Below are 72,089 nucleotides of genomic sequence, written 5' to 3'. Positions count from 1 at the left end.
TAAAAATTGTTAATAATAACATTACGGGGAAGCTCATGAATGGGACATTTGAGCATTAGTGACTTCAATCTCCCCATGCTTGAGGAATACTCTCTCCATCACGAGGATAAAAGTTATAAATGTAATTCCTATCAATATGTACTTCATGAGGAGGATAAAATTTAGAATAAAAGAGAGATACAATTTCCTCCCAACCAAGAGAATGACTATTCTTCAGCAATTTATACCAATGCGCCGCTTTACCAGACAGCGAAATAGAGAATAGTTTCTTCCTCACTTCATCCATAGAGATACCTGCACACTTGAATAACCCGCATAATTCATGCAAAAACAGTAAATGATCTCCAGGATGGACAGTTCCATCCCCTTCATAACGGTTATCCATAACACGTTCAATAATTTTCATGGGTATCTTGAAAGCAGTACTTGTAGTAGGTGGATTTAAAATATCACAAGCATCATTAGAGTTATCGCATATGGGAGATAAAGTATTATCAGAGCAAATTTTCTCCCCTAAAGATGGGAAGCTAAAAAGATCACAAAAACTAGCTTCCCCAAGCTTAGACTTCTCCATAGCATTAGCAGTGATTGCGTTCATACTAATAATATTGCTACTAGCATGTAAATGAGGTTCCATAGGTTTTTTAATTTTCGCATCACACAATTGATATCTTAGCTTAGGAAATAAATTAAAAAGCTCATAGTTGTTTTCCATTATGCCTTACTAGTGTAAAACAAGAAACAAAAAGATGCAATTGCAGGATCTAAAGGAAATAGCTTCGAGTACTTACAACGGCTCCGGAAAATAGCTTAGTAGCCGAGATCCGGAGTGTGAGTACCTTTTACCTTTCCTCCCCGGCAACGGCGCCAGAAAAGTGCTTGATGTCTACGGGTGCTTCTATTCTTGTAGACAGTGTTGGGCCTCCAAGAGCAGAGGTTTGTAGAACAGCATCAAGTTTCCCTTAAGTGGATCACCCAAGGTTTATCGAACTCAGGGAGGAAGAGGTCAAAGATATCCCTCTCAAGCAACCCTGCAACCACAAAGCAAGAAGTCTCTTGTGTCCCCAACACACCTAATACACTTGTCAGATGTATAGGTGCACTAGTTCGGCGAAGAGATAGTGAAATACAGGTGGTATGAATATATATGAGCAGTAGCAACGGCACCAGAAAATAGCTTGATGCTACAACTGGCATGTGGTTGATGGTGGTAATATTGCAGGCAGTACAGATGCAGCAAAACAGTAAACAAGCAGTAATTGCAGTATTTGGAAACAAGGCCTAGGGATTATACTTTCACTAGTGGACACTCTCAACATTGATCACATAACAGAATAAATAGATAAATGCTCTACTCTACACTCTCTTGTTGGATGATGAACACCACTAATTGCGTAGGATTACACGAACCCTCAATGCCGGAGTTAACAAGCTCCACAATATTCGATATTCATGTTTAAATAACCTTAGAGTGCACGATAGATCAACACAACTAAGCCAAGTACTAACATAGCATGCACACTGTCACCATCACACTATGAAGGAGGAATAGATCACATCAATACTATCATAGCAATAGTTAACTTCATAATCTACAAGAGATTACAATCATAACCTACGCCAAGTACTACACGATGCACACACTATCACCATTACACCGTGCAGGAGGAATAGAGTACTTTAATAACATCACTAGAGTAGCACATAGATGAATTGTGATACTAAACTCATATGAATCTCAATCATGTAAGGCAGCTCATGGGATCATTGTATTGAAGTACATAGGAGAGAGATTAACCACATAGCTACCGGTACAGCCCTTAGCCTCGATGGAGAACTACTCCCTCCTCATGGGAGACAGCAGCGGTGATGAAAATGGTGGTGGAGATGGCAGCGGTGTCGATGGAGAAGCATTCCGGGGGCACTTCCCCGTCACGGCGGCGTGCCGGAACAGAGAGACTCCTGTCCCCCAGATCTTGGCTTCGCGATGGCGGTGGCTCTGGAAGGTTTCTCGTACCTTGGCTTTTTCGTATCGAAGATTTAGGTCAGGGACCTTTATATAGGCGAAGAGGCGGAGTCGGAAGGTCGACGAGGCGGTGACACAGTAGGGGGGCGCGGCCCACCCCCTGGCCACACCGGCCTATCATCTGGGGCCCACAGGGCCCTCCTCTGGTGGCTCTCGGGTGTTCTGGAAGCTTCGTGGGATTTTAAGATCTTGGGCGTTGATTTCGTCCAATTCCGAGAATATTTCCTTACTAGGATTTCTGAAACCAAAAACAGCAGAAAACAGGAACTGGCACTTCGGCATCTCGTCAATAGGTTAGTTCCGGAAAACGCATAAAATCATCATAAAGTGTGAACAAAACATGTAGGTAATGTCATAAAACAAGCATGGAACATAAGAAATTATCGATACGTCGGAGACGTATCAAGAACACTAGCAATATTTCTAGCTATCATCTTGCTTTCTTAATTGCTGCACTCACTGGAGAGACAACTTATCATCTTGGTTCTCTTATCGCTCGCCGCTTGTCTAGCAAGGGGCCTATGTTTGGAGGAATTATTGCATCACGCATTTTATCACATCTAGAACTTCCTCTTGATCCTACTGATGTGCCATTAACTCCTATAAGGCTTGATATTGCTGCTATGAAGAGCCATCATTTTGTTACAGCTGACTCTATTTCAGATAATATGGTCTATAGAATGTTGTTTGCTGACGGGGATTAGAGGGAAATCCCTTTGCCACAGCCAGATTTGTTCAGTATTGACAGAAAACCATGGTCGCGCTCTAAGGAGGAGGTGGATGAGAAATTGAAGATACAAGGCTTCCACCAGCAGCATGACTCCGAGGACGCCGAGCCCTCCTACGACTACACCGTCACGTATCCGGGTGCTTCTTCCAGCACATACCCGGAATATGATCCGTCTTCATACTACGGAGGTGCTACTTCATGGGCACCATGGGATTGAACTCCACTTAGGCCAAAAGCCTAAGCTTGGGGGGAGGTATACCGGCATCACTCATTCTTTGCATATTATGGTTTCTGGATACTTGTATATACTTGCTTAGTTTCTTTAAGTGGTTTTCTAATGAGAGGGAGATGATATTTGGGGAAGTGCTGCCTGAAAACAGATTCTGGACTGTTACCAAAAAAAATCTCAAAAATAGCCAGAACATTATTTTGCAAAGCCAATTTTTGTGCATGTTTCCCAGGTTGTTATCTAACTTTCATTAGTTGAACACTTTTCGATTTGAGCAGCCGAAGAATTTCTTAAAAATCGATTACTGTACTGCTGTCAAGTTTGACGAATTCCTGCTGCTTTGTGTTTATGTGACTCTTCTAGCTTCCATTTTCTTGTTTTTGCTTTGTTTCTTTCCTAAAACACAAAAAGACCAAAAATATTTCTGTTGTTTCTCTTCATCATTTGTTTATTTTGGTTTCTTGCATTTATTTTGCTTATTTGCTATCGTTGGTTTGCTAAAAGAAAATCCAAAAAGATTTTGCTTTGTTTGCTTGTTTCCTTTTGTTCTTGTTTCCAATTCGAAAACACCAAAAATATTTGCTGTTCTTCTTTGGTTTTGTAAAGTTCATTTTGAGTTCAATGGTCTTCGGTGGCTGGAGCGTGGTTTTCATTTCATATTATTCAAGCTACACAAGTGAAAGACAATAATGATGATCTACGACAATTGGATTGTGGTGAGAGGTTGGTATGAACTCTATTTGTGTTCATTTTTGTACATATACTCATCCATGTGAGCATGCTTAGTTGGTTCATATGAGGTACATGTCATTTAAGAAAGTCTAGTAGTTCATGATCTCTCATGTTTAGCTCCAATTTATTAATATGAGTAGTATGTCATGGATGTTTGCTTGCATTGTTTTATTCATAAATAGGCATGACATTGTGGTATCCTCATCTGAATAATTCATTTGAATCGACTTGGCACATGCTAACGCGTGCATATGACTGAACAAAAGTCAATTAAGCCTCGATGATTTACATTGCTTCAGAGTTCTTGTATCACTTTTATGCTTCCGTTAATTTATTTTGTCGCAAGCATGATTATGACAGTGACTGCTCTCTTGATTTGTCGTTCCCTAGTCTATTGCTAGCCTTCACTTGTACTGAGCGGGAACGCTGCTCGTGCTTCCAAACCCCTGAAAACCAAGTTGTTCCAAAGTGTCCACCATAAATACCTATGCATGGCATTTCAAACCATTCCAAGTAAATTCTCATGCGCTACCTTTAAACCTTCAAAATGCTTCTCAATTTGTGTTAATGTTTTATAGCTCATGAGGAAGTATGTGGTGTTTATCTTTCAACCTTGTCATTTACTTTTGACGGACTTTCATAATAAGAGCTGGCAACGGGGTGCCCAGCCCCAACTAATAACTTCATTAATAATTCTCTTCACATGTTTTGCTCTGATTCATCAGTAAGCAACTTAATTTTGCAAGTAGACACTCCTCCATGGTATGAGATTGATGGAAGGCACCCGAGGATTCGGTTAGCCATGACTTGTGTAAGCAAAGGTTGGGGGGAGTGTCACTCATAATAAAAACTAAAGTACATGTGTAAACAAAAGAGAAGAGGGATGATCTACCTTGCTGGTAGAAATAACGTCCTTCATGGGAGCCGCTCTTGAAAGTCTGGTTGACGAGGTAGTTGGTGTGCCCATTACCATTCGTTGACAACAACAAACACCTCTCAAAATAATTTTACTCCTGTTTTAAAAATGAAAAGCTCTGGCGCATGTTAATCCCTGCTTCCCTCTGCGAAGGGTCAATCTTTTACTTTTATGTTGTGTCTCCATCCTTTCTTTGAGCACTTTCTTGAGAGCACAACTGTCATTCTTAGTATAATATGCTTGTCCCAAAATATGATTGACTGTGGTATAACTTTGATGCTTTTATCTTTGACAATCTCTATTTCTAGTCTTTCTATGAACCTCAGAGGTGCCTGGGCATTTATGTTTTGCTGTTCAAATTCGAGCAAGCGAGATACCACTTTATCATACCCTTTTATGAACATTGCAATCCTGCTTATAGACATGATTCATGATGCTTATTATTAATTGTTGGTACCTTTCCATGATTGACATAGCTATTAGGTGATCTTATTTGCATGTATCTTATTATGAACTGCCTAAGTGTTAGCCATATCATGAGAATATTTACATCATATGAGCAAATGTGTTCGTGAAAGTTCTTTTATCGCACTCAGTTGTTAACTGAATTGCTTGAGGACAAGCAATAAGCTAAGCTTGGGGGGAGTTGATACGTCCAAAACGTATCTACTTTTCCGAACACTTTTGCTATTGTTTTGCCTCTAATTTGTGTATTTTGGATACAACTAACACGGACTAACGCTGTTTTCAGCAGAATTGCTCTGGTGTCTTGTTTTTGTGCAGAAATTCAACTTTCGGGAAAATCCTCGGAATTTATACCAAAGGGCCTATTTTACCAGAAGACTCACGGAGCCAGAAGGGCAAGCCAGGTGGAGGCCCGAGGGCCCCACACACTAGGCCAGCGCGGCCCAGGAGGGGGGCACGCCGCCCTAGTGTGTGGCCCCGTCGGCTGGCCTCCGACGCCCTCCTCTGGACTACTTCAAGGTTTCGATCTAAAAACGCGAGTCACGAAGTCGAAGTCGCCAGAAACCCTCCAGAACGCCGCCACATCGTGAAACTCCGTCTCAGGGACCAGAAACTCCGTACTGGCACTCCGCCGGGACGGGGAATTGGAGGATATCATCGCCATCATCACCACCGACGCCTCTCCATCGACCAGCAATGTTTCCCCCATCCATGTGTGAGTAATTCCCCCGCTGTAGGCTGAAGGGGATGGTAGGGATTGGATGAGATTGGTCATGTAATAGCATAAGATTGTTAGGGCATAGTGCCTAGTATCCGTAATTGATACTTTGATGATATTGTTGCAACTTGTTATGCTTAATGCTTGTCACTAGGGCCCGAGTGCCATGATCTCAGATCTGAACATGTTATTATTTCATCATGATATGCATTGTTTAATGATCTTACCTGCAAGTTGTATACACATGTCGCTGTCTGGAACCCGAGGCCCCGAAGTGACAGAAATCGGGACAACCGGGGGGAAGGCGGTGATGTGAGGATCACATGTGTTCACGGAGTGTTAATGCTTTGCTCCGGTACTTTATTAAAAGGAGTACCTTAATATCCAGTAGATTCCCTAGAGGCCCGACTGCCACCGGCTGGTAGGACAAAAGATGTTGTGCAAGTTTCTCATTGCGAGCACGTACGACTATATACGGAACACATGCCTATGGATTGCTTTGTACTTGGACACTGCTTTATTATTATCTGCAAATGCCCTGCTTTGATTGTTACATGAGTTTCTCTCATCCATGCAACGCCCGTTATCCATCCCCGTGCCTACAGTATTTTAATCCTGCTGTTTACTATAATCGCTACTGCTGTCTCTGTCACTCTGCTGCTGTTATTTCACTACTGCTACTGCTATAAAACTGTTACTACTGATAAACTCTTGCGAGCAAGTCTGTTTTCAGGTGCAGCTGAATTGACAACTCCGCTGTTAAGGCTTTCAAGTATTCTTTGTCTCCCCTCGTGTCGAATCAATAAATTGGGTTTTACTTCCCGCGAAGACTGTTGCGATCCCCTATACTTGTGGGTTATCATACCTCTCATCATACGCCATATCTACTGTGCCATGGTAACGAATCTTCAAGGGGTGAAGAACCGTTCTCTTCTCCGTCATATGAAAAGCTCGGTGATCCTTGTCATACTCATTATCTATGAGATACACCATCCTACATGTTTACATAAAACACCATATTATGAGCCATTCCTAACAAATATGAGTTATTCTAACGCAAATACTAGGCATATGTAACACATTTAAATGTATTTGCTAAGCAAATATTAGACATTTCAACACATACATACATAGGGTTTCAACACATACATGTAAAATTTCATATCTAGGTTTCAACAAATCTATGGTTCAAACACATGCATACATGAGGCTATGAATTTCATCACATACACTACAATACAGAGTCCACCAACAAAAATTTCCATGTATAGGGTTCATGTCCAAATCTAGCAAGATCTATGAAATTAGTGGATGAATGGAAAGGATTCGAAGGGAATTACCTTGAGAAATGGATGGGGAAGAGATTGGTCGGGCAGATCTGATGATTTGGTGGTGGATTTGGTGGGGGAGAGGGGGGAGGAGGAGGAACCGCCGGCCGCCTCCTTTCTTCACGCGAAACACACAGAGAGAGAGGAAGCCCTAGGTCAGGCTGGGGGCGGCTCGGGCGCCACACATAAGTGGATGTGTGGCGCCCTTCCGAGCGGCGCCACAGTTTCACTGTGTGGCGCCGATGGGAGCGGTGCCACACATCCTGCCACGTCAGAGCGGAGCACACATCAGCGTCGACCACGTCACGTCGGATGGGCAAGTGACACCGCCGGCACGGGCGCCACACAGTGAGGTGTGGCGCCGATGGGAGGGGCGCCACACAAAGGGTTAGATGGGTGAAATAGTTTCTTTGGAGGATCAGTCTGTGCTTTTCTTCCACAAAATGGTTATTTTTGTGTAAATCGCCTCATCTTATAGCATCTTCAACGTCTGATCCACTTCACAGACATTAAAAGTGTTTATTTTAGTCTATTTAGGTTAGATCACTGATATAAAATCGGCCATATCTTCCTCTTTGTACATTTTGGTCGGGTGCTAACGACCCAGTAGCCTGATGCATTTTGATCCGCATTGGCCGTTTTTTTTTGTTTTTTCCCCATTTCACCAAATATGGCAATATATGAATGGAAATGCCACAAAATAAATATAGTGCTAACAAATTTTCACTACTTAGGGAATCATCGTATTTAACATGTAATAGTACCGGATAAAAGTGCAAAGGGGCACAAGTTTCATAGAGACTATACAAATCAAGGATGGATATGTGCGATCATGCAGCGTTGGCGGATGATAGGTTGCTTCTTCTCGAACCAAGCCCTTTTGTTTCGGCTCCATGATGCTAAAGTCGGCGAACAGTATCTAGTCATTCTCCGAGAGCCTCGGCTTCAATTGCTAGTGATTGTGCCTCACTCTCACCTTCTAGAGCTCTCGAGATCCATGAAGTTAGCACATGTATCTTCTTTCTCATTGCGTCACGTTGCATTCTTGTTGACTATTGTCTACTCCTTCTCACCCATCAATTACATAGATTTCACTAAATGGAAATGTGAAACATCACACTTGAGATCTCCATTGGTGGCCTTGTGGCCCCTTGGCCGAGATGGAAGGGCACCATTGTTTGGGTGCTCCTCTTCGATATCAATGACCAACGATGCATTATCCCCACCATTCTAGAGTATGTTATTGTATGTTGCATGCATAGCCTAGTTTTCACTTGGGACGCTAGTTGAGCTCCATCCAACAATGGACCAACTCGTGTAGGATTTGTTTTCATGGAAAATCTTGAAGTACTCCAAAGAAAGGGGCATCTACACGTACGCAAACCATTAGAGGCACTCACGTCTTCTAGTGTATGTAAAAAATGGACAATGTCGTATTGTGTCCGCTATGTCGAGTCCTCTCGCGGGGTGCTAAAGGACATGCTTGATTGCACCACAAAACTTGTTGGTCTCAAGTTGGATGAACCCCCATCTCTTTTGAATTGAAACTTGGCTGCGATATATGAATTTTGAAGGGAGCTAGTTGCCAACCCTCACGGAAATCTTGGATAACCTTCCTCCAAATATGATTTTTCTTTTTGCTCGGCACCGCAAATTTGACCATAGCTAATATCCATCCAAGACCGAAAATTGCTTCCGTCCTCCTTGGTTGTGTACCCTTTGGTCGTTTGGCTTTTTTTTCAGTGTCGATGTTGGCATCGGCTTCGGCCTCATCCATGGCCGCATTTCCCTCATCGCCAGAATCATCATCCGCGGTGGTGGCTTTCCCTTTTTGGAAGCTTTGCCAATATAGAAGTAGGAGATGGCAGGTTGGTGCTTTTTTGGAAGGATCGATTGATCAGGGGATTCACAGCGACAGAAATCGCGCCAGAAGTTAGGATCATGGTACCACTTAGAGTCCAAAAAAGAAGATCAATCACGGGGCCCTGATGAATAGCGCCTAGATCGATGATATCCAAGGAAATCTTTGAGAGGAGGGTTGTCTACAGAGCATCAAGTTTTGGCTTGCGACCAGGAGTGTTGTTTGAAACGCGTGAGTTGGTGCCGGACATGTTTCGTTGGGCTGGGTTGGAATCAGTGCAGTACTCGCTTGAAGGTGACCTACATCTTACTCTATCAGGGGAATATGAGATTCAGTATGGCTACGCCGATCTGGCGCTCCTTCGTTCCCTTGAAGTGTAAGATATTGGATGGCTTGCAATTCAGTACCGGCTTTGGACGTCGGACCGGAGGGCATGGAACGAATTTCAGACCACGTCGTATTCTTGTGCCACATGCCTGCAGGAGGAGGACGACGTGAATCATGTGTTGGTTAGATGTGTCTACGTGAGGTTGGTTTGGTTCTCGTGTCTCGGGAGGGAGGGGTTGGACCTGAGCGAGCCACAGTTCGGGAGTACGTTGGAGGCATGGTGGACCGATTAGAGGCAGAGGGTCTCCAACGCGGATCGGAGAAAATTTGATACCCTGGTGATTGCCACCACCTGGCTGCTTTGGAAACAGAGGAATGTGCAGGTCTTTCAAAACATTAGGGATTAGTGTGATGTAACTGACTTGATAGATAGGATTCATGATGAATTTATGATATGGATGAGTGTGAGAGCAGGAGGGAGGCAAAACCTAGTGAGAGAGGTAGATTAGGAGTTGTAGGAGTTGTGGAGTGTAGTTGGGGTGGGTTGAACTGATTGCTCACAATCAATGACAACTTCTTGTTACAATTTCTTTTTTGTGTGCTTTATTTAGTGTTCAGACCCAAAATGAATGCATCCCGCACTAAGTATAAAATTCTATAAAAAAATGGAGAAAGTTTCAAAAACAAAGAAAAAAGTGAATGAATTTTACTTGATACAGTATTCTATCAGATTCGAACCGAGGACTTACGCTTAGCACGACATTACTCTACCACAAATTTTAAAAGCCTTTTGTCGGATTTGAACCGATGACTTATGCCTTAGCATGGCATTACTCTACCACTGAGTTAAAATGGCTTTTTATTAAAAAAAATAGCCACTTTGATTTCCCGTTGTTTCTCTCCTTCTATAAAAATATGACACACGTTTTGCGTCCTCTCGAAAAAAAAGCTTCAAGACAGTTAAGATATCAGGCAAATGCGCATTGCGACTCGTCTTCTTTTCGTTTTCTTTTCAGAATTAGGCGCATAGCAAAAGGCAAAACTGGGAATTGGTCTCTGTCTATGCACTAGTAGAAAAAGGGGCTTCCGTCCAACCCTTTAGTACCGGTTTCCTTACGAACCGGTACTAAAGGGTGCATTAGTACCGGTTGCATTGCCCAGGTCTTTAGTACCGGGTCGTAAGGACCTTTAGTACCGGTTCGTGACACGAACCGGTACTAAAGGGTAGATTTCCTGCTTTGTAAAATACAAATGAAAATGATAGAAAATTCAAAAAATAAAATGTTTTCAGATTCTTGTATGTTATGCAACCTACTATTCGGTGAAATTAAGAAATTCGAATTTTGACTTTTTTTGCAAAAAAAGTTTAAAAAATGGTAAAATCGCATTAATTTTTGCATACGACGTCGGAAAATGCGTATAATAGAAAAAGTTACATCCGAATTCATCAGGGTTTACCCGGTTAGCCAATTTTTAGATTCTCAAAATTCCAAATGAAAATATGAAAGCAGGAAGATTTTAGTTTTTTTCCAGAAATTTAGAAATTTATATATTTTTTATTTTTTTAAAATTAAAATTAATAATTATAAAAAATTTGGGTCCTAAAATATTACTATTACTTTTAGCAAATTCTAAGATTTTTCAAATTTCCAGGTTTTAGGTTTGGCAAAAAAATATTAAAAAATAATTTAAAATAATACAAATTAAAAAATAATTTTATTTATTTATTCAACATTATCATTACATCATTACTTTTTTATTAAAAGAATTATTTGGATTTTAAACAATAAAGAAGTGTGACATCGACCAACATGTTAATGGGATTGATATGATACTACTATCACATACATGCGCGCGAAGCACTTGGAAGTGAAACGGGATGGAACTCGGAAGTTAAGCGTGCTAGTGCGGGAGTAGTGTGAGGATGGGTGACCGACCGGGAAGTTTGACCACAGGTAAGTAATTTGACTAGAGATAAAGTGTAGTTAGAGACTAACGAAAATAGTAGAAATTCTGGAAAAAAATAAAAAAGGGAGTGAAAAAAATAAAATAAAAGAGGGAGTGAAGTATAATTAGAAAAAAATGGATACAACATTAAACGAAAATAACCTTTAGTACTAGTTCGTAAGAAACCGGTACTAAAGGTGGGAGGCCTTTAGTACCGAATCTTTAGTACCGATTCCAAAACCGGTACTAAAGACCCTTTGGAACCGGTACTAAAGAGAGGTTTCTCTACCTACCATTTTGTTTTTTGGAGGGAACTTTCTATGGTCTATCAAAGCGGCTTTTTTTTTTTTTTTTTTGAGAATAACCTATCAAAGCGGCTTAGTTCGCCCATCAGCCTATCGTCGGCCACTAGGCCCAGCAGCTTGCCAACTTGACAAATCCAGCCCAGGTCCAGGTTTTCTCCTTTCTGCAATCCTGCTAAAAACAAGGCAAAACTTTACAGGCCCAGGTAAAGTGGCCGTAGTGTCTTAAATCTTATGAGCTTTTTTCTTCTTATTATAATATCAGCTTTTAAGCCACTTGGTTTGCTCTGCATTACAAACCTCTAGCTAGTCAATGAGTTGGGAAAAATCGTTCAGCTACATTTTTTTTTTATCTAACGAAAGGTAAACGGTCTGGGATTTGGTAGGTACACCATTCTATCATCGGCTAGATCTGACTGGTGAAACACTAGCTATTCATCTAACCAATTCACTGATTGAGGTCTATTTTCAATGATGTGGCATTTAAAATTTCTATAGAGGGAGGTCATGAGATACTCAGTTAGCTTAAGAAGACAGGAGGTCACTTACAAGCGAAAAGACCTTGAATGTTTATTCTCTAGAATATATAGAGGGAGGGCCCATTTGATTTTGTCGTAATGATCGATGTTTATTTTAATTTTCTCAACCTATTGGAGGCTATGTTCTTTATCCATTAGCAGTTGTGGGACCATCAGCTGCGTGCATGTGTGTCGGTGTGTGTAAGAGGGATGGATATTTTTTTTTTGAGAATTCCTCTGCATTCATATCACGGAAAGATACAAAGTTGTTGACCCTTACAAGCACAGAGAAACACAAATACAAAGGACCAAAAACACCTAGAACACCCTAAGACCACCATAGCCCATGAAGATCTCCGGAGCCCTGTGTCATCATCCCATAAACTTGAGAGAAGACCCCTGCAGAAAGAACTACAACCAAGCGCAAGCAGGTCATCATCTTCGACCACGGTGCAATTGCCACCACGCTGCTTCCTCCTTCCTTGACACCAGTGCCGAGAAGGCATGGACACCAATCCAACACGCCTGCAGCAGCCGTCGCCATCTTTGGCTTTGAGTACCGCGAAAAGTGTCCCTTCCGGAAGGAAGGGAACTCGAGTCAACCGACCGGTCCAGCACCGCGGCCGGGCCATCCGCCCGGGCAAACCAGGAACTCCCTCCAGCATCAGCGCCGAGGAGGAAGAAAAACAGCAGCAGCAAATCATACCGACAAGGAGGAAGAAGGGTCTTTCTCCCGACCATCTGGCCGATTTTGGCGTCGCCACGTCGGACCGCCTCCTCCCCTCGCCACCAAGGCCGGCCAGAAGAAGCTGCAAGACGTGACAGCCGCAAGCCACCAGAAGAACACAAACCCTAAAAAGGAAGACCGTGGTGCCATCTCCTTCCTCTCCCTCGCCACCACGGCCGGCCGAGGAGAAGGCAACAACATCAGCACTCCTCCGACACCAGAACAGACTCCGCAAACTCCACGGCATGGTCGAAATTCGATCGTGCCCGGGGAATCCACCCTCCCCCGATCCGCAGATCTGAGAGGAAACCAGGCCAGCAGCTCGCCGGCGCCGCCACAAGTGGCCTTGCCGAGATGGGGATCGAGCTCCAGCATCCTTATTCCGATGCGACGTCGCCTCCACCATCTCGACGCCGTCCCAGAGCACCACGCGAAGACTAGGCTGGGCGCTTCCCGGCGCAGCAGAGGAGGAGCCCCCGCCGCCACGCCACCGGGGCTTTGCCCGGCGGCGCCACCGGCGGCGGCGGCGGGAGGAGGGGGTGCGGTGGGTGTGGCGGCTAGGGTTGGGGTCGTGGGTTGTCTGGAAATTGATTGAGACTTAACTAGTCGTTGTTAAGAGGGATGGATATTGGGAGAGGGAGAGAGGGGCAGTCTCATTGCACGCGCCGACTAAGTGGAGAAAGATGAAGCTTGGTGGCGAAGGGAGGGAAACAAATACTATGAGTGCAATGTTATTACTTCGCGCAGAGTGGAGAGGGCTACTTGGTTGGTCATAAAGAAGTTGGGTTTTATTTTCACGTATATAACCGATCTTGCCAAAATACATTAGAGGCGGATTTGGCCTTTTCCAAAAGACCATTTGATTGTAAAATATTGTAAGTCAGGATCTATATATTTATACCTAATAATAAAGGAAGAAGCGTTTCCGTGGTTTGGTCCGTCGTGATTTTCGTCATCCGTCACTGTTTTCGTTCGTCGCGCGCCGTGCATCCTTCGGTTTCCTAGGATTCCCGATTTCTACGTGCCTTAAGATAGAAGGATAACAACGGCTCTAGCGAAACAATCGGTTCCGTCTTCTCGTGCGTGCGATTTGGGACTTTGCACCGGAGCCCGCGAACGATACGACTAGGATCGCCCGTCCCTTTTCCTTGCCCGCCTATAAACAGACCCCCGACTTCCTTGCAGAAGCAGCCGTCCGGTCGGCTGATCGTATGGGGGCGCAGATCACGCAGCTTGGATTGGGTTTTCGGCGCTTTACCCGCGTCATCTAAAGTTGTATATGATGCCCCCCATAGGGGGCTTCACAACGATTTGCGCTTCTAGACCGTCAGATCTCCCCACCTGTGTATCTTGTCCGTCCATTTTTCACTGGTGAAGTAGTAGGCCCTCGCGCGAACCCACTTTTTATCCATGGGTCACGAAGCCCACGCGGCCCGGCGTTGGCGCGTCGTGCCCTATCCCAATCTTCCCCAATCCAGCAGCCGCCGCCTCTCCCGCTCCCGCAGCCGTCGCTCCCGCTCCCCGTCGTCGTCCTTCCCCTTCCGCCGTCGCCATGACCAGGAGCAGGCGAGCAGCGCCTCGTCCATCCTGCACAGTCGACGCGAGGCGCCGCGCGCGGCCAGAGACGGGCCGGCGCTAGGCCTCTCAATCGCCTCACACGCTCCTCCTCCCTAATCCCCTTGCCTTCTTCTCCTTCTGCGTCCGACGGCACCGCTGCGCCTCCCTGGTCGCCCCGCCCTTCTCCTTCTCCCTTGCCCCGTCTTCAACCCCACCCAGCAGCTCCCCTTTTTGGCCAGCCCGTGGGGAGGAGCACGGGAGGCCGCCGCCATCCACGGCTCCTGATGTGCGCGTCGTCGCGCGGGAAGGAGGCATCCTTGCCGCAGGTGGAGCTCCGGCGGCCGAGCTGGCTGCAGTGCCGCCGCCTCGCTCTCGCAGAGCACGAGCCGCCGGGGTGAGCCGCAGGCCGCCGCTTGCGCCCCCACCGTGCGAGGACCAGCAGCGCTCGCCAGGGCAGGGCGGTGGAGCACGTACATCTCAGGCATCTCTCTCCATGAGAAGCCCCATGGATCCTCTCTCGTTTGTCATCTCCTTTTACTCAGATTCTATTTTATGTATGCTGGGAAGGTGTTTGACATAATTCATGCAGGGCAAGATTGATCTATTTCATATCTTTACTCTATTGATTGCTCAATAATTTCGTTCTTCTCTCTGTAAAAAAATAGCTCTAGTGCGTTCCAAGATTTTGCATAATTTTTTTTGCATAAAAATAGCTCAGTGCGTTCCAAGACTTGGTATTCCATTGTAGTTCCTGGTCATCCTCCTCCTCTACAGAACTGATTGATGCCCTTAGGAATAATTTTTTTTTGTTTCAGCATATATACTTCAGTCCATATGTGCATTATTTATTCCTTGGTGTTTTGACATGACGCTGGATGGTGGCGAGCAGTTTCAAGGTGCACACGAGCTTCTTCTACTATTATTCTGTTATTGATGGCACATCATGAGATTTGTCCAACTCCACTTTGTTTGGTCCATATATACGATGAATTCATGGATTGGGATTAATATTTCCTTCTTTTTTGGTCACGGTTTGGTGTTTCTCATCTGAACATGGATTTAGTATGTGCCCTTCTGCATCCAAGCATACCACTCTGTTCTCACAGGTTATATTTTTGTATTGAAATATACTTCATCACCAAATACTATGGCAGTAGGCTGGTTTTGAGTTATAAAAGGTTCCAACTGTTTTATTTTCTTTTTCTCAGTAAGGTGTATGATTCATAAAATAAAATAAAATCCTTATTTGTTTTGTCCAGGAATGGCACTCTCGACAAGGTCGATGACATGCTAGCATTGGCAACGCAAGTTTAAGTATTTATTTCTTATACCTTCAGAACTTAAACTCAGCTTTGATGGTACAATACTGAAGTGTTTGATGGATCGTGGATTCGATTTAATTGATGCAAGATTGTATGGTCCTTGGGATTTTTAGTGATGGCCATTATATTGTGCCAGCATTGTGGCTATATCCGCACCTGTTTTGGTCAACATGGTATGAATTTCTTGGCATTTTTCTTCTGTCTTTTGAGTTATCTTGTTTGAAAAATTATCCAACTAAGATTATGTAGAAGGAGCAGCTCTGATTTATTAATGCATGTACTCCAAATATTTATATAAAGTATTTCATATTTGGAAATTTGGCGAAAGCATTTTCTCCACTATTTTGTAATTGGTCACAGGGTGCCATACAAATTCCATTGCATCTGCAGTCATTCTTTCTTGACATCACTCAATTAGCTCTACGAAAATGCGAAATTTTCATTTACCTAACCTACAGTTAAATTTCTTAATTTATTTTGTCACGCAATGGCAATTTGTTACCGCTTTTAATTTTTTAAAACAAGCTCATTTTGATTTGTAAGGTGGATAAAGGGTTCCTGTTATTTTACAACTAACAGTGGCAAAACTATTTAGGAAGGTGTACATGACCCTTGCAGCTCTATTCAGGTAGGGAAAGACATTGAAGCAAAACAACAATAAGAAAATGTATCTGAGATGTATCTTATACCTAGAGGGAGTGCGCATACCTGAAATTTAATACTTTAAATTGCAGGTCATATGACAAGGGTGCCAATGGTATATTGTCTGACATGTCGAGCCTTCTGTTCTACAGGAAATCCCATTGTTTTATTCATGTAAGCTTGCTTCTCTTCTTTACACCTCTTCTTAATACATGATTGACCATTGGTTCTTATTGGATTACAAGGTAGCTGCTTGTGTTATTCATATTGGATTCCAGTTTGTTATGGACTCATCCATTGCTAAATATCAACCCATATTTTTTCTTAAATAGAAACAGAATACCTATTGTTGCTTAACACGTAGACATTGAAGCATCAAGCACCATAATTTTAGCAAGCTTCGTGCAGGCTATGGTCAGTGCTGAATATCTTTTTTTCCTTGTGCCTAATATTTGATATAATCTCTTTAGCTTATTCAAGATGGAAAGTAGGTTAGTGAGGTGAGAGCTCCTGATTTTGGATAGAGAATTCCAGCTTATAGGATATTGTTGTCCTTATACAGGCTTAAGCAAGTCAATTCCAAATAGATATTACCCCTAGCTATATCCTTATATAGTTATCAGATAATTGCATTGACATTGGTTTTAAATTTTACACTTTCCTGGGATTTGGTCATAACTAAAGAACTTGGAATGCATCTTGAACTTTAAGCCTGATCATATGCTCGGTGCTTTGAACTTGGAAAGCATTTTGTTGGTTCTAAATTGCATTTTTTCCAGGCCTTGCGAAACTAGACTTCTCAATAGCACAACAAATACCAGCTTCCTAAAAAGTATAAATTGTGAAAGCTTGAATCTGCATCTCTATTTCTAATTAAAAAGGTGGTTTGTGTTGGCTCTTTGTAGGCTTGTAGGGACAGTGACGTTCAAGTTGCGTGAGTAATGTTGTTCTTTGTCATAAAAGTGACACTGCTAATTTTATTGTTGGCATGGACCTTTTAGAAACTGTCTAAATCGACTAAATCGATGCTTATAAGCTAATTCATCTTAGAGCTAACTTTCATAAATGCTCAAATATGTGTTATACGAAGTTGCATATGTTGTTCAGTGTTCACTCTCTTTGCATCAATATTTATGTGGTTGAATGGAAATGCATGTCAGTTACGGAATATAATGATGACACATCTTTGATGCAGCTAGAGATAATAAAGCAATTGGAGAGAGTAAGCAGGTTACACCTTATCTCTGTAAATTTTCATTTTAACAGATCCGATGTTCAACTGAGCAAAGTTCTTCTGAATGTGATTAGGAACACATACATGAATGACTAACAGAACTTTATGGTGGTGTCGTTGTTCTCAAGGTTACGGTGAATCCAGGATAATGTGTATCTTTTCAGCTGTACCAAATATTCATCCTCTCCTTTAGGTAAAAAGTATCCTCTTGTTTGTACATGTATTTCACACAATCTCATTTCATTCGTTCTGGTTAAAAATAGTCTGTATAAAAGTTTTGGCAGATTACTTTACCATTTTTGTAGTTGGATTAAGGAACCATTTACTGCAGTTTTTGATGTTCTGTATCCAACTCTTAAAATGGCGTGGTGTGTGCCTTCTCACTGAACTGTAACTTTTTTTTTACATGTTTCTAGGCTGTACATAGTGTATCAGCATTTCCGGTTGCAATTGTATTTTCAGAATTAGGCTTGCTAATTCATTTCCGCAATCCGCACACTCTTGGGTGTGTAATCAATCTGTATGAATTTTGGCTAACTGATTTTGTAGATCTTTGATTTCACAAGCCTGTGATTTTGCCGCTGTTCTTTGTGGCGAGGAAAACTTTGATATATTTAGTATATGCGATACGCTTTTGTGACCTATGCTGATTCAAATATTGTGTTAATCATTCATAGGCATAGGCAGCTGAAAGCTCTCGCGGACGGTATAATGCAAAAAGAAGAAGACTTGACTTAGAAACGGTTACGATATTTGAAATGATCTGCATATCTCTTCGCATGTGCTGTTCGGTATACTTATGCCTACAGATGGTTTGGGTTTCTTACGTGAGAAAGTTGTTAGATCTGTATGGCTTATCATCTGCTTGCCATAGGTTGCGATTTAGCGCTGATTACTTCTTGGTTTGCTTTTTAGTAGTGTTGCTGAGAGGAGAGGTGACACAAACCATTAGTAGTTGTTTGCTTCCTGTTATATACGTACCGGGATCTGAGGATAGTGTTCCTCCCTTTTCTGTGACCATCTACATATGATGCAACAGTTGTCTTTGCATCTCCACTGGGCCTTTCGTATGTGAATGCTTTTGGCTAATGCTACTACCTGTTGCTTAGTTATTTAGTGTGTTCTGTCATGTGGTGTGTTTTCTAAGAAAAAAAATGTATATTCCTGGTTTACCACTGCTTTGCTCTTCTTTTATTATTAGGACTATAAGAATAATATTGACATTTTTCCACCAATACATGAGTTGCACAGGATCGTGCGCCACTAAATAACTAAGCATCTGCCGCCAGCCTCCAGCGGGGTGTGGAAGAAGGTGGGCGCGAAGGGGCGGAGCAGGTGCGTGTACTGGAGGAAGGAGGCGGCGGCGCGACTGGGTCAAGGCCATCGTCCCCGACCTGTCCTTGACCATCACGGTCGTCCTCGACCTCCTCAACCAGCATGAGCAAGCGGAGTGGCCTAACCGTTGCCCAGAGGAGCTTCTGGTGCCCGTCTGGAGCTCTTCCTTTCGACTTCGTGGCCTGCTCTGCCTATTTGTTGTCACCTAGGACACCCGGCAGAGGCACAACATGCCTTCTTCAAAGAAGACCATCAGGTTCTCTCTCTCTCTCAAATGTACGGGGAAAATGTTTGTCAAGATCCGTTTTTGTCTGTGCTTACAAGGTGCTTGAAAAGAATTTTAGCATATCTCTTTTTGTGAAGAAAGCTCCCGGAATTATCCTTCTTATGCTTTATGATTTAATGTTCAGTTTGCATTACACATGTTTTGACAATATAAATCTCATTTCTTGTCCTTACACCTATTCCATTTTTTAGGTTTATCTTTAATGAAGATAAGAAAAATGATTATTTCTCCTGCTACCATTCTGAATAGATTTGTACTTTCCTTTTCACTCTTCTCTTTGTTTGTTGCCTCCCACAAGAGAGTTTTATATATAATAAGAACTAGAAACTAATACCGGTAGTTCCATCCTATAATGTACATATGTAGAAAGTTGGACACTTTCCAATGCAATTGAAGAAACTTGGTTGCCCATTTCTCCCCTTTTTGTACGAATCATTTATATAAACCAAAACAGTTTGTTCGTAGCCTCTTACTCTCCATGCATTCGAAAGTCATGCCTTATGTTGCAGTTTATTAACAGGTGGTTCTAACCCATGCAACTCAACTATAGGCGTTAGATTTAGTGCTCTTTAACTGCGATCCACGATAACGAAATAAATCTGCAGATCTAGGAAACTAAATTACATTGCATGGATGAATTGGATTTATTTCAATCTCAACATTTTGAATGCACTAACCCTTGTTGTATAAATTTCTTTCATTGCAGTGCATGCATGACTTCCCAGTGGATATGTAGAACATTTAAGGGAGAACTGAGCCAACAATTTCACAGCCAGGGATAATGTCACCATGCTCCAACATGCCCTTGTTTCTAGGAGGTACATATTCTTATCATTTATTTTAATGCTTGCCTGGTTCAGAAGTCAGTGATGGCGTGTAACTCACACGTTCGTTGGGAACCCCAAGAGGAAGGTATGATGCGCACAGCAGCAAGTTTTCCCTCAGAAAGAAACCAAGGTTTATCGAACCAGGAGGAGCCAAGAAGCACGTTGAAGGTTGATGGCGGCGGGATGTAGTGCGGCGCAACACCAGGGATTCCGGCGCCAACGTGGAACCTGCACAACACAACCAAAGTACTTTGCCCCAACGAAACAGTGAGGTTGTCAATCTCACCGGCTTGCTGTAACAAAGGATTAACCGTATTGTGTGGAAGATGATTGTTTGCAGAAAACAGTAGAACAAGTATTGCAATAGATTGTATTTCAGTAAAGAGAATTGGACCGGGGTCCACAGTTCACTAGAGGTGTCTCTCCCATAAGACAAACAGCATGTTGGGTGAACAAATTACAGTTGGGCAATTGACAAATAAAGAGAGCATGACCATGCACATACATATCATGATGAGTATAGTGAGATTTAATTGGGCATTACGACAAAGTACATAGACCGCCATCCAACTGCATCTATGCCTAAAAAGTCCACCTTCAGGTTATCATCCGAACCCCCTCCAGTATTAAGTTGCAAAGCAACAGACAATTGCATTAAGTATGGTGCGTAATGTAATCGACAACTACATCCTTAGACATAGCATCAATGTTTTATCCCTAGTGGCAACAGCACAACACAACCTTAGAACTTTCTCACATCGTCCTGTGTCAATGCAGGCATGAACCCACTATCGAGCATAAATACTCCCTCTTGGAGTTACAAGCATCTACTTGGCCAGAGCATCTACTAGTAACGGAAAGCATGCAAGATCATAAACAACACATAAGTATAACTTTGATAATCAACATAACAAGTATTCTCTATTCATCGGATCCCAACAAACGCAACATATAGAATTACAGATAGATGATCTTGATCATGTTAGGCAGCTCACAAGATCCGACAATGATAGCACAATGGGGAGAAGACAACCATCTAGCTACTGCTATGGACCCATAGTCCAGGGGTAGACTACTCACACATCACACCGGAGGCGACCATGGCGGTGTAGAGTCCTCCGGGAGATGATTCCCCTCTCCGGCAGGGTGCCGGAGGCGATCTCCTGGATCCCCCGAGATGGGATCGGCGTTGGCGACGTCTCTGGAAGGTTTTCCGTATCGTGGCTCTCGGTACTGGGGGTTTCGTCACGGAGGCTATTTGTAGGCGGAAGGGCAGGTCAAGAGGCGGCACGAGGGCCCCACACCACAGGCCGCGCGGCCAAGGGGGGGCCGCGCCGCCCTAGGGTGTGGCCCCCTCGTGGCCCCTCTTCGTCTCTCCTTCGGACTTCTGGAAGCTTCGTGGAAAAATAGGACCCTGGGCGTTGATTTCGTCCAATTCCGAGAATATTTCGTTACTAGGATTTCTGAAACCAAAAACAGCAGAAACAAAGAATCGGCACTTCGGCATCTTGTTAATAGGTTAGTTCCAGAAAATGCACGAATATAACATAAAGTGTGCATAAAACATGTAGATAACATCAATAATGTGGCATGGAACATAAGAAATTATCGATACGTCGGAGACGTATCAGCATCCCCAAGCTTAGTTCTGCTCGTCCCGAGCAGGTAAAACGATAACACGTATAATTTCGGAGTGACATGCCATCATAATCTTGATCATACTATTTGTAAAGCATATGTAGTGAATGCAGCGATCAAAACAATGTATATGACATGAGTAAACAAGTGAATCATAAAGCAAAGACTTTTCATGAATAGCACTTCAAGACAAGCATCAATAAGTCTTGCATAAGAGTTAACTCATAAAGCAATAATTCAAAGTAAAGGTATTGAAGCAACACAAAAGAAGATTAAGTTTCAGCGGTTGCTTTCAACTTGTAACATGTATATCTCATGGATATTGTCAACATAGAGTAATATAATAAGTGCAATAAGCAAGTATGTAGGAATCAATGCACAGTTCACACAAGTGTTTGCTTCTTGAGGTGGAGAGAAATAGGTGAACTGACTCAACATTGAAAGTAAAAGAATGGTCCTCACAGAGGAAAAGCATCGATTGCTATATTTGTGCTAGAGCTTTGATTTTGAAAACATGAAACAATTTTGTCAACGGTAGTAATAAAGCATATGCATCATGTAAATTATATCTTATAAGTTGCAAGCCTCATGCATAGTGTACTAATAGTGCCCGCACCTTGTCCTAATTAGCTTGGACTACCGGATCATCACAATGCACATGTTTTTACCAAGTGTCACAAAGGGGTACCTCTATGCCGCCTGTACAAAGGTCTAAGGAGAAAGCTCGCATTGGATTTCTCGCTATTGATTATTCTTCAACTTAGACATCCATACCGGGACAACATAGACAACAGATAATGGACTCCTCTTTTATGCATAAGCATGTAACAACAATTAATAATTTTCTCATTTGAGATTGAGGATATATGTCCAAAACTGAAACTTCCACCATGGATCATGGCTTTAGTTAGCGGCCCAATGTTCTTCTCTAACAATATGCATGCTTAACCATAAGGTGGTAGATCTCTCTTACTTCAGACAAGACGGACATGCATAGCAACTCACATGAAATTCAACAATGAATAGTTGAAGGCGTCCCCAGTAAACATGGTTATCGCACAACAAGCAACTTAATAAGAGATAAAGTGCATAATTACATATTCAATACCACAATAGTTTTTAAGCTATTTGTCCCATGAGCTATATATTGCAAAGGTGAATGATGGAATTTTAAAGGTAGCACTCAAGCAATTTACTTTGGAATGGCAGAAAATACCATGTAGTAGGTAGGTATGGTGGACACAAATGGCATAGTGGTTGGCTCAAGTATTTTGGATGCATGAGAAGTATTCCCTCTCGATACAAGGTTTAGGCTAGCAAGGCTTATATGAAACAAACACAAGGATGAACTGGTGCAGCAAAACTCACATAAAAGACATATTGTAAACATTATAAGACTCTACACCGTCTTCCTTGTTGTTCAAACTCAATACTAGAAATTATCTAGACCTTAGAGAAACCAAATATGCAAACCAATTTAGCATGCTCTATGTATTTCTTCATTAATGGGTGCAAAGCATATGATGCAAGAGCTTAAACATGAGCACAACAATTGCCAAGTATCACATTACCCAAGACATTAATAGCAATTACTACATGTATCATTTTCCAATTCCAACCATATAACAATTTAACGAAGGAGAAACTTCGCCATGAATACTATGAGTAGAAGCTAAGGACATACTTATCCATATGCTACAGCGGAGCGTGTCTCTCTCCCATAAAGTGAATGCTAGGATCCATTTTATTCAAACAAAACAAAAACAAAAACAAACCGACGCTCCAAGAAAAAGCACATAAGATGTGATGGAATAAAAATATAGTTTCAGGGGAGGAACCTGATAATGTTGTCGATGAAGAAGGGGATGCCTTGGGCATCCCCAAGCTTAGACGCTTGAGTCTTCTTAATATATGCAGGGGTGAACCACCGGGGCATCCCCAAGCTTAGAGCTTTCACTCTCCTTGATCATGTTGCATCATACTCCTCTCTTGATCCTTGAAAACTTCCTCCACACCAAACTCGAAACAACTCATTAGAGGGTTAGTGCACAATATAAATTAACATATTCAGAGGTGACACAATCATTCTTAACACTTCTGGACATTGCATAATGCTACTGGACATTAGTGGATCAAAGAAATTCATCCAACATAGCAAAAGAGGCAATGCGAAATAAAAGGCAGAATCTGTCAAAACAGAACAGTTCGTATTGACGAATTTTAAAATGGCACCAGACTTGCTCAAATGAAAATGCTCAAATTGAATGAAAGTTGCATACATATCTGAGGATCATGCACGTAAATTGGCTTAATTTTCTGAGTTACCTACAGGGAGGTGGACCCAGATTCGTGACAGCAAAGAAATCTGGAACTGTGCAGTAATCCAAATCTAGTACTTACTTTTCTATCAACGGCTTAACTTGGCACAATGATACGTCCAATTTGCATCACTATTTTATATCATAATTTGCTGTTATTCATTGATATATTTCATATTGGGACACAATACTTATGTTATTTCATCTATTTTGCATGTTTCATCATTATTGGGAGATCAAGCACCGGAGCCAGGATTCTACGGGAAAAAGCACCGTCAGAACGCAATATTTCGGAAGATCAACTGTGGAAGGAAATTATACCAAAAATCCTATTTTTCAAGATGACGAAGGAAGCCAGAAGGAGGAGCCAGGAGGACCCAGGGTGGGCCCACACCCTAGGGCGGCGCGGCCCATGCCCTGGCCGCGCCGCCATGTGGTTTGGGGGGCCCACGACCCCTTTCGCCTCCTTTTCTTCGCGAAATCCTTCGTCCCGAAAACCTAAGCCACAGAGGGTTCCTCACGAAGAGTTACAGCCGCCTCTGCGGGGCGGAGAACACCAGAGAGAAAAGAGCTCTCCGGCTGGCAGGAATCCGCCGGGGAAATTCCCTCCGGGAGGGGGAAATCGACGCCATCGTCACCGTCATCAAGCTGGACATCATCTCCATCACCATCATCATCATCTCCACCATCATCACCGCCGTCATCACCGCTGGACACCGTCACCGCCGTAGCAATTTGGGTTTGATCTTGATTGTTTGATAGGGGAAACTCTCCCGGTATCGATCTCTACTTGTTGTTGATGCTATTGAGTGAAACCATTGAACCAAGTTTATGTTCAGATTGTTATTCATCATCATATCACCTCTGATCATGTTCCATATGATGTCTCGTGAGTAGTTCGTTTAGTTCTTGAGGACATGGGTGAAGTCTAAATGTTAGTAGTGAACTATGGTTGAGTAATATTCAATGGTGTGATATTTAAGTTGTGGTGTTATTCTTCTAGTGGTGTCATGTGAACGTCGACTACATGACACTTCACCATTTATGGGCCTAGGGGAATGCATCTTGTATTCGTTTGCTAATTGCGGGGTTGCCGGAGTGACAGAAACCTAAACCCCCGTTGGTATATCGATGCAGGAGGGATCGCAGGATCTCAGAGTTTAAGGCTGTGGTTAGATTTATTCTTAATTACTTTCTTGTAGTTGCGGATGCTTGCAAGGGGTATAATCACAAGTATGTATTAGTCCTAGGAAGGGCGGTACATTAGCATAGGTTCACCCACACAACACTTATCATAACAATGAAGATTATTTAGCCGTATGTAGCGAAAGCACTAGACTAAAATCCCGTGTGTCCTCGAGAACGTTTGGTCATTATAAGTAAACAAACCGGCTTGTCCTTTGTGCTAAAAAGGATTGGGCCACTCGCTGCAATTGTTACTCTCGCACTTTACTTACTCGTACTTTATTCAACTGTTACATCAAACCCCCCTGAATACTTGTCTGTGAGCATTTACAGTGAATCCTTCATCGAAACCGCTTGTCAACACCTTCGCTCCTCGTTGGGATCGACATTCTTACTTATCGAAGATACTACGATACACCCCCTATACTTGTGGGTCATCAAGACTATTTTCTGGCGCCGTTGCCGGGGAGTGAAGCGCTATTGGTAAGTGGAATTGGTAAGGAAAACCTTTACTGTTTGTGCTGATTTTATTTCTCGCTCGTCGCTATAAGTCATTATGGAGAGATCTTCTCTTCAATTTCTATTTGGGAAATCTACTACTACTGCAACGGTAGTGGATGAGGCGCCAGGTGAGGAAGTGATACCATATAAAATACCTATGAAAATTATTGATCGTGTTATGGATAACCGCTATGAAGGGGATGGAACTGTCCATCCCGGTGATCATTTACTGTTTTTGCATGAATTATGCGGTTTATTCAAATGTGCAGGTATTGCTATGGATGAAGTGAGGAAGAAACTATTCTCTTTATCGCTGTCTGGTAAGGCGGCGCATTGGTATAAATTACTGGATAATGGGGATTCTCTTGAATGGAATGATATTGTGCCCCGGTTTTATTCTAAGTTCTATCCTCCAAGTGAAATTCATAAGGATCGGAATCGCATATATAATTTTTGGCCTCATGATGGAGAGAGTATTGCCCAAGCTTGGGAGATTGAAGTCTTTAATGCTCAAATGCCCCATTCATGAGCTTCCTGGTAATGTTATTATTGATAATTTCTATGCAAGACTTTCTTTTCAAGACAAAACCTTGCTGGATACTTCTTGTTCTGGATCATTTACACGCAACAAAGAAGAGTTTAAAAGGGACCTTCTTGATCGAATCCAAGAAAATCTTTTGAAGGTTGGGAGAATGACAAGGATAGAGAATCAGGTATAATTTATGATTATAAATGCATTGAAGCTTTTATGGAATCTTGATAAATTTCGTAATATGAGTGCTACATATGGTCTTGATTCTCAAGTTGCTGTAAATCTTTATAAAGCTTTTGCCTCTCATTATGAATTGCCAAAGAAGAATTTTGATAAGTATCATGAACCTTATAAAGATAAAATTGATTCATCTATTAATAAATGCGTTGTAGTTGAAACTGCTGATCATGTTATTCCTGAAGCTTATATTGAAAAAACTCCTTTCCCTGCTAAAATGAAGGAGTATTCTGTTATAAATAGTGCGGTTCATAAAAGTGAAAAGAAACCTGTAGAACCTGAAGAACAAATAAAAGTTGAACCTGCTGTTGCAATAGTTAAAGATCTTGTGACTGAAAATGTGGAGGATGGTCATATTATTTTTTGTGAAGATGCTTCTAATATTGTTTCACATCCTAATAAACCCAAACAAGCTAGTGTTCCTATGCTATCTGTTAAAATTGGTGATCATTGTTATTATGGATTATGTGATATTGGTGCAAGCGTTAGTGCTATTCCTTATGAGCTTTACACGGAGATTATGCACGAAATTGATTCTTGTGAACTTGAAGATATTGATGTGGTTATTCAGCTGGCTAATAGAGAAACTATTTCTCCAATTGGTATTGTTCGAGATGTGGAAGTTTTATGCGGTAAGATTAAATATCCTGCTGACTTTTTGGTACTTGGTTCTGCTGCTAGTGATTATTATCCTATTATTTTTGGTAGACCTTTTCTAAATACTTGTGGAGCTATTATAGATTGCAAGAAAGAGAAAATTTTGACTAAATTTGCTGGTGAATCTTATGAGTTTAACTTCTCTAAATTTACTAAAACTCCTTATAAAGCTGATTTGCCTAGTAATGATTTTAAAATGGAGCAGTGTGCATCTATTGTTCTTGTTCCTAACAATCCTTTGCAGCAACATTTGGAGGATAGCGAGAGTGAAGTTTTTAGGAAAGAAAGAGATGAGCTTGAGGAAATTTTTCTCCGCCAACCTATTCTCAAGCATGATTTACCGGTGGAAGATTTGGGTACAACACCGCCACCAAAGGAAGATCCTGTCTTTGATTTAAAACCATTGCCTGATAATCTTAAATATGCTCATGTTGATGATAAGAAAATATATCCTGTTATTATTAGTTCTAAGCTTTCAGAGATTGAAGAAGAAAGGTTATTGGAAATATTGAAGAAGCACCGAGGCGCTATTGGCTACACTCTTGATGATTTGAAAGGGATTTCTCCTTCTATTTGCCAACATGCTATTAATATGGAAGATGATGCAAAGCCTGTTGTTGAACATCAGCGTCGTCTAATTCCAAAGATGAAGGAAGTGGTAAGGAATGAGGTATTACGACTTCTTGAAGCTGGTATTATATATCCTATTGCTGATAGTAGATGGGTTAGTCCCGTGCTGCGTTCCCAAGAAAGGAGGTATGACTGTTGTGCCTAATGATAATGATGAGCTCATTCCTCAAAGAGTAGTTGTAGGGTATAGAATGTGCATTGATTTTCGAAAAGTTAATAAAGTTACTAAGAAAGATCATTACCCTTTACCATTTATTGATCAAATGCTAGAAAGATTGTCTAAAAATACTCATTTTTGCTTTCTTGATGGTTATTCTGGGTTTTCACAAATTGCGGTTAAAGCTAAAGATCAAGAGAAAACCACCTTTACCTGTCCCTATGGAACTTATGCTTATAGACGCATGCCTTTTGGTTTATGTAATGCTCCTGCTACTTTTCAAAGATGCATGTCTGCTATTTTTCATGGTTTTTGTGAAAGTATTGTAGAGGTATTCATGGATGATTTTTCCGTCTATGGGAATTCTTTTGATAGTTGCTTGCGAAACCTTGATAAAGTTTTGCAGAGATGTGAAGAAACTAACCTTGTTCTTAATTGGGAGAAATGTCACTTTATGGTTAATGAAGGAATTGTATTGGGACATAAAATTTCTGAGAGAGGTATTGAAGTTGATAGAGCTAAAGTTGAAGCAATTGAGAAGATGCCCTATCCTAGGGATGTTAAAGGTATTCGTAGTGTTCTTGGTCATGCTGGGTTTTATAGGAGATTTATTAAAGACTTCTCCAAGATTTCAAAGCCTCTTACTAATCTTCTTCAAAAAGATGTACCATTTGTTTTTGATGATGATTGTAAGGAAGCTTTTGAAACTCTTAAGAAAGCCTTAACAACTGCTCCTATAGTTGAACCTCCTGATTGGAATTTACCCTTTGAGATTATGTGTGATGCTAGTGATTTTGCTGTAGGCGCCTGTTCTTGGACAGCGAGTAGATAAAAAACTGAATGTTATTCATTATGCTAGTAAAACTCTTGATGCTGCTCAAAGAAATTATGCTACAACTGAAAAGGAATTATTAGCTGTAGTCTTTGCTTGTGATAAATTTAGATCTTATATTGTTGATTCAAAAGTTACTATTCATACTGATCATGCTGCAATTAGATACCTTATGACAAAGAAAGATGCTAAGCCGAGACTTATTAGATGGGTACTTCTTTTGCAAGAATTTGATTTACATATTGTAGATAGGAAAGGTGCTGATAATCCTGTTGCTGATAATTTGTCTAGATTGGAAAATATTGCTTATGATCCTGCTCTCAAGTAATGATAGTTTTCCAAAATGAACAATTGGCTGTAATAAAGGTGAGCTCGCGAGACAGTCCTTGGTATGCTGATTATGCTAACTTTATTGTTTCCAAGTACTTGCCTCCAACCTTTTCAGCTCAGCAAAGGAGGAAATTCTTTTATGACTTGAGGCATTATTTCTGGGATGACCCACACTTATATAAAGAAGGAGTGGATGGTATTATGCGAAGATGTGTTCCCGAATATGAACAACAGGAGATATTGAGTAAATGTCATGGTAGTGCTTATGGAGGACATCACGCCGGAGAAAGAACCGCGCAAAAGGTTCTACAATCAGGTTTTTATTGGCCAACTCTCTTCAAGGATGCGAGAAAGTTTATTTTATCTTGTGATGAATGCCAAAGGGTTGGTAATATCTCCAGACGCAATGAAATGCCAATGAATTATACTCTTGTTATTGAACCGTTTGATTGTTGGGGATTTGACTTCATGGGACCTTTTCCGTCTTCAGAAGGTAACACTCATATACTTGTTGCTGTTGATTATGTTACTAAATGGGTGGAAGCCATACCTACAAAAAGTGCTGATGGTGAGACCTCTTTAAGAATGCTTTTAGATATTATTTTTCCTAGATTTGGAGTTCCTAGATATATTATAACTGATGGATGTTCTCATTTTATTCATGGTGGTTTTAGAAAGACTCTTGCTAGATATGGTATTAATCATAGAATTGCTTCCGCTTATCATCCTCAAACTAGTGGGCAAGTAGAATTATCAAATAGAGAGATTAAATCTATCTTGCAAAAGACTGTTAATAAAACTAGAAAGAATTGGGCTAGTAAATTGAAGGATGCACTATGGGCTTATAGAACTGCTTATAAAAATCCCATGGGAATGTCACCTTATAAAATGGTTTATGGGAAAGCTTGTCATTTACCTTTAGAACTAGAGCACAAAGCTTATTGGGCTGTTAGAGAGTTAAATAAAGATCCTAAACTTGCCGGTGATAAGAGGTTGTTGTAATTAAGTTCTCTAGATGAATGGAGAAGTGAAGCTTATGAAAATGCTAAACTCTTTAAAGAGAAAGTTAAAAAATGGCATGATAGAAGGATTATCAAAAGAGAATTTAATATTGGGGATAAAGTCCTATTGTATCGGTCTCGACTCAGATTCTTTGCAGGGAAATTACTCTCGAAATGGGAAGGACCATATGTTGTCGAGGAGGTGTATCGTTCAGGAGCAATCAAAATTAGCTCTCTCCAAGGCAATGCTACGCAAGTGGTGAATGGACAAAGACTCAAGCATTATATCTCAGGTGATTCCTATAATGTTGATGTTGATATTATTCAAGTGGAAACACCGGAAGCTTTCATCAAAGGGCAAATTGACAGTCTGCCAGAACCCGACTTTGAATAGGTAACGGTACTGGTAATGAAAAGTACGCAATTTACTTTCCGAACAATATTTTTGCTGTTTTTAGAAAATATGAAAAATTACGAGTTCGAAACGGAGTGGAAAGGACGCACGAGGGGGTGCCACCATAGGGCGGCGCGGCCTGACCTGGGCCCGCGCCGGCCTATGGTCTGGCCGCCCCGTCGCCCCTTTCCGACTCTGGTTCGATCTGGTACTTTCCGTTTGTCGTGAAAATTTTTACTATATAATCCCCCGGACCCCTGGAGGTCCGTATATCGAGTTCTCGACGTGTTTTGTTTCGAGCTGTTTCTGCCAGGATCTGTTTTCGGTCTAGAAGCACCATGGTCTCCAAGAACAAGGGCAAGGAGTTTCCGGATGAAGATGATCGAGATCTTGGGTGGAAAGAAGAAGACAAGGACGTCAAGGAAGAGGATGAAGAAGAGGTGGAGGAAGATTCGCGCGCACACCCGCGTGCGACTATCGCAAGCATCAAGGTGGTGGACAACCCTTTTAGTGCAAACAGGAGCGCAAGAATTCGCACTGGAGGAGCGGTTCCACGTCATTACCTAGCTCCGAAGTCATCCTTATCAGGCACTCATCACCCCTTCCACAATCTAATTTTCAATAATCAAATTGAAGGGACTCCCAAGGCAGCATTGCCTAGCCAGTGGGATATAGATCGCTCTAACACTGCAGGGGAGAAGGAGCCTAGGGCTGAAGAGTGGGGAAATAATTCCAAGAGCTGGGACTCGCCGTCAGATAGACTCTTTAACCGCGTCGAGCACAATTCAGAGATGATTCGCAATCTCATATACAGGATTGACGAGCTTCAGGAGCTTATTGAGAAGCTTGTCAGGAATTCATCACCACCATCGCCAAAGGAGTAATTCATCATCGGTATTGGCATCCCCTTGGTTTGTTCCAAGCTTGGGGGAGTGCCGCGGTATCACATTATCACTACCTTTTACTTTTATTGTCAAGTAGAGTCATATCATGAGTAGGGAAGTTATCATATAAGATGGGTTGCAGTTGGAAGTATCTCTCCTTTAGTTGGTTATCTATGTATCCCTTGGTGTGAGTTATCGTTATGGAATATTAATGAGAAGTCTTATCATTTACATATTGCACATCTTATTTTAGTTTGCAATTTCTATTATATGATTTACCTTGTTGTTAGTATTGGTATCACTTTGGGAGCATTGAATAAATCTATTTGGTTTTGGCAAACTTAGCATTGGTCAATAGCAACAACACTTTGAGGTTTAAGTAGAAAAGAGAAATACATGTAGATGTTTCATTGTCTTTCTTGTTAGCTCATAGCTTATTATTCTGAAGTTAAGATTGTTTGTGCTTACAAGGAAGATGCATGATTGTTTCTATCATATGTATATTTGTTTGTTTCCCTCAACTCTTATGCTTGCTAATTAACCTTGCTAGCCAAAGACCTGTACTGAGAGGGAATACTTCTCGTGCATCCAAACCTTAACCCAAACCTATGTCATTTGTGTCCACCATACCTACCTACTACATGGTATTTTCTGCCATTCCAAGTAAATACTTCATGTGCTACCTTTAAACAATTCAAAACTTAGTATCTCTTATTTGTGTCAATGTTTCATAGCTCATGAGGAAGTATGTGGTGTTTTATCTTTCAATCTTGTTGGGCAACTTCCACCAATGGACTAGTGGCTTCATCCGCTTATCCAATAATTTTGCAAAAAGAGCTGGCAATGGGATTCCCAGTCCCAAATTAATCAAACTAAATAGACACTCCTCCATGGTATGTGATTGATGGACGGCACCCGATGGATTCGGTTAGCCATGGCTTGTGTAAGCAAAGGTTGGGGGGAGTGTCATCATCATAATAAAACCAAAATAAAAAGGCACTCCTTCATGGTATGAGATTGTTGGCAGGCACCCGAGGATTCGGTCAGCCATGGTTTGTGAAAGAAAGGTTGGAAGGAGTGCCACACAAAATGAAAATAATATGGGAGCCGCTCTTTGGAGGTTGTTTGGCAAGGGGGTTAGAGTACCCGCTACCAGTCGTTGACAACAACAAACACTTCTCAAAATGTTACTTTTATTATCTCTATATGATTTCAAAACTGAAAAAGCTCTAGCACATGATTTAATCCCTGCTTCCCTCTGCGAAGGGCCTGTCTTTTACTTTATGTTGAGTCAGTAAACCTATTTCCCTCCATCTCAAGCAAGCATTTGAGTAGTTGTGATCAAACCATTATATTGTGATTTACTTCATCATGTCTTTTATTCTTCCTTGTTTAGTACAAGTTTTATCTGAATGAATATAGCTTTGCAAGTTATCAATGATCATGAGAAGACCATTATGATTGAGTATGCAAGTTGTGCCTTATAAACTTTAACATGAGAGCGCTGCTCAATGAGATAAATATAATCTGTTAATTGTTCTCTGACCAAGAACGAAGTTTGCCATCACCGATTATGATTTCTTATGCACCTTTATTTGTGATCACCTTATACTTGTTTCAAGTTGAGTTATATGAGGAAGTTGTTTACTATAATATCTTGTGTGAATGAATATGATGCTTCTTGTCCGTATTTTATTTATCGACTCTTCACTCCATAAACATGTGGTCCTGTCTATTGAGCTCAGTTTCGCTTGGGGACAAGCGAAGTCTAAGCTTGGGGGGAGTTGATACGTCCAATTTGCATCACTATTTTATATCATAATTTGCTGTTATTCATTGATATATTTCATATTGGGACACAATACTTATGTTATTTCATCTATTTTGCATGTTTCATCATTATTGGGAGATCAAGCACCGGAGCCAGGATTCTGCGGGAAAAAGCACCGTCAGAACGCAATATTTCGGAAGATCAACTGTGGAAGGAAATTATACCAAAAATCCTATTTTTCAAGATGACGAAGGAAGCCAGAAGGAGGAGCCAGGAGGACCCAGGGTGGGCCCACACCCTAGGGCGGCGCGGCCCATGCCCTGGCCGCGCCGCCATGTGGTTTGGGGGGCCCACGACCCCTTTCGCCTCCTTTTCTTCGCGAAATCCTTCGTCCCGAAAACCTAAGCCACAGAGGGTTCCTCACGAAGAGTTACAGCCGCCTCTGCGGGGCGGAGAACACCAGAGAGAAAAGAGCTCTCCGGCTGGCAGGAATCCGCCGGGGAAATTCCCTCCGGGAGGGGGAAATCGATGCCATCGTCACCGTCATCAAGCTGGACATCATCTCCATCACCATCATCATCATCTCCACCATCATCACCGCCGTCATCACCGCTGGACACCGTCACCGCCGTAGCAATTTGGGTTTGATCTTGATTGTTTGATAGGGGAAACTCTCCCGGTAAATATCTCTACTTGTTGTTGATGCTATTGAGTGAAACCATTGAACCAAGTTTATGTTCAGATTGTTATTCATCATCATATCACCTCTGATCATGTTCCATATGATGTCTCGTGAGTAGTTCGTTTAGTTCTTGAGGACATGGGTGAAGTCTAAATGTTAGTAGTGAACTATGGTTGAGTAATATTCAATGGTGTGATATTTAAGTTGTGGTGTTATTCTTCTAGTGGTGTCATGTGAACGTCGACTACATGACACTTCACCATTTATGGGCCTAGGGGAATGCATCTTGTATTCGTTTGCTAATTGCAGGGTTGCCGGAGTGACAGAAACCTAAACCCCCGTTGGTATATCGATGCAGGAGGGATCGCAGGATCTCAGAGTTTAAGGCTGTGGTTAGATTTATTCTTAATTACTTTCTTGTAGTTGCGGATGCTTGCAAGGGGTATAATCACAAGTATGTATTAGTCCTAGGAAGGGCGGTACATTAGCATAGGTTCACCCACACAACACTTATCATAACAATGAAGATTATTTAGCCGTATGTAGCGAAAGCACTAGACTAAAATCCCGTGTGTCCTCGAGAACGTTTGGTCATTATAAGTAAACAAACCGGCTTGTCCTTTGTGCAAAAAAGGATTGGGCCACTCGCTGCAATTGTTACTCTCGCACTTTACTTACTCGTACTTTATTCAACTGTTACATCAAAACCCCCTGAATACTTGTCTGTGAGCATTTACAGTGAATCCTTCATCGAAACTGCTTGTCAACACCTTCTGCTCCTCGTTGGGATCGACAATCTTACTTATCGAAGATACTACGATACACCCCCTATACTTGTGGGTCATCACACAACAAAACACAAAACTAAGATAAGGAGAGGTTGCTACAGTAGTAAACAACTTCCAAGACAAAAAATAAAAACAAAGTACTGTAGGTAAAAACATGGGTTGTCTCCCATAAGCGCTTTTCTTTAACGCCTTTCAGCTAGGCGCAGAAAGTGTGTATCAAGTATTATCAAGAGACGAAGTGTCAACATCATAATTTGTTCTCATAATAGAATCAAAAGGGTACTTCATTCTCTTTCTAGGGAAGTGTTCCATACCTTTCTTGAGAGGAAATTGATATTTTATATTACCTTCCTTCATATCAATGATAGCACCAACAGTTCGAAGAAAAGGTCTTCCCAATATCATGGGACAAGATGCATTGCATTCAATATCCAAGACAACAAAATCAACGGGAACAAGATTATTGTTAACGGTAATGCGAACATTATCAACTTTACCCAAAGGTTTCTTTGTAGAATGATCAGCAAGATTAACATCCAAATAACAATTTTTCAGTGGTGGCAAGTCAAGCATATTATAAATTTTCTTAGGCATAACAGAAATACTTGCACCAAGATCACATAAAGCATTACAATCAAAATCTTTAACCTTCATCTTAATGATGGGCTCCCAACCATCCTCTAACTTTTTAGGAATAGAGGCTTCGCGCTCTAGTTTCTCTTCTCTAGCTTTTATGAGAGCATTTGTAATATGATGCGTGAAAGCCAAATTTATAGCACTAGCATTAGGACTTTTAGCAAGTTTTTGCAAGAACTTTATAACTTCAGAGATGTGGCAATCATCAAAATTCAAACCATTATAATCTAAAGCAATGGGATCATCATCCCCAATATTGGAAAAAATTTCAGCAGCTTTATCACAGGCAATTTCAGCAGTTTTAGCAGTTTCAGGCAGTTTCTCGCGCTTTGCATTAGAAGTGGAAACATTGCTAACACCAATTCTTTTATTAGTATTAGTAGGAGGTGCAGCAACATGTGTAGCATTAGCATTGCAAGTGGTGGTAATAGTCCAAACTTTAGCTACATTCTTCTCTTTAGCTAGTTTTTCATTTTCTTCTCTATCCCACCTAGCACGCAGTTCAGCCATTAATCTTATATTCTCATTAATTCTAACTTGGATGGCATTTGCTGTAGTAGTAATTTTATCATCTAAATCCTCAGGTTTAGCAGCCATTTTATTAATTAAAGAAGATTGTGATGCAGACATGTATGAAATTCGGTTTTCAGCATTAGCAAGTTTAGTTTGCAACCCCGAGATCTCCCTATTCAGATTTTCAAGTTGATTCCCTATATTCTTCAACAAGGTAGATTGCTCATTCAATGTTTTAGTAAACAATTTATTTTGCTCATATTGTGATTGCATAAAGCTCTTAGTGGATCTTTCAATTTCTAGTATCTTCTCTTCATTAGGCGAAACATATCTACCATGAAAATTACCATTAGCAGGATATGGCCTAGAATCATTGTAATTGTTATTTTTAATGAAATTCACATCGACATATTCTTTTTGAGCAACCAATGACGCTAACGGAACATTATTAACATTAGGCCTTCCACTCGCAAGCATAGACATAATAGCATCAATCTTATCACTCAAGGAAGAGGTTTCTTCGACAGAATTTACCTTCTTACCTTGTGGAGCTCTTTCCGTGTGCCATTCAGAGTAGTTGATCATCATATTATCAAGAAGCTTTGTTGCTTCACCAAGAGTGATGGACATAAAGGTACCTCCAGCAGCTGAATCCAATAAATTCCGCGAAGAAAAATTTAGTCCTGCATAGAAGGTTTGGATGATCATCCAAGTAGTCAGTCCATGGGTTGGGCAATTTTTAACCAAAGATTTCATTCTTTCCCAAGCTTGAGCAACATGTTCAGTATCTAATTGTTTAAAATTCATTATGCTACTCCTCAAAGATATAATTTTAGCAGGGTAATATCTACCAATAAAAGCATCCTTGCATTTAGTCCATGAATCAATACTATTCTTAGGCAGAGATAGCAACCAATCTTTAGCTCTTCCTCTTAATGAGGAAGGGAACAATTTTAGTTTAATAATATCACCATCTACATCTTTATATTTTTGCATTTCACATAGTTCAACAAAATTATTAAGATGGGCAGCAGCATCATCAGAACTAACACCAGAAAATTGCTCTCGCATAACAAGATTTAGTAAAGCAGGTTTAATTTCAAAGAATTCTGCTGTAGTAGCAGGTGGAGCAATAGGTGTGCATAAGAAATCATTATTATTTGTGGTTGTGAAGTCACACAACTTAGTATTTTCAGCGTTGGCCATTTTAGCAACAGTAAATAAAACAAACTAGATAAAGTAAATGCAAGTAAACTAATTTTTTTTGTGTTTTCGATATAGCAAACAAGATAGCAAATAAAGTAAAACTAGCAACTAATTTTTTTGTATTTTGATTTAGTGCAGCAAACAAAGTAGTAAATAAAACTAAGCAAGACAAAAACAAAGTAAAGAGATTGAGAAGTGGAGACTCCCCTTGCAGCGTGTCTTGATCTCCCGAGCAACGGCGCCGGAAAATATGCTTGATGGCGTGTAACTCACACGTTCGTTGGGAACCCCAAGAGGAAGGTATGATGCGCACAGCAGCAAGTTTTCCCTCAGAAAGAAACCAAGGTTTATCGAACCAGGAGGAGCCAAGAAGCACGTTGAAGGTTGATGGCGGCGGGATGTAGTGCGGCGCAACACCAGGGATTCCGGCGCCAACGTGGAACCTGCACAACACAACCAAAGTACTTTGCCCCAACGAAACAGTGAGGTTGTCAATCTCACCGGCTTGCTGTAACAAAGGATTAACCGTATTGTGTGGAAGATGATTGTTTGCAGAAAACAGTAGAACAAGTATTGCGATAGATTGTATTTCAAGAAAGAGAATTGGACCGGGTCCACAGTTCACTAGAGGTGTCTCTCCCATAAGACAAACAGCATGTTGGGTGAACAAATTACAGTTGGGCAATTTACAAATAAAGAGAGCATGACCATGCACATACATATCATGATGAGTATAGTGAGATTTAATTGGGCATTACGACAAAGTACATAGACCGCCATCCAACTGCATCTATGCCTAAAAAGTCCACCTTCGGGTTATCATCCGAACCCCTCCACTATTAAGTTGCAAAGCAACAGACAAATGCATTAAGAATCGATCGTAATGTAATCAACAACTACATCCATAGACATACAATCAAAGTTTTATACCTAGTGGCAACAGCACAACACAACCTTAGAACTTTGTCACATCGTCCCGGTGTCAATGCAGGCATGAACCCACTATCGAGCATAAATACTCCCTCTTGGAGTTACAAGCATCTACTTGGCCAGAGCATCTACTAGTAACGGAAAGCATGCAAGATCATAAACAACACATAAGTATAACTTTGATAATCAACATAACAAGTATTTTCTATTCATCGGATCCCAACAAACGCAACATATAGAATTACAGATAGATGATCTTGATCATGTTAGGTAGCTCACAAGATCCGACAATGATAGCACAATGGGGAGAAGACAACCATCTAGCTACTGCTATGGACCCATAGTCCAGGGGTAGACTACTCACACATCACACCGGAGGCGACCATGGCGGTGTAGAGTCCTCCGGGAGATGATTCCCCTCTCCGGCAGGGTGCCGGAGGCGATCTCCTGGATCCCCCGAGATGGGATCGGTGTTGGCGGCGTCTCTGGAAGGTTTTCCGTATCGTGGCTCTCGGTACTGGGGGTTTCGTCACGGAGGCTATTTGTAGGCGGAAGGGCAGGTCAAGAGGCGGCACGAGGGCCCCACACCACAGGGCCGCGCGGCCAAGGGGGGGGGGGGGGGCGCCGCCCTAGGGTGTGGCCCCCTCGTGGCCCCTCTTCGTCTCTCCTTCGGACTTCTGGAAGCTTCGTGGAAAAATAGGACCCTGGGCGTTGATTTCGTCCAATTCTGAGAATATTTCGTTACTAGGATTTCTGAAACCAAAAACAGCAGAAAAAACAGAATCGGCACTTCGGCATCTTGTTAATAGGTTAGTTCCAGAAAATGCATGAATATGACATAAAGTGTGCATAAAACATGTAGATAACATCAATAATGTGGCATGGAACATAAGAAATTATCGATACGTTGGAGACGTATCAGTCAGGCATATTTTCTTTTATGGTTGATGTTTCAGTTGTGTTATATTGGTGTGATCCATTTATATTTATCTAATCAGGAGGAGCAAAAATATTTCATGCCAGTGCTAAATGTTTCTCTAAATATTTGTATTTTGACCAGGCTTGAGTGATTGCTGAAAATGAGTCAACGAGTATGTGGGAGTAGTAGCGCGCTCTTCAGCATAGGGGAGCACGAACCACCGAGACAGATTCATCATCATCGTCATCATCGCGGCAGAGGCAGAGGGTACGGAGGATCCTAGGTCTCATCTCTCTCGGAGGATCAAATGTATCTCTCTCTCTCTCTCTCTCTCACCAGCAATGCCCTTCCTGCAGCCATACCTGGCCTCCTCCTCTCTCTCTCTCTCTCTCTCACCAGCAATTCCCTTCATGCAGCCATACCTGGCCTCCTCCAGCCCCGCACTGCCCCTCGCACATGTATGATTTTCAACACCTTTAATCTATAAAATACATGTATCCTCTTTTCTCATTGGTTCAGATATATTCTGAATATAATATCTTCCGCCGTGACCATGTTTTAGTTTGATATATATATACATATTGCAGCAACGATGATGATCTGGATGAACATTGCAAGGAGGCCTCAAATTATTTTTACTGCACTATAATAGATGAGCTTAGTATATCATGTAGTTATGTCTGTAAACCATGTTCTATACATGATTTAGCTTTCCATATTCAACTCCCCAAAAATTTAAGCTCAGCTTTATTCGATGATTTTCTTATGTTTAATGCATCAATTTTCTTTGCAGTACAACTATAAGGTCTTCTTGTAGGTCTGATCATGACAAACGAATGCGAGTGGTTAATGTTACATTTAGTTCCGATGTCCTGGCCAAGTCATGCCATTAGGATGTCCAAGCATATATGACAAAAAACTTCCTCTTCGATCTGAAATGGGTAATTATAACAGTTTTCATTTGTTGTTTTCTTTTCTCACACTTTTCAGCTTGTTGTGATCCAAAAACGCTGCTGATATTTTTAGACAATGCATTCTTCCAACCCCATGTATGGTTTTAGAAAAATAATATATGCCAATGTTAATTTTCGGCTGATGGTATTTTCTAATATCTTAGTTTATCGAGTAGTTATGTTGGCTGGTGGTTGTTGATACAAGAATGTGGAACTCTATAGGCTTCACATCACAGAGGGCATGCTAATGCGTTTGCATTAGTGGCCTACTATTGCGCTTTGCCACTTTCTTCTTATCATTCATTAGTTATGGTTTCAAGCTGCTCAAGTATGATGTTGAGCATGAGCATGCTCTGTTGCTGAGTGGTTGATACCATTAGGGCATAAATCCGATGGATGGACTCTCCAGCAATCCCATGAGATGAACATGTGAGCTACATTTGACCGTTGATTGTTGATCTTTGTCAAAAACCCAAACTGGAACCCTATAACAGTTAATTCATATGGTCAGAGTTAACTTTTCGATGCCTTGAAACTCATGTAATTACTTTAGTTTTGGAAGTGTGCATGACAAGCATGGCACTGTATTATATGTACAGGTAGAATGCTAAGAATTATGGTAGGAAATTAGATTTTAGTAGTTAAGTTAAAGTTCATTGAAATATGTTAACGAGGCGGGCAGGAAATTGTCTCCTGTGCTGCAATAGACGTGCAATTTATGTGGATGTTTCTTTCGCCATTTTTTCTTTGCTTCCATTTTGAACGGTCATGTGTGTTTTTCACTTTCTTAGTCATAACATATTGAGTTCCAGATCCAGGAGATCCAAAAAAAAAAAACAGCATACATCACAAGAACAGAATATATTGGTTCCAATAACTAAGAGTAAGATATTCGGTAGTTATGCAAATTTTTATCCTAATTGCTTCCATTAAAATCTAAAAAATTTATTCTCATATTGGCAGCTATTTTGTCTCATTTATACAAAATGATTATTGCCATGATCTCCACGGGGTCGTGCGCCAAGGCGCACATTTAAATCTAGTAGATTTAATGGGAGCTCGACGGGTCGCCCACCGATCACGCAGCCACGTTTCTCAGCCATTGGCCCCAGCATCAGATTCGTTTGGACCTCGACGGGCGGCTTACGTTTTCTGGGTCGTTCGTCGTCTCATAGATTCAACATAATTGCGAACTTGATGCGAGAGACAAGGAAAGAGATTGCCAAACAATCTGGCGACAAACGCATAATGATATGTCAGTGCTTGCGACTGCTTCAACCGGCTCGAGACCGGAGACGGGAGGGTGGCGTGCGTGCCTGCTGCCTGCATACACGGCAGGTGTGCTCGCCACGCGTGCCGTAGCGCAGCATTGCGAGTCGATGGTGCAGTGCGAGGTGGAGCGTGGCGCTACTGCTGGCAAAGGTGGCATATGCCCGGACGAGGCAGATGCTTGGCGGGGCTTCCAAGGCGTGCTGTTGCGATTTGGCCGGATTGGCACGTACCGAGTCAGTTTGGCGTCTTGCAAGATGGATTTCCACAGCAGCTATGCACCTTGTGGAGAATAGGGTAATATAGCCATACATGAGTGCCTTTTCTGGAAGATTTCGTCAAGGCACTGATAGGTTAAGCTGATTTTCTAACACTGATTCATGGTATGGACAGTTTAAACGAACAATTCTAGCTGATTTATATGAACAATTGGGTCGAGCGTCCGCGGACCAGGGGTTACCGATGAATTGTGCATGGTGATTACAGTTATTATCAAGTGGAATTTTATGTGACTAGGACGTGAATACAAAAAACATACTAGGCCATATGGCTGGACGTAGAAGATCCAGTTAGACGGCCGCGCATGCATTGTCGCCGGTCAGTCTTCATCGCCCGCTTCCAGCATCAAGAAGACATCAAGCACGTCGACGCCCACACACTCCAGATGGATCAGTGCAGAGCCGCCACCATAGGCTGCAGTGTTTGTTGTTCTATCCCTATGCCACATGAAGGCGGCGTTGTGGTCCACTGGGTTTCAGCTTTGATGCCCTCATGCTGGTGCGAGCCTACGAGATATTTGAACAAAAATATACCGGTTTTTGAGTTCTTTCCATGTGAGTTAATTATTATTTTTATGAAATTATATTTTAATTTAAAAGGCAGATTATTATGTTTTTGAGCTATATGTCACTATTTCTTCCAATGCTTGTGAATTATGTTTACATGTGACCTAAGAATAAAATAGAAAGCCTTATGCTCCTCTGTGATGATGAACAAAACCTCACGAAGCCTACGTGAGGGATGTGTGCAGCCGACAGACAATGTTGGCCCTCGCACTCTATCTGCTCTTCCATGGCGATAGCCATTGACATGCTAAATTATTGCATATACTTGCGCTACATATTGCATATACTTGCGCTACATAATGTGTACTCCATAATTATAAGGTTTGACCTTATCTAATGGTACATAATATCTCCAATATGAAGTAAGGGGTATATTTTGTTTGGACTTCAAACGTTTTCTATATTTTCTCCCGGTGCAACGCACGGGCACTTTCCTAGTATATGTCATATAAATGTCTCTGAATACTTTTCAGTGGTATCTAATGTGGCCAAAAAATCATGATGTGACGTATACCACAAACAATGGTTATAAGGTTTTGGTAATCTATCAGTGGGAAAATGCCACGTTTATTTGGCAGTGACTCGATCTTCGGATATTACATTGCTACGTATAATCCACAAAAGTGACGTTTCAGACATATCGCACATATAGTTAATATACTTGAAATTTGTTTGTAGAATAACATAAGTTTTTTTTTTGCTATTTATGCTTATGCTGCAATAGAAACTAGTGATTAAAATTACACGTGGAATGCCGTATCAATACCAAAACTATTACTTCTTCATTGACTAGGGACGGTAGTATGGTTTTCTCGTCAATGTAGGTACGTTTTAAATCTTGGATGAGTCATTACCACCTATGGGACCGAAGTGTCATTTGTGATGCATGCACGACCCTTGTGCTGTAGTTACATGCACGTGTCTCAGTCTGACAGGATCGATGGATCAGTGGATCAGTATGATCGATCGATGAAGTAATACTATACTACAAAATTACTCTCCGGCCATTAGGTAAACTCGAAGCTTGTCAAGCAGTTTTTTTTTTTCTTTTTGCGCAAACAGAACTGATACCATTAACCAAGAGTTTTACAAACAAGCCCAGAAATAAAGAAAATTACAACAAGATCCTTCTTAGCCCCAACATCGTCTTTGTCGAGCAGCACGTCACGCCAACGAATCCCGCCGCCACTCCTCCACTGCAAGCTTGGACTAGGAGGAGCCCCCAGACGGCCAGGAAGTTGACGTTCCTCGCCACCAGAGCACCTCCATCATGCACCATGAACGCCGCCAACTTGGTCAACAACAGCATCTCCGTCAAGATCTTCGACGACCGACTGCGCCATCACTCGGACACCGGCGAGGGGGGAAAGCGCACCGCAGCTCCGCCGAGCCGCGAACGCACTTGGGACAGCAGATCCGCCCCGGAGCTCCACCAGAGAACCCATAATGGAGGAGAGGACCACCATCTTCAAAAGGCTCTCTGACCACGCCACCGCCTCCTCAGCGCCACCGGAAGCCACCCTACAACAACCTATACTATGTACACATCGTGATTCGTCAATCCCCCAACCTCCCGCCACTGGAGCGGCCCCCGGAGTCGAGGGATCGAGTGGATCGACGATAGCGCGGTGGTCATAGAGGGAGGGTGCACAAATCACCTTATCTTACTATAGATGGGGATAAGGGGGAGAGGTCCAGGCTCTCTCTCGTCTAGCAGTTGTTATTTTCATACAATTATATTAAACATTTAACATGAAGCTTGTCTTCACTATATACTTAACAACCATCCATTAATTAATCTATCCTAACCCTAACCCTAACCCTAAACCATACTCTATCAATCGCGCCTTTCACAATGCACATGTTTAGCAAGACAAAAGGCCACCTCTCATAAGTTGAAGGAATTGAATAAATTAAGAAATGACAATTTCCGGCGCCCCAAAAAGGTAACTTTCTGTGAGGGTTCAGTTCATCAAATTGAACGAACACATTACCAATCCATTCAGCATGCATGAGTGCAGTTTGATTAGATCGATGATTACTTTAAAGGTTAGAAACTTTCTCCATGTCTCCCTTCAGTGATTTCCTTGAATGAAAAGCAAGTTTCACATGAATCTAGAATAATCCTCAGACAAAATTATTTAACAAAGTTTCTTAGTGGGTGGGTGCCTATATGCATTAATCGTCCTCATCTTTGACCTACCTCTTCATTAGAAACGCTATTATGAGGTGTCCTAAGTAAGGAGGTATACTGGGCCCCATCATATGCGACAAGTGGCATGAAATGAGAGGTACTTCCACCCGTGGGTGAACCACAAGGCCCCTCTTGGCACGATGTAGTTAATCCATCTACTGGGGTTTCCCCTCTTTTTTGTAGAACTATTTTTTTTTAACTTAGCGCCTAAATCACAATCTGTTTTCATAGTTGTGCACTAGTCGCATCGGATCTTCAAAACTACATCCTACGTTTTGATGATTTTTATACACTGCCTTCGGCTTTGTAGTGCACTAACTTTGTTTTTGCGTTGCACTGGCTTTAGTTGTCGTGCATGTTCATTGCCTTTTGATTTAGGTGTGGATTACCTTTCTGGATTTCTTATGTCCTGCTTGAGCGCTTGTTCTGCAATGCAATTTGTTGCACTGATGTCATTGCATTTTGGGTGATCTCACACCACCCCACTCTTGATATTTTTCACTTGGTAAATCTTGGTGGTTCTTTGCATTAAGACTATATCTTGTTGTTAGCTTCAAAATTAGTCCAAATTCATTAAAATTGGGGAGTCCGAATGCAAAATATATTGCGTTTATTGTAAGAGCGATTTTATTGTTTTTGGGGCATAGTACCCAACGCAGAACATAATCTGTGTTTCATACCGGGATTTCCAATATTTGTTCGGACAGCCCGGTATCCAGCTCGAAATATGTTCAGGATCTGGTACCGAGTGACACAGGAAGTGCCAGTGCTATAGGGTTATTGAGCACGGAAATTGACCTCCATTGTAGTCCTCCAAAGGCTTGATTCGTCTCAATCCCTCCTATGAGTCTTGCATCTTTTTGGGAGGATTGGAAGAGTATATCTAGATTCAAAGCTCCACCAATCAGTTCTTCCTCTAAGCGAGGGGGCTCTCTTGGGATCTAGATCTTAGAATCATGGGTTTGCCTCTACCGTTTGTTGCGTGGGAGTTGAGGGAGAAGATTTTGGTGTTCTTGCTTTGCATCCTTTCATGGTGTTGAGCTCTCCATTACAATTTATTCGAGTGAGAGACCATGAGTTTGTTACTCTTGGAGGGTGACTTCCTAGTTGTCTTGACGGTTGGTGCCTCGGTGACCTCTTCGTGAAAGATTGTGAAGAAGCTTTGGCTTTCTCCTTCGCGGAGTTTGTGAAATGGTTGTGGAGCTTGCCATCTTCAGAGTGGAGGAAAAGCTAACCATAAGAAAAGAGCCCTTGTCCTTCGTGAGGCTCAGAGAAAAAGACGAACATTTGTAGCGTTGGGAAATCCTTCGTGAGATCACACATCTCTCCAACGTGACGTACCTTACTTCGTTTGTGATTCAAAGGATTTCATAGAAATCTTGTGAGATTCAAATCCTTCATAAATTCCTACTATGGTACATTGAGTCTCGTATGATTTTTTTTCTTATAAAACCTTCTGCACTATATTTCATATGAATTTTTGGCGTCTACTCTAGCCTATTGATAACAATTTTTTGTTGTAACAGAATCAAGCAAACTAAGCTATGTACCAAATCATGTAAAATCGAAATGGGAATGATATTGTAACCCCGCAGTTTTTTTTACAATCGAATGCCTTTTAAGTCCTATGAATCGAAGAGACAGTAAAAGTAAGGTTGCTCAAAGTTAAGGGCAAAGGTTTGAACTATAATAAGCTGCACCCTCGTACGTCGCTGCAAAATAAAATCAGGTTCTTCTTTTGAAATGGGGGAAAAAGCACCCGACCTCTACATCATCATGCGATGCACACAACCCTTGTTTTGTTACGAAGTTCCCAACATCAGTATATTACAATCACGGACCACAATATATAGAGCATCAATCCATGTTGAAGTCTACTAGTAGGATGCCAACCAACTGGTTGTAAATATTCCGAGCCACCATCATCCAGAATAAAATCAACTCGTAGCCTAGCTAGATATACTGAAAGTAATGTCTCTAATTGAAGTTGTTACGTAAAAGGAAAGCAATGTCTCTAATTGAAGTTGTTACGTAAAAGGTACTTTATGAGAATATGCTGTGAAAAAAGGTACTGGCCGGATGAGTATTAGTTACAGTATTTTTTTGAACAGAGATCAACATGCATCCTAGATGATGGGTAGTTAGCAACACATGGTAGCTACGCTTTATCGCCTCCGGCCCTAGAAAAGGCGACGACGCCTCCATCTCCATGCTTGCCGTCCACTAGCTTTCTAACCGTGTCGCACTTTTTGCTTTGCCAGGTTCTAGTCCAAGCGTTCTCACTCACCAAAAACGTGAAGCAGTGTACGTACGTGTCCTAGACAACACAGTACCTAAACTTCAACTCGAAGTCCAACAGAGTAGGTGAGAAAGGTGATGTAATCTAATCAAATCTTTTGCATGTACCACACTGCCGCTCGAGCTCATGATCATCGTCGGTGGCTGTGCTATAAATATACGCCTCAGCAAAGCTAGCTGTAGCTCAAGGCAACACGCTCACACTTAGGTTGGGTAGCAACAGGGGACATATACATTCTTCCATCCACACACGCACTCGTCGATATCAGCCATGGCTGGTGCCAGTGCAAGCGAGAATGCTAGTGCTTTGTGCGTCGTGATGCTCATCATCATGGCGCTCTGCGCCGGTGGCGCGTCGGCGCAGCTGTCAACGGGGTTCTACTCGAGCTCGTGCCCGGGCGCGCTGGGCGCGGTGAAGTCCGCGGTGCAGTCGGCGGTGGCGAAGGAGCCGCGGATGGGCGCCTCCATCCTGCGCCTATTCTTCCACGACTGCTTCGTGCAGGGCTGCGACGGGTCGCTGCTGCTGGACGACACTTCGAGCCTGCAGGGGGAGAAGACGGCCAAGCCCAACAACGGGTCGGTGCGCGGGTTCGAGGTCATCGACGCCGTGAAGGCGGCGGTGGAGAAGCTCTGCCCTGGTGTCGTCTCCTGCGCCGACGTCCTCGCCGTCGCAGCCAGGGACAGCGTCGTCGCCGTAAGTTGACATCCCATTCCCATGAATGCGCATGTGTACCTACGTTCATGCATGCAGTGGCGACGTACTGAAACTGTGCTTTGTAATTTGTGTAGCTGGGCGGGCCGAGCTGGGATGTGAAGGTGGGGCGGCGGGACTCGACGACGGCGAGCTTCAGCGGCGCCAACAACAACATCCCGCCGCCGACGTCGGGGCTCGCTAACCTTACCGCGCTCTTCGCCGCGCAGGGGCTCTCCCAGAAGGACATGGTTGCGCTGTCTGGTACGTAGCTAGCTCGCTCGAGCCACTCCCGGCCATTTCTTTTAGCCAGCAACGTAATCTCAACAAATGAACTCGTTAGTCAGTACGGACTAGTATACACTGGTCGATGATGTAGAGTCTGTTAAGAATGTAAGTAAACATCTATATTTTTTATTTGACAAGAACAGATTCCCATGTGGAAGAAAATAAGGAAACATTATATTTCATACTCTTCTTCTAACTTTACTAGCTAGCTAATCGCGTACAGCGGCTTGATCGCCAACGGAATGATAGCTAAGTTTTGACTTGAAAGCCTAGACATTGTTAATCAAATTAGTGCTGACGAGTTCAATCAAATTACACTGTTACTCGTACCAATTTACTACTAGATCCATTATTTTTCTGTCGACGAAGAATTTGAGATTGGCCTGTGGTTGTCGGCATGGGTTGCTTTCTAGAAGCTTGTTAAACATTTGCATGCTACGTACAAAACTGACGCCTCTAGCAACCAATCCACTTAAAGTTTTTCAGTGAAATGGCTGGCTCTGCGCTATCACATATTCACATCTCTTGACAAGTATTAAAGGTAAGAATAAAGTTGGCATCCCCTGGATAGCCAACTTGATTACGTGTTAACGACAACCACACATGCACTAGGCATACGATTCGTTTTGCCATGTTTAGTCACCGACGACTCAGACACGCCCTTTTCTTTCTTCTACCTTTCAGAGAATCAAGAGTCGATTTGAAAGAACAAATATATAACCATAACTATTAGTTGCACAATAAGCATTGCCAAAACCTTCACTTATGCTCACAAACATTTTGGATATTTTTTAAGATAGTCCCACAGAAATTTATTTCCTGATGTCAAATTGCGGCCATTTACATGCAGGGTCTCACACCATAGGCCAAGCACGATGTACGAGCTTCCGAGCGCACATCTACAATGACACCAACATCGACAAGGGCTTCTCTACAACCCTTCAAGCAGGATGCCCTCTCACCTCTGGCTCAGGCGACAACAACCTAGCACCACTCGATCTTCAGACGCCGACCACTTTCGAGAACAACTACTACAAGAACCTCATTGGCAAAAAGGGGCTCCTGCACTCTGACCAGGAGCTCTTCAATGGCGGGGCCACCGACCCACAAGTACAGTCTTATGTCAGTAGCCAGAGCACCTTCTTCGCTGATTTTGTGGCAGGCATGATCAAGATGGGAGATATCTCACCGCTGACAGGGAATAATGGAGAGATCAGGAAAAATTGCCGGAAGACAAACTAATTTTTTTTCTTATTATTAGGTCATGTGTATTTCGTACCTGTTGAGAGATTTCATATTATGTTGTGAGATTGCAATAACGTACTAGGTAAGCACTGCTATATCTTTTTGCATTTTTTGATTCCATATAACGGTGGAGCTAATATTATTGTATGAATGTCTTGTTATGCTCCGTGCTCGTTCCTTGGATAATAAATATTAGGTGTGTGCATGATATTTTTTTATTTCACGTTCATGAAGAAAGTGCAGGACCTTTTTCTTTCGATACACATGTATGTCTCGACTAATTATCTGGAGATTGTGAATGACAGAACGTGCAATTGAAAGATATAATTCATGATCGAGTGGGATGAAAAGGCAAAGTCGATATCAGCATGTGAGGCTCTTCTTGGCTACTCTATACCACGAAACGACAATCGATTGCGACGACCTAACAATATTCGTCATCGTAGTCTTTTTTTTTTCACGCCTAGCTTTTTCTGCGATGTCATTCACGCCGTCCATATGCATATAGGGACTACTGAGGAAATCTACATACCTTACTAGATAGATCGTGCAGTAATATCCTATTTGGAAGTTGGAGCAGTTCATGCCTGATTGGAGCGTGCGAAACTGCAAAAGGATTTTAGATTATCTTCGACGAGTAACACTATAGGCGCTGTTTCGAGGAGTATAACACTTAGAGGTCGTTTGGAAGCCAGGCTTTCATTTTGTTTGTAGCATTTGAAAATGAATACATGTATTCATTTCATTTACATTGTAATTTCAGAAATATACACTTGTTTGGTTGCCACAGGAATTGCAAATGACAGCAGAATTCAATATTGAATGTGTAGAGGCTTCCATAGAGAATTGCAAATGACAGGTTTCAGCTTGGAATCATGTTTACCCATGGAGTCATTTTGCTAGAATTCCTAAATGAAATGACAGCACAATTCTGTGGCAACCAAACAGCCCACCTATGGAATTCCAAAATGAATTCCAGGATTCCAGGCCCAAATGATGGATACCAAACGACCTCTTAAGGCAAAATCAACATCACAATCGATGTGTAATATTTCTTCTTAAAAATCATTATTTGGCGTAACGAGCTGTCAATGATTCTCGTCGTGTACCAGAAGTTGTTGCGTTTACCATCATGGTCCCTTCCTTTGTTTTGGAAAGTTGCTACCTATCCTAATATATGGATGTAATATATATAGTTAAGGAGTTATTACAGCATCAATCGTCGATATGTCCGAGTGGTTAAGGAGACAGACTTGAAATCTGTTGGGCTACGCCCGCGCAGGTTCGATCCCTGCTGTCGACGTTCATTTTTCATTTTGCACAATGTCGCCTGTTTATTCGTTCAATTATTAGTCTTTAATCCAGACCACGAGAAGAAAAAACTGAATTTGATTTGTATTTTTTTTTGTCGTTGTTGAATATAATTGTTAAACAATGAAATTATACATCACAAGTGACCATTCCGACATGGAAAATACATGGTTCTCGTGGACAAAGCCTACACGGCTACATATAGTGCAACCAACGCATGAGCTGGTATTACAAGTCCTTGAACAAAACTCAATTCCAAAATCAACGAAAGTGATCAGTTGCATGGTTGAAGTGTGGTGGATCGAAGCATTGCAATGAAATGGCGCTGAGGCTAGAGCTGGTTGGGGGGCGTTTGGTAGTCTAGGCCGGATTCTGGCACCATTACATTACGGAGAAGAACCCCTACGCGTTCTAGATGGGTCACCTGCCAGAAAAAGCCTCTCGTTTTGTCGCATGCGTAGAGTTTTTTCAGCTCCGTGCAGATTTGAGCTCTAGCTTTTTGGTAGATCAGTTGTAAGACTAAGTAGCAACCTAGAACGGCGCCCCTGTTGCTTAGTGCATCTCCCGCCGTCTCCCCAAGAAGGCCCCCGGAAGCCCTTTTTTTTTTATCCGAACGGTGTTAATCAGCCCAGCCGCGCCCCCGGCTCCTCGTTTTCCCCCGGATTTGGCCTTTAATCCATCCGGAGAGCCCAGGTCATCCCCGGCTTCCCGAGGCCCGGTTGGGGACTCCGGACGAAACAAAAACGCGCGAAACATCGAGCGGGCCCGTGTTGTTAGCGACAGAAAGGGGTAGTTCCCTCCATTTATTTCATTTTCCCTCCAAAATGCGCCGCATAGAACCATTTTCCCCGCCGAATTTCGGAGGAGCTACCGCCATTCTCCCCCACAGTTGCCGCTCCTCCTCTTCCCTTCCACCACCATGCCGCCAAAAAAGCTCCCCGCCGATGGCGCGCCGAAGGCGAGGAAGCCACGGGCGCCAAAAGAGAGGCCGCCGGGCTGGACAAACGCAATGTGGGCGGCGGATGTGGAGCGGCGATGGAACAAAACTCGTGGTAGGGCGGAGAGGGAGAAGAAGTTTAACGCGAAGAAGGTGGCGGTGACAGCGTCGGACGAACAGGCGAGGCTGGTCTCTATGAACTTCTCTCACCTGCGCATCGGCCAATTCCCATGGCCGACCCAAGGTACGATCGGCTCTCCTTCCACCTTCTCGTCGGCGTCACTGGCCATGGCCATGTTCCACGACACCTACACCGCCGGCATGGCGGGGTTTACGTCGTCACCGCCGGCGTACGATGGTGCGATGTACGAGGGCATCTCGCCTGCCCTGCACCGTGGGCCGCTCTCCTTCTCCAACCCCGGGATGCCACTGCCGAATGACGGAGTGATGCACAAGATGATCACGCCAGGCTCCATGACCGCTGCGTCGAGCCCGAGTTTCTTCACACAAGAGGAGGCAAGGGCGACAGAAGTCGTCGCGTCGCGGGGTGCCATCGATGATCAGAACGACGATACCCAAGACGTCAACGTCGAAGATGAACAAGCCTACCTCGACCAGGACGTCGACGAAGAGGACGCGCCTGAACCCACGGCGGCGCCGTCCAAGGGGAAGAAGAAAAGGAAGAAGAACTCGCCGCCGGCCGAGCCGCGAATCAAATGGACGGGCAAAGAAGAGGAGTGCCTCGCCGAAGCTTGGAAAACCGATTCCATGAACGGCATCACCGGCACCAATCAAAACTTCGAGACGTATTGGCAGCAGGTCAAGTTGGCGTTCGACGAGCGCAAACTCGTCGATCCATACTTCAACAAGACGGTGATGATACGCGGCGACAACGCAATGGGCACCCATTGCGGGATCATGCAGGCGGCGTGCAACAAGTGGCACGACATACAGGAGGAGATCGATGAACTCCCGGTGAGCGGCGCTGACTTTGAAGCAAAGGTATGCTCACTCGCCGTGGCTCCTCCGTCGACCATGGATCGCCGAGGTTTAATCTTGATTCGCCAGCATGTTTCTGCAGATGCGGCGGGCGTTCGACATGTACGCGGACGACAATGACGTCCAGACGTTCAAGTACCTCAACGTCTGCGCCCGCATCGAAGAGTGCGAGAAGTGGAAGGAGGTGCGCAAGAATCTCGCGAATAACAAGGGCGAGCAGTACAACCTCGACGATGCAGCCCCTGCCGCGTCGAGGGGCCGCCCAGAGCTCGGCCAGAAGAAGCTGAAAGAGCAGAAGAAGGCCTACCGGCTATCCAGCCGATAGGTTGTAGCCGTCCTTCGACAAGTGCTTGGCCGACGCGAGGGCGCACGCCGCCGGGAGGGACGACAAGCACAACGTGCGCTAGAAGGAGATGCTCGCCAATCAGGGCGTCCGGACAACCTTGCTGAAGGAAACCTCCTCGGCGAAGAAGAGGAACACTGACCTGGCGTTCCTGATCGGCGGCAATGACGGCAAGATGGACGAGGAGTTGAGGGCTTGGTACGACGCCCATCGCCAAGACATCCTCCGGCCCCCATCGGCTGCTTCGTCCTCCGCTTCGACGTCTACTCCCGGCACTGCTGCGACACCGGCGGCCGCCGATGCTTCACCAGCCGATTCCGCGCCAGACAAGGCTCAGGGAGGGACCGCCGATGAGCCTATTATCCTCTAGTTTCTTTTTCGATCGCTAGAATGTGGTTGATCCGATCACCAAACTTTGACGATGCTTTTGTGTAGCGGGAAGATGATTTTTTGAAACTATCGCCGCTGATGGGCGAATGCCGGGGTGCGACTGTGAAAATGTTGCCCCCACGCCCTTTTTACACCCAATCCGGCATTTTTTATGTCCGAATTTTCGCCTGGGGGCCTCAAACGGCTGGAGATGCTCTTAGTTGCAACCCAAAATCCGCTTCTGGTTACATCTTCCCTTCAGTGCTGAGGTTAGCATTGATCAATACCGCACAAGCAAGCACACAATGCAAGCACAAGCAAACTTTCCAGTGATCATAGACACTACGAATTAGTTTCAGACACAACCATAGTTCACGAGACGACACGACGCTTGTTCATACACCATTAGACACTAGAGACGGCATACTAGCAGCGAGACAATACCAGCTGAGTGATACTGATACGTCTCCGACGTATCGATAATTTCTAATGTTCAATGCCACATTATTGATGTTATCTACATGTTTTATGCACACTTTATGTCATATTCGTGCATTTTCTGGAACTAACCTATTAACAAGATGCCGAAGTGCCGATTCTTTGTTTCTGCTGTTTTTGGTTTCAGAAATCCTAGTAACGAAATATTCTCGGAATTGGACGAAATCAACGCCCAGGGTCCTATTTTGCCACGAAGCTTCCAGAAGTCCGAAGGAGAGACGAAGAGGGGCCACGAGGGGGCCACACCCTAGGGCGGCGCGGCCCCCCCCTTGGCCGCGCGGCCCTGTGGTGTGGGGCCCTCGTGCCGCCTCTTGACCTGCCCTTCCGCCTACAAATAGCCTCCGTGACGAAACCCCCAGTACCGAGAGCCACGATATGGAAAACCTTCCAGAGACGCCGCCAACGCCGATCCCATCTCGGGGGATCCAGGAGATCGCCTCCGGCACCCTGCCGGAGAGGGGAATCATCTCCCGGAGGACTCTACACCGCCATGGTCACCTCCGGTGTGATGTGTGAGTAGTCTACCCCTGGACTATGGGTCCATAGCAGTAGCTAGATGGTTGTCTTCTCCCCATTGTGCTATCATTGTCGGATCTTGTGAGCTGCCTAACATGATCAAGATCATCTATATGTAATTCTATATGTTGCGTTTGTTGGGATCCGATGAATAGAGAATACTTGTTATGTTGATTATCAAAGTTATACTTATGTGTTGTTTATGATCTTGCATGCTTTCCGTTACTAGTAGATGCTCTGGCCAAGTAGATGCTTGTAACTCCAAGAGGGAGTACTTATGCTCGATAGTGGGTTCATGCCTGCATTGACACTGGGACAAAGGATGAAAGTTCTAAGGTTGTGTTGTGTTGTTGCCACTAGGGATAAAACATTGATGCTATGTCTAAGGATGTAGTTGTTGATTACATTACGCACCATACTTAATGCAATTGTCTGTTGCTTTGCAACTTAATACTGGAAGGGGTTCGGATGATAACCTGAAGGTGGACTTTTTAGGCATAGATGCAGTTGGATGGCGGTCTATGTACTTTGTCGTAATGCCCAATTAAATCTCACTATACTCATCATGATATGTATGTGCATGGTCATGCTCTCTTTATTTGTCAATTGCCCAACTGTAATTTGTTCACCCAACATGCTATTTGTCTTATGGGAGAGACACCTCTAGTGAACTGTGGACCCCGGTCCAATTCTCTTTACTGAAATACAATCTACTGCAATACTTGTTTTACTGTTTTCTGCAAACAATCATCTTCCACACAATACGGTTAATCCTTTGTTACAGCAAGCCGGTGAGATTGACAACCTCACTGTTTCGTTGGGGCAAAGTACTTTGGTTGTGTTGTGCAGGTTCCACGTTGGCGCCGGAATCCCTGGTGTTGCGCCGCACTACATCCCGCCGCCATCAACCTTCAACGTGCTTCTTGGCTCCTCCTGGTTCGATAAACCTTGGTTTCTTTCTGAGGGAAAACTTGCTGCTGTGCGCATCATACCTTCCTCTTGGGGTTCCCAACGAACGTGTGAGTTACACGCCATCAAGCATATTTTTAAAGCGCCGTTGTTGCCGGGGAGATCAAGACAAGCTGCAAGGGGAGTCTCCACTTCTCAATCTCTTTACTTTGTTTTTGTCTTGCTTAGTTTTATTTACTACTTTGTTTGCTGCACTAAATCAAAATACAAAAAAATTAGTTGCTAGTTTTACTTTAATTGCTATCTAGTTTGCTATATCAAAAACACAAAAAAAATTAGTTTACTTGCATTTACTTTATCTAGTTTGTTTTATTTACTGTTGCTAAAATGGCCAACGCTGAAAATACTAAGTTGTGTGACTTCACAACCACAAATAATAATGATTTCTTATGCACACCTATTGCTCCACCTGCTACTACAGCAGAATTCTTTGAAATTAAACCTGCTTTACTAAATCTTGTTATGCGAGAGCAATTTTCTGGTGTTAGTTCTGATGATGCTGCTGCCCATCTTAATAATTTTGTTGAACTATGTGAAATGCAAAAATATAAAGATGTAGATGGTGATATTATTAAACTAAAATTGTTCCCTTTCTCATTAAGAGGAAGAGCTAAAGATTGGTTGCTATCTCTGCCTAAGAATAGTATTTATTCATGGACTAAATGCAAGGATGCTTTTATTGGTAGATATTATCCCCCTGCTAAAATTATATCTTTGAGGAGTAGCATAATGAATTTTAAACAATTAGATACTGAACATGTTGCTCAAGCTTGGGAAAGAATGAAATCTCTGGTTAAAAATTGCCCAACCCATGGACTGACTACTTGGATGATCATCCAAACCTTCTATGCAGGACTAAATTTTTCTTCGCGGAATTTATTGGATTCAGCTGCTGGAGGTACCTTTATGTCCATCACTCTTGGTGAAGCAACAAAGCTTCTTGATAATATGATGATCAACTACTCTGAATGGCACACGGAAAGAGCTCCACGAGGTAAGAAGGTAAATTCTGTCGAAGAAACCTCTTCCTTGAGTGATAAGATTGATGCTATTATGTCTATGCTTGTGAATGATAGGACTAATATTGATCCTAATAATGTTCCATTAGCTTCATTGGTTGCACAAGAAGAACATGTTGATGTAAACTTCATTAAAAATAATAATTTCAACAACAATGCTTACCTAACAATTCTAGTAACAACTATAGGCCATATCCTTATAATAATGGCAACGGCTATGGTAATTCTTATGGGAATTCTTACAACAATAATAGGAGTTCACCCCCTGGACTTGAAGCCATGCTTAAAGAATTTATTAGTACACAAACTGCTTTTAACAAATCTGTTGAAGAAAAGCTTGGGAAAATTGATATACTTGCTTCTAAAGTCGATAGTCTTGTCATTGATGTTGATCTTTTGAAATCAAAAGTTTTGCCTAATGAGAATCATCATAATAAAATTGTTACTACAGCAAATGCCATTCAAGTTAGAATTAATGAGAATATAAGATTAATGGCTGAACTGCGTGCTAGGTGGGATAGAGAAGAAAATGAAAAACTAGCTAAAGAGAAGAATGTAGCTAAAGTTTGGACTATTACCACCACTTGCAATGCTAATGCTACACATGTTGCTGCACCTCCTACTAATACTAATAAAAGAATTGGTGTTAGCAATGTTTCCACTTCTAATGCAAAGCGCGAGAAACCTGAAACTCGCTAAAAGCTGAAACGCTCGTGATAAAGTCGCTGAATTTTTTCCAACATTGGGGATGATGATCCCATTACTTTAGATTATAATGGTTTGAATTTTGATGATTGCCACATCTCTGAAGTTATAAAGTTCTTGCAAAAACTTGCTAAAAGTCCTAATGCTAGTGCTATAAATTTGGCTTTCACGCATCATATTACAAATGCTCTCATAAAAGCTAGAGAAGAGAAACTAGAGCGCGAAGCCTCTATTCCTAAAAAGTTAGAGGATGGTTGGGAGCCCATCATTAAGATGAAGGTTAAAGATTTTGATTGTAATGCTTTATGTGATCTTGGTGCAAGTATTTCTGTTATGCCTAAAAAAAATTATAATATGCTTGACTTGCCACCACTGAAAAATTGTTATTTGGATGTTAATCTTGCTGATCATTCTACAAAGAAACCTTTGGGTAAAGTTGATAATGTTCGCATTACCGTTAACAATAATCTTGTTCCCGTTGATTTTGTTGTCTTGGATATTGAATGCAATGCATCTTGTCCCATTATATTGGGAAGACCTTTTCTTCGAACTGTTGGTGCTATCATTGATATGAAGGAAGGTAATATAAAATATCAATTTCCTCTCAAGAAAGGTATGGAACACTTCCCTAGAAAGAGAATGAAGTACCCTTTTGATTCTATTATGAGAACAAATTATGATGTTGACACTTCGTCTCTTGATAATACTTGATACACACTTTCTGCGCCTAGCTGAAAGGCGTTAAAGAAAAGCGCTTATGGGAGACAACCCATGTTTTTACTACAGTACTTTGTTTTTATTTTGTGTCTTGGAAGTTGTTTACTACTGTAGCAACCTCTCCTTATCTTAGTTTTGTGTTTTGTTGTGCCAAGTTAAGCCGTTGATAGAAAAGTAAGTACTAGATTTGGATTACTGCACAGTTCCAGATTTCATTGCTGTCACGAATCTGGGTCCACCTCCCTGTAGGTAGCTCAGAAAATTAAGCCAATTTACGTGCATGATCCTCAGATATGTATGCAACTTTCATTAAATTTGAGCATTTTCATTTGAGCAAGTCTGGTGCCATTTTAAAATTCGTCAATATGAACTGTTCTGTTTTGACAGATTCTGCCTTTTATTTCGCATTGCCTCTTTTGCTATGTTGGATGAATTTCTTTGATCCATTAATGTCCAGTAGCTTTATGCAATGTCCAGAAGTGTTAAGAATGATTGTGTCACCTCTGAATATGTTAATTTTTATTGTGCACTAACCCTCTAATGAGTTGTTTCGAGTTTGGTGTGGAGGAAGTTTTCAAGGATCAAGAGAGGAGTATGATGCAACATGATCAAGGAGAGTGAAAGCTCTAAGCTTGGGGATGCCCCGGTGGTTCACCCCTGCATATATTAAGAAGACTCAAGCGTCTAAGCTTGGGGATGCCCAAGGCATCCCCTTCTTCATCGACAACATTATCAGGTTCCTCCCCTGAAACTATATTTTTATTCCATCACATCTTATGTGCTTTTTCTTGGAGCGTCGGTTTGTTTTTGTTTTTGTTTTGTTTGAATAAAATGGATCCTAGCATTCACTTTATGGGAGAGAGACACGCTCCGCTGTAGCATATGGACAAGTATGTCCTTAGCTTCTACTCATAGTATTCATGGCGAAGTTTCTTCTTCGTTAAATTGTTATATGGTTGGAATTGGAAAATGATACATGTAGTAATTGCTATAAATGTCTTGGATAATGTGATACTTGGCAATTGTTGGGCTCATGATTAAGCTCTTGCATCATATGCTTTGCACCCATTAATGAAGAAATACATAGAGCATGCTAAATTGGTTTGCATATTTGGTTTCTCTAAGGTCTAGATAATTTCTAGTATTGAGTTTGAACAACAAGGAAGACGATGTAGAGTCTTATAATGCTTTCAATATGTCTTTTATGTGAGTTTTGCTGCACCGGTTCATCCTTGTGTTTGTTTCATATAAGCCTTGCTAGCCTAAACCTTGTATCGAGAGGGAATACTTCTCATGCATCCAAAATACTTGAGCCAACCACTATGCCATTTGTGTCCACCATACCTACCTACTACATGGTATTTCCCCGCCATTCCAAAGTAAATTGCTTGAGTGCTACCTTTAAAATTCCATCATTCACCTTTGCAATATATAGCTCATGGGACAAATAGCTTAAAAACTATTGTGGTATTGAATATGTAATTATGCACTTTATCTCTTATTAAGTTGCTTGTTGTGCGGTAACCATGTTCACTGGGGACGCCATCAATTATTCATTGTTGAATTTCATGTGAGTTGCTATGCATGTCCGTCTTGTCTGAAGTAAGAGAGATCTACCACCTTATGGTTAAGCATGCATATTGTTAGAGAAGAACATTGGGCCGCTAACTAAAGCCATGATCCATGGTGGAAGTTTCAGTTTTGGACATATATCCTCAATCTCAAATGAGAAAATTATTAATTGTTGTTACATGCTTATGCATAAAAGAGGAGTCCATTATCTGTTGTCTATGTTGTCCCGGTATGGATGTCTAAGTTGAAGAATAATCAATAGCGAGAAATCCAATGCGAGCTTTCTCCTTAGACCTTTGTACAGGCGGCATAGAGGTATCCCTTTGTGACACTTGGTAAAAATATGTGCATTGTGATGATCCGGTAGTCCAAGCTAATTAGGACAAGGTGCGGGCACTATTAGTACACTATGCATGAGGCTTGCAACTTATAAGATATAATTTACATGATGCATATGCTTTATTACTACCGTTGACAAAATTGTTTCATGTTTTCAAAATCAAAGCTCTAGCACAAATATAGCAATCGATGCTTTTCCTCTATGAGGACCATTCTTTTACTTTCAATGTTGAGTCAGTTCACCTATTTCTCTCCACCTCAAGAAGCAAACACTTGTGTGAACTGTGCATTGATTCCTACATACTTGCTTATTGCACTTATTATATTACTCTATGTTGACAATATCCATGAGATATACATGTTACAAGTTGAAAGCAACCGCTGAAACTTAATCTTCTTTTGTGTTGCTTCAATGCCTTTACTTTGAATTATTGCTTTATGAGTTAACTCTTATGCAAGACTTATTGATGCTTGTCTTGAAGTGCTATTCATGAAAAGTCTTTGCTTTATGATTCACTTGTTTACTCATGTCATATATATTGTTTTGATCGCTGCATTCACTACATATGCTTTACAAATAGTATGATCAAGATTATGATGGCATGTCACTCCAGAAATTATCGTGTTATCGTTTTACCTCGCTAGACGAGCGGAACTAAGCTTGGGGATGCTGATACGTCTCCGACGTATCGATAATTTCTTATGTTCCATGCCACATTATTGATGTTATCTACATGTTTTATGCACACTTTATGTCATATTCGTGCATTTTTACGGAACTAACCTATTAACAAGATGCCGAAGTGCCGATTCTTTGTTTTACTGTTTTTGGTTTCAGAAATCCTAGTAACGAAATATTCTCGGAATTGGACGAAATCAACGCCCAGGGTCCTATTTTGCCACGAAGCTTCCGGAAGTCCGAAGGAGAGACGAAGAGGGGCCACGAGGGGCCACACCCTAGGGCGGCGCGGCCCCCCTTGGCCGCGCGGCCTGTGGTGTGGGGCCCTCGTGCCGCCTCTTGACCTGCCCTTCCGCCTACAAATAGCCTCCGTGACGAAACCCCCGCATCGAGAGCCACGATATGGAAAACCTTCCCGGAGACGCCGCCAACGCCGATCCCATCTCGGGGATCCAGAGATCGCCTCCGGCACCTGCCGGAGAGGGGAATCATCTCCCGGAGGACTCTACACCGCCATGGTCGCCTCCGGTGTGATGTGTGAGTAGTCTACCCCTGGACTATGGGTCCATAGCAGTAGCTAGATGGTTGTCTTCTCCCCATTGTGCTATCATTGTCGGATCTTGTGAGCTGCCTAACATGATCAAGATCATCTATATGTAATTCTATATGTTGCGTTTGTTGGGATCCGATGAATAGAGAATACTTGTTATGTTGATTATCAAAGTTATACTTATGTGTTGTTTATGATCTTGCATGCTTTCCGTTACTAGTAGATGCTCTGGCCAAGTAGATGCTTGTAACTCCAAGAGGGAGTACTTATGCTCGATAGTGGGTTCATGCCTGCATTGACACCGGGACAAGGATGAGAAAGTTCTAAGGTTGTGTTGTGTTGTTGCCACTAGGGATAAAACATTGATGCTATGTCTAAGGATGTAGTTGTTGATTACATTACGCACCATACTTAATGCAATTGTCTGTTGCTTTGCAACTTAATACTGGAAGGGGTTCGGATGATAACCTGAAGGTGGACTTTTTAGGCATAGATGCAGTTGGATGGCGGTCTATGTACTTTGTCGTAATGCCCAATTAAATCTCACTATACTCATCATGATATGTATGTGCATGGTCATGCTCTCTTTATTTGTCAATTGCCCAACTGTAATTTGTTCACCCAACATGCTATTTGTCTTATGGGAGAGACACCTCTAGTGAACTGTGGACCCCGGTCCAATTCTCTTTACTGAAATACAATCTACTGCACTACTTGTTCTCTTGTTTCTGCAAACAATCATCTTCCACACAATACGGTTAATCCTTTGTTACAGCAAGCCGGTGAGATTGACAACCTCACTGTTTCGTTGGGGCAAAGTACTTTGGTTGTGTTGTGCAGGTTCCACGTTGGCGCCGGAATCCCTGGTGTTGCGCCGCACTACATCCCGCCGCCATCAACCTTCAACGTGCTTCTTGGCTCCTCCTGGTTCGATAAACCTTGGTTTCTTTCTGAGGGAAAACTTGCTGCTGTGCGCATCATACCTTCCTCTTGGGGTTCCCAACGAACGTGTGAGTTACACGCCATCAGATACGTCTCCAATGTATCGATAATTTCTTATGTTCCATGCTACTTTATTGATTATACCTACATGTTTTATACATACTTTATGTCATATTTATGCATTTTCTGGCACTAACCTATTAACAAGATGCCGAAGAGCCGCTGTCTTGTTTTTCTGTTTTTGGTTTCAGAAATCCTAGTAAGGAAGTATTCTCGGAATTGGACGAAATCAACGCTCAGGATCTTATTTTTCCACGAAGCTTCCAGAAGTCCGGAGGAGATACGAAGTGGGGCGACGAGGCGCCCACACAACAGGGCGGCGCGGCCCAGGTGCTGGCCGCGCGGCCCTAGCGTGTGGGCCCCTCGTGGCGCCCTGATACGTCTCCGACGTATCGATAATTTCTTATGTTCCATGCCACATTATTGATGATATCTACATGTTTTATGCATACTTTATGTCATATTTATGCATTTTCCGGCACTAACCTATTAACGAGATGCCGAAGAGCCGATTCTTTGTTTTTATTGCTGTTTTTGGTTTCAGAAATCCTAGTAAGGAAATATTCTTGGAATTGGACGAAATCAACGCCCAGGGGCCTATTTTTCCACGAAGCTTCCAGAAGACCGGAGGACTTACGAAGTGGGGCCACGAGCTGGTGACACACCAGGGCGGCGCGGCCCAGCCCTTGGCCGTGCCGGCCTGTTGTGTGGGGCCCTTGTGTGGCCCCGTGACCTGCCCTTCCGCCTACATATAGTCTTCGTCGCGAAACCCCCAGTATCGAGAGCCACGATACGGAAAACCTTCCAGAGACGCCGCCGCCGCCAATCCCATCTCGGGGGATTCAGGAGATCGCCTCCGGCACCCTGCCGGAGAGGGGATTCATCTCCCGGAGGACTCTTCACCGCCATGGTCGCCTCCGGAGTGATGAGTGAGTAGTTCACCCCTGGACTATGGGTCCATAGCAGTAGCTAGATGGTTGTCTTCTCCTCATTATGCTTAATTGTCGGGTCTTGTGAGCTGCCTAACATGATCAAGATCATCTATCTGTAATGCTATATGTTGTGTTTGTTGGGATCCGATGGATAGAGAATACTATGTTATGTTGATTATCAATCTATCTATGTGTTGTTTATGATCTTGCATGCTCTCCGTTATTAGTAGAGACTCTGGCCAAGTTTTTACTCTTAACTCCAAGAGGGAGTATTTATGCTCGATAGTGGGTTCATGCCTCCATTAAATCTGGGACAGTGACAGAAAGTTCTAAGGTTGTGGATGTGCTGTTGCCACTAGGGATAAAACATTGATGCTATGTCCAAGGATGTAGTTATTGATTACATTACGCACCATACTTAATGCAATTGTCTGTTGTTTGCAACTTAATACTGGAAGGGGTTCGGATGATAACCTGAAGGTGGACCTTTTAGGCATAGATGCATGCTGGATAGCGGTCTATGTACTTTGTCGTAATGCCCAATTAAATCTCACAATACTCATCATATCATGTATGTGCATTGTCATGCCCTCTCTATTTGTCAATTGCCCAACTGTAATTTGTTCACCCAACATGCTATTTATCTTATGGGAGAGACACCTCTAGTGAACTGTGGACCCTGGTCCTATTCTTTTAATCGAATACAATCTACTGCAATACTTGTTCTACTATTTTCTGCAAACAATCATCATCCACACTATACATCTAATCCTTTGTTACAGCAAGCCGGTGAGATTGACAACCTCACTGTTTCGTTGGGGCAAAGTACTTTGGTTGTGTTGTGCAGGTTCCACGTTGGCGCCGGAATCCCTGGTGTTGCGCCGCACTACATCTCGCCGCCATCAACCTTCAACGTGCTTCTTGACTCCTACTGGTTCGATAAACCTTGGTTTCTAACTGAGGGAAACTTACTGCTGTACGCATCACACCTTCCACTTGGGGTTCCCAGCGGTCGCGTGTTGTACGCGTGTCAAGCTAAATTTCTGGCGCCGTTGCCGGGGAGATCAAGACACGCTGCAAGGGGAGTCTCCATATCCCAATCTCTTTACTTTGTTTTTGTCTTGCTTTATTTTATTTACTACTTTGTTTGCTGCATTATATCAAAATACAAAAAATTAGTTGCTAGTCTTACTTTATTTGCTATCTTGTTTGCCATATTAAAAACACAAAAAAATTAGTTACTTGCATTTGCTTTACTTATTTCAACATGTTTCCTTTTAATTTCACTGTAAAAGATATACCGGTGGGGCAAGGGTCTATAATTGGAAGAGATAATATAGAAGAATTTTTCACCCATGTTAGTATGCATGAAGATCTTAAAGATATACCCCTTGCAAAAGCTGTCCCTACTTATGAAGATGCCTCTGTTTGTTTGGTACGCATGATGGAAGCTAGATTTATTAGTCTCAACCCCATGATACAACACATGTTTCTTACACTTTCTGATATGGAGAGGGGAGAGAAGAGAGATTTTGTTCTAAAGGTCTTAGTGCGAGAATTTGCGGATATAGCTAAAGAAGCTAGAAAAGTTTTTAGTAAGCATGATAGGCTTGGCATGATCACCGATTTTAAAAGAACACTTGAAAAGATGGATATGGATAGAATCAAGTACACTAATAATGTTAATTATGGTGGGGAGATTAAAGCGCCAATACCATGTAAGCTCCTAGCTATGAATGACGCACTAGAAAATAACTATGCTTGGCTTGTTCCTGAAAATTTGTTTGATGAGAGTAGCAAGCCCAAGACTAATGAAAAGAGAGCCGCTAAAACTTATGTATCCAATATACTATGCATGGTTGAGAAAACTCCAAACCCCACTGTTGATACACCATCTCTTGACAATACTTGATACACACTTTCTGCGCCTAGCTGAAAGGCGTTAAAGAAAGCGCTTATGGGAGACAACCCATATTTTTACTACAGTACTTTGTTTTTATTTTGAGTCTTGGAAGTTGTTTACTACTGTAGCAACCTCTCCTTATCTTAGTTTTGTGCTTTGTTGTGCCAAGTAAAGTCGTTGATAGTAAGGTTCATACTAGATTTGGATTACTGCGCAGAAACAGATTTCTTTGCTGTCACGAATCTGGGCAAAATTCTCTGTAGGTAACACAGAAAATTATGCCAATTTACGTGAGTGATCCTCAGATATGTACGCAACTTTCATTCAATTTGAGAATTTTCATTTGAGCAAGTATGGTGCCTCAATAAAATTTGTCATTACGAACTGTTCTGTTTTGACAGATTCTGCCTTTTATTTCGCATTGCCTGTTTTGATATGTTCGATGGATTTTTCGATTCCGTTGACTTTCAGTAGCTTTGTGCAATGTCCAGAAGTGTTAAGAATGATTATGTCACCTCTTAACATATATATTTTGATTGTGCACTAACCCTCTAATGAGTTGTTTTGAGTTTGGTGTGGAGGAAGTTTTCAAGGATCAAGAGAGGGAGATGATACAATATGATCAAGGAGAGTGAAAGCTCTAAGCTTGGGGATGCCCCGGTGGTTCACCCCTGCATATATCAAGAAGACTCAAGCGTCTAATCTTGGGGATGCCCAAGGCATCCCCTTCTTCATCGACAACATTATCAGGTTCCTCTAGTGAAACTATATTTTTATTCCATCACATCTTATGTACTTTGCTTGGAGCGTCGGTTTGTTTTTGTTTTTGTTTTGTTTGAATAAAATGGATCCTAGCATTCTTTGTGTGGGAGAGAGACACGCTCCGCTGTTGCATATGGAAAAATATGTCCTTAGGCTTTACTCATAATATTCATGGCGAAAGTTTCTTCTTCGTCAAATTGTTATATGGTTTGAATTGGAAAATGATACATGTAGTAATTGCTAAAATGTCTTGGATAATGTGATACTTGGCAATTGTTGTGCTCATGTTTAAGCTCTTGCATCATATACTTTGTACCTATTAATGAAGAAATACATAGAGCTTGCTAAAATTTGGTTTGCATAATTGGTCTCTCTAAGGTCTAGATAATTTCTAGTATTGAGTTTGAACAACAAGGAAGACGGTGTAGAGTCTTATAATATTTACAATATGTCTTTTATGTGAGTTTTGCTGCATCGGTTCATCTTTGTGTTTGTTTCAAATAAACCTTGCTAGCCTACACCTTGTATCGAGAGGGAATACTTCTCATGCATCCAAAATCCTTGAGCCAACCACTATGCCATTTGTGTACACCATACCTACCTACTACATGGTATTTCTCCGCCATTCCAAAGTAAATTGCTTGAGTGCTACCTTTAAAATTTCTATCCTTTACCTTTACAATATATAGCTCATGGGACAAATAGCCCGAAAAACTATTGTGGTATTGAATATGTACTTATGCACTTTATCTCTTATTAAGTTGCTTGTTGTGCGATAACCATGTTCCTGGGGACGCCATCAACTACTCTTTGTTGAATATCATGTGAGTTGCTATGCATGTTCGTCTTGTCTGAAGTAAGGGAGATTTACCACTAAAATGGTTAGAGCATGCATAATGTTAGAGAAGAACATTGGGCCGCTAACTAAAGCCATGATCCATGGTGGAAGTTTCAGTTTTGGACAAATATCCTCAATCTCATATGAGAAAATTAATAATTGTTGAATGCTTATGCATAAAAGAGGAGTCCATTATCTGTTGTCTATGTTGTCCCGGTATGGATGTCTAAGTTGAGAATAATCAATAGCGAGAAATCCAATGCGAGCTTTCTCCTTAGACCTTTGTATAGGCGACATAGAGGTACCCCTTTGTGACACTTGGTTAAAACATGTGCATTGCGATGATAATCCAGGTAATCCGAGCTAATTAGGACAAGGTGCGGGCACTATTAGTATACTATGCATGAGGATTGCAACTTGTAAGATATAATTTACATAACACATATGCTTTATTACTACTGTTGACAAAATTGTTTCTTGTTTTCAAAACCAAAGCTCTAGCACAAATATAGCAATCAATGCTTTCCTCTTTGAAGGACCATTCTTTTACTTTTATGTTGAGTCAGTTCACCTATCTCTCTCCACCTCAAGAAGCAAACACTTGTGTGAACTGTGCATTGATTCCTACATACTTGCATATTGCACTTGTTATACTACTTTACATTGACAACTATCCATGAGATATACATGTTACAAGTTGAAAGCAACCGCTGAAACTTCATCTTCCTTTGTGTTCCTTAAATACCTCTACTATGAATTTATTGCTTTATGAGTTAACTCTTATGCAAGACTTATTGATGCTTGTCTTGAAAGTACTATTCATGAAAAGTCTTTTCTTTATGATTCATTTGTTTACTCATGTCATTTACATTGTTTTGATCGCTGCATTCATTACATATGCTTACAATAGTATGATCAAGGTTATGATGGCATGTCACTCCAGAAATTATCTTTGTTATCGTTTACCTGCTCGGGACGAGCAGAAACTAAGGTTGGGGATGCTGATACGTCTCCGACATATCGATAATTTCTTATGTTCCATGCCACATTATTGATGATATCTACATGTTTTATGCATACTTTATGTCATATTTATGCATTTTCCGGCACTAACCTATTAACGAGATGCCGAAGAGCCGATTCTTTGTTTTCTGCTGTTTTTGGTTTCAGAAATCCTAGTAAGGAAATATTCTCGGAATTGGACGAAATCAACGCCCAGGGGCCTATTTTTCCACGAAGCTTCCAGAAGACCGGAGGACTTACGAAGTGGGGCCACGAGCTGGTGACACACCAGGGCGGCGCGGCCCAACCCTTGGCCGCGCCGGCCTGTTGTGTGGGGCCCTCGTGTGGCCCCTGACATGCCCTTCCGCCTACATATAGTCTTCGTCGCGAAACCCCCAGTACCGAGAGCCACGATACGGAAAACCTTCCAGAGACGCCGCCGCCAATCCCATCTCGGGGGATTCAGGAGATCGCCTCCGGCACCCTGCCGGAGAGGGGATTCATCTCCCGGAGGACTCTTCACCGGCATGGTCGCCTCCGGAGTGATGAGTGAGTAGTTCACCCCTGGACTATGGGTCCATAGCAGTAGCTAGATGGTTGTCTTCTCCTCATTATGCTTAATTATCGGGTCTTGTGAGCTGCCTAACATGATCAAGATCATCTATCTGTAATGCTATATGTTGTGTTTGTTGGGATCCGATGGATAGAGAATACTATGCTATGTTGATTATCAATCTATCTATGTGTTGTTTATGATCTTGCATGCTCTCCGTTATTAGTAGAGGCTCTGGCCAAGTTTTTACTCTTAACTCCAAGAGGGAGTATTTATGCTCGATAGTGGGTTCATGCCTCCATTAAATCAGGACGGTGAGGATGTAAAGTTCTAAGGTTGTGGATGTGCTGTTACCACTAGGGATAAAACATTGATGCTATGTCCAAGGATGTAGTTATTGATTACATTACGCACCATACTTAATGCAATTGTCTATTGTTTGCAACTTAATACTGGAAGGGGTTCGGATGATAACCTGAAGGTGGACTTTTTAGGCATAGATGCATGCTGGATAGCGGTCTATGTACTTTGTCGTAATGCCCAATTAAATCTCACAATACTCATCATATCATGTATGTGCATTGTCATGCCCTCTCTATTTGTCAATTGCCCAACTGTAATTTGTTCACCCAACATGCTATTTATCTTATGGGAGAGACACCTCTAGTGAACTGTGGACCCCGGTCCTATTCTTTTAATCGAATACAATCTACTGCAATACTTGTTCTACTGTTTTCTGCAAACAATCATCATCCACACTATACATCTAATCCTTTGTTACAGCAAGCCGGTGAGATTGACAACCTCACTGTTTCGTTGGGGCAAAGTACTTTGGTTGTGTTGTGCAGGTTCCACGTTGGCGCCGGAATCCCTGGTGTTGCGCCGCACTACATCTCGCCGCCATCAAACTTCAACGTGCTTCTTGACTCCTACTGGTTCGATAAACCTTGGTTTCTAACTGAGGGAAACTTACTGCTGTACGCATCACACCTTCCACTTGGGGTTCCCAACGGTCGCGTGCTGTACGCGTGTCACGCCCCCTGATCTACCCTTCCGCCTACTTAAGCCTTCGTCGATAATAACTCCAGTACCGAGAGCCACGATACGGAAAACCTTCCAGAGACGCCACTGCCGCCAATCCCATCTCGGGGGATTCAGGAGATCGCCTCCGGCACCCTGCCGGAGAGGGGAATCATCTCCCGGAGGACTCTTCACCGCCATGGTCACCTCCGGAGTGATGTGTGAGTAGTTCACCCCTGGACTATGGGTCCATAGCAGTAGCTAGATGGTCGTCTTCTCCTAATTGTGCTATCATTGTTGGATCTTGTGAGCTGCCTAACATGATCAAGATCATCTATCTGTAATGCTACATGTTGCGTTTGTTGGGATCCGATGAATAATGAATGCTATGTTATGTTGATTATCAATCTATCATCTATGTGTTGTTTATGATCTTGCATGCTCTCCGTTGCTAGTAGAGGCTCTGGCCAAGTTTTTACTTGTAACTCCAAGAGGGAGTATTTATGCTCGATAGTGGGTTCATGCCTCCATTAAATGCAGGACGATGTGAGAGAAAGTTCTAAGGTTGTGGATGTGCTGTTGCCACTAGGGATAAAACATCAATGCTATGTCTAAGGATGTATTTATTGATTACATTACGCACCATACTTAATGCAATTGTCTGTTGTTTGCAACTTAATACTGGAGGGGGTTCGGATGATAACCTGAAGGTGGACTTTTTAGGCATAGATGCATGCTGGATAGCGGTCTATGTACTTTGTCGTAATGCCCAATTAAATCTCACACTACTCATCATAACATGTATGTGCATTGTCATGCCCTCTTTATTTGTCAATTGCCCAACTGTAATTTGTTCACCCAACATGCTATTTATCTTATGGGAGAGACACCACTAGTGAACTGTGGACCCCGGTCCATTCTTTTACATCGAATACAATCTACTGCAATACTCGTTCTACTGTTCTCTGCAAACATCATCATCCACACTATACATCTAATCCTTTGTTACAGCAAGCCGGTGAGATTGACAACCTCACTGTCACGTTGGGGCAAAGTAATTTGGTTGTGTTGTGCAGGTTCCACGTTGGCGCCGGAATCCCTGGTGTTGCGCCGCACTACACTCCGCCGCCATCAACCTTCAACGTGCTTCTTGGCTCCTACTGGTTCGATAAACCTTGGTTTCTTACTGAGGGAAAACTTGCCGCTGTACGCATCACACCTTCCTCTTGGGGTTCCCAACGGACGCGTGCTGTACGCGTAACAAAGCGATCAAGATTTTCTGGCGCCGTTGCCGGGGAACGAAAAGCTTCACCATAGAGATTTCCTCCCTCGTCAACCACGCGCCAGTTGTAGACAGTCACTGAGTGTGGTGACCCTGCATACCACTGCATGTTGTAGTATGCCAGTCGTTGATATAACATTCATGAAGTACCATTCCGCAAATATTACATCCCTCAGAGTAGTACAACAGAACATAGCAGGTCCATAACTCATTCATTTATTATTACAAATATCATACACATATCGTCTTGGAGCTCCTCTTGGGTCCTAAGAGGAATACTCCTAGGTTCGAGGCGAACCCAACTTAGCTTACAATATAGATGTCTCATTAAGTTGTACATTTATTCTCTCGAGCAGCTGAATACTAGAGTTCGGGCTGCTCGGCTACTACTACTACTTGATGTATCTAGGCTTGATCTCCTCCGGAAGCCTCCCCGGATCCGTAGACGATGAGGTAGTCTACGCCTTCGATACCTCCAGAGAGGTCTGGTTCTTCATAGCCGATAATCTCGGCTCCTTCATTGTTGTCGTAGTCCTCCTCCAGACGATCCAGACAATCTAAGCAAGGGATTTAAGATTGGGATGAGTACGAGCGTACTCAACAAGTTCATTATAGATAAGAGGTGTTTGATGCTCTAGCTACGATATTAGACCAGAAAGTCTAATACCAATGCAAGTTTTGATAAACATTTCTTCAAGAGATTGCTTTTATTCCAAAGAGCTATGTCCGTCAGCCTTCACCGGTTTACTAGAACTTCATGGAGCTCCTTTCCGGCCGCGTTCGCAGTTCCATATCCCGGAACAGGGAGTGACATGTCACAGTTCTTTACACTCTGCAGAGGTGTGTTGCTTTACCCATAAGAGATCTTAACCTTGGTGCCAACCGGGCAGCTTTCCCGTCCACACTTCCTTCGGTGTGAGGCCCGGTATAAGGTCATAGTCAGTTATATTCCTCTGCTACCTCGCACAACCACCCTTTGTTGCAAACCCCGACCCTGGGTCCTCGCCGGTCCCATTATTCCCGTAATTTCAGGGTGGACCCCGACCACAACAACAGTTCTGGGCTCTACCATAAACTCCTTCGCCGGCAGCTGCAACCCATCATAGACCGCATTACCGTGGGGAATTAGAATGGGCTCCCCACCCTCCGGTTGTTCCGCAAGACACAACTGCTACGGTAAGCATTGCATTACCGTGGGGAATTAGAATGGGATCCCCACCCTCCGGTTGTTCCGCCAGATACAACTGCTACGGTAAGCGCATCCGTTGATGTACAAGAGGTGGAAATGCAATTGACTATTCCATCCCACTCCAGATCTTATGGTTAATACAGGTATTACGGCACAAGAATCACTGGCGACATTTGTTGTTTAATCCTAGATGGATATAAACCCTTGCAATGGAACCTCCACCATATCAACACAATCCATGGTTCCATTGGCCACCACATATTCATATTCATAGTTATGAAAGTAGTGGTTTTGGTTTTTATGCAATAGTGATAACCATAGTACTTTGCAAGTAATTTGATAGAAATACTCAAATGACATGAGCAAGTGATGAACTTGCCTGAACACTGCAAAGTTTTGCAGTTGGATGGTGTGGACTGACCCTTGTCCTCTGTCTCTGAAAAATAGCATCATTGTCCGATAAGGGCAATGGTTAAAGAAGCAATTATGCATGATTCCAGTTTTAGGGTTTGTTCCCCCCTTCCGATGTCGTTGTTATTTCATGTGAGAGGTTAATACTAAGAATAGCTTGTAGATACTTGATTTAGGGTAAATACAACCTTGAAATATTGTCAAGGTGTTTTTAAAGTCCAATTGCATTAATGGACTTATTTTCATTATTGAAAATAATATGTGTGATTTAAATTATTATTTAAATCATCAAAATAAGACTTATTCTTAATTGTCTTCAAAAATTCTGTTTGGTATTTTATTTAAATAGAGAATTTTATGCTGATCAATTTTCATATTTTTAATTATTTTTTTAGAGCTCTTTTCAATTTTCTATTGAATTTCAAAGTTTCTGGTTTTTAATTGAATTGTGAAAAGTCACAATTGCCCCTGGGCCCACCTGTCAGTGGAGCCCAGTGGGTTGAGTTAGACCAGCTCGGGTCCAACCGACCCGAGCGGTCGCTCACTCCCTCACCACCCCGCGCCGCCTCGACCTAACCCTAATCCCCTTTCTCTCTGGCGACCTGCGTCGCCCTCACCGTCGCCGGCCGATTCCGGCGGTCTCCGGCCGCCATGGCTCTCGCCATGGGGCGCAATCAAACCACCGAGTGACGGCGATCCTTTCCATCCGCGTCGATCTGGAGCAGACGCCGCTCCCGCTCGTCCTCGACCCTCTTCGCCATGGCTAGGGTTACGGGATCCGCGTGATCCCGCGGCTCCCAGAGCTCCTGGCATGATGGCGCCGCCGTGGCTATGCTGCCATGGTGGGGTGGTGCTGTGGCGCCGCCATGGCCTGGCTTGGCCTGGCGCCGCCGCGCCCTGGCGTGTGCCGCCGTGGCCGCCATGGTTGCCTGCCTGCTCGACCCTGGTACGTTCGCCATCTCTCCCTCTCTCTTGTGTGCTTGTTCTTCTTCCTCCTTCCTTAGCTCTGGTCACAGCTTCTCCTCCTCGTGGAGAGGCTAGCCGTGCTCATGCTGCTCTGTGGCCGTGCTTACTGCTGCTGCGCTGCTGCTGTGCTGCGTGTGCTGCTGTGCTAGATTG

At 42.6% G+C, this 72,089-nt stretch overlaps 1 protein-coding gene, 1 long non-coding RNA gene and 1 other non-coding gene across 7 annotated transcripts; all 3 read left to right on the top strand.

Moving 5' to 3' along the window:
- The first annotated feature begins 14,251 nt into the window (after positions 1–14,251).
- LOC127294540 (uncharacterized) lies at positions 14,252–39,543 on the top strand. 5 transcript variants are annotated; one of them, XR_007846732.2, is made up of 10 exons: positions 14,252–15,878; positions 16,249–16,333; positions 16,440–16,521; positions 17,543–17,577; positions 17,656–17,774; positions 18,833–19,172; positions 19,909–20,020; positions 38,912–39,079; positions 39,187–39,228; positions 39,358–39,543. It is a non-coding gene; the product is annotated as an uncharacterized lncRNA (long non-coding RNA). The 5 variants fall into 5 exon arrangements; XR_007846730.2 differs by having other exon boundaries at positions 14,252–15,279; positions 15,643–15,878; positions 38,912–39,543; XR_007846729.2 differs by having other exon boundaries at positions 39,187–39,543.
- Positions 39,544–46,495: 6,952 nt separating this feature from the next.
- LOC127294542 (peroxidase 4) lies at positions 46,496–48,771 on the top strand. Its single transcript, XM_051324384.2, has 3 exons — positions 46,496–47,023; positions 47,119–47,284; positions 48,159–48,771. The coding sequence occupies exons 1-3, from the start codon at positions 46,601–46,603 to the stop codon at positions 48,548–48,550; spliced, it is 981 nt and encodes a 326-aa protein (XP_051180344.1). The 5' UTR covers positions 46,496–46,600; the 3' UTR covers positions 48,551–48,771.
- Positions 48,772–49,774: 1,003 nt separating this feature from the next.
- On the top strand, positions 49,775–49,856 carry TRNAS-UGA (transfer RNA serine (anticodon UGA)). Its single transcript has one exon. It is a non-coding gene; the product is annotated as a tRNA-Ser (tRNA).
- Positions 49,857–72,089: the final 22,233 nt, after the last annotated feature.

The sequence above is a fragment of the Lolium perenne genome, chromosome 5 (assembly GCF_019359855.2).
Source record: "Lolium perenne isolate Kyuss_39 chromosome 5, Kyuss_2.0, whole genome shotgun sequence".
Taxonomy (NCBI): domain Eukaryota; kingdom Viridiplantae; phylum Streptophyta; class Magnoliopsida; order Poales; family Poaceae; genus Lolium; species Lolium perenne.
The sequence above is the reverse complement of the archived record's forward strand: the minus strand, read 5'-3'. Positions and strand labels throughout refer to the sequence as shown.

Coding starts and splice junctions, on each gene's coding strand:
- LOC127294542 (XM_051324384.2), top strand. CDS start 46,601: ATGGCTGGTGCCAGTGCAAGCGAGAATGCTAGTGCTTTGTGCGTCGTG. Junction 47,024..47,118: donor CCAGGGACAGCGTCGTCGCC/GTAAGTTGACAT, acceptor TAATTTGTGTAG/CTGGGCGGGCCGAGCTGGGA. Junction 47,285..48,158: donor GGACATGGTTGCGCTGTCTG/GTACGTAGCTAG, acceptor ATTTACATGCAG/GGTCTCACACCATAGGCCAA.